Source organism: Hibiscus syriacus, unplaced genomic scaffold (assembly GCF_006381635.1).
Source record: "Hibiscus syriacus cultivar Baekdansim isolate YM2019G1 unplaced genomic scaffold, ASM638163v2 tig00110893_pilon, whole genome shotgun sequence".
In the NCBI taxonomy this organism is placed as follows: Eukaryota; Viridiplantae; Streptophyta; class Magnoliopsida; order Malvales; family Malvaceae; genus Hibiscus; species Hibiscus syriacus.
In genome coordinates, this window is record NW_024062901.1 from 4,155,735 (window position 1) to 4,227,823 (window position 72,089).

A 72,089-nucleotide genomic window follows, 5' to 3' on the forward strand; every position below is an offset into this window, starting at 1 on the left:
ATTTATATACTTTACACTTTATTAAAGGTCTGATAGATCAATTTACATTATATAAATACATTGTTATAAGTTAAAAAACATTTAAATAGATATTATTTTTTTGTCATCTCAATTATTTGAGAAAATAATAATATTGTTAAACATTTTTAGTAAATAATAAATAATTTATCCAATTAAGTTTTTAAACGAAATTAATAATTTTTTAAATATTTAAAATTTTAATTAATTTTGTTATAAAAGTAAATGCATTGAATGTCTTCAATGATAAATACTTTTGTGTTTGTTCTAAAAATTTTAAATTTAAACAGTTATGTTTATCAAATATTATATTATAATTATATGGACTATTAAGAAAATAAGATAAATTAGAGTAGAGGGGGCAATTTCTCAACCGCCCTCGAACAGGTATGACATCATAATTAACCTCTTGAAAATGTAAATTTTTATTATAAATAAAATAAAATTTGAAACTAGACTATTATAATAATATATACATGTTTATATAGTTAAATTTAAATAATTATTTTAATTATTAAATTATATAGGGTAAACTAAACCGTTGACAACTTAACTATAGCTCATTTTTATTTCGATCACAATTTTTTAATTCTTATCAATCAGATCACCCAATTATTTAAATTCATTCAATTATGTCAATTTTCGTTAACTTTTAATTGAAGTACTGACTGGTAGTTAGTAAAATTGGTATAATTACATATTTTGTCACTCTTACTTATATATTATATCAATTTGGTCTTAATTTTAATAAATTAAAATAAAATTAATATTTTAATAAGATGGTGTCATGTGTCACCATTTAAATTAATAATTTTAATCTCCAATTAGATTGTGACATGTATCACTATCAGATTAGATGATATTTTATTAATTTTAATTATTTAATATATTTTATTTTACATTATGACACGTGTCATCACTTTATATGATAAGAAAACAGCTTTAAAGTAAGGTCTGCTTCGAGGGAGGATTGAACAAGAGAACTATAGCAAAATATACTAAGCCTCTCAAATGGATAAATTTTAAAACATGTTATATATAGTTTGTTACAACTAATGGCGGAAAAATTAAGAAAGAATGCAAGCACTTTAGCCCTTAAACCAAACCTTATATTCAATTAAAATTTACAATATTATATATATAATATGTTAATTTTTATATTATTTTTAACCCTAATCTGTCATTTTAAATATGCTAATTTTTATATTATTTTTAATTTTTTAATTTTATTGATTTAATTTTATCATTAGATGTTGACTTAACAATTATATAAAAGATAAAATAAACTTTTAATATTTTATATTTATAATTTCTTATGAATGTAACTCTTTAGAATCTATAAACATAAATGGTTAAACTTTTTTGTTTCTCAAGTAGTAATACTTTTTTACTTTTCAATAGTAATGATTAAATTGATAAAAAAGGATAAATATAAGATATTAAAATATATTTTTTCTATGTACCCAAAAAAATATATTTTATCTTTTTTTATAATTGTGGAATCATAATTAATAATACAATTGAACATAAATTCAGGATAGACTAATATTTTAAAATAAAAAATAACATAGAGATTATTTTGACAAAAACAAAGTATTCGATTAGTGACAAAAATAGCATAGGGACTATTTTAGTGACACTTTTTTAATCACTCCATAATTAATTTAAAATATAAGATTTAAAATAATAATAAATTTAATATTATAGAAAAAGTTAATTTAACGATTATATATAAAAAAAATATATAGTTTAAAATATAAAAAATTTAAATTTTTCTTTTTCTTTTTATTTTTTATATATGAAATTGTAAATTTTAATTGATTATGAGTTTGATTTAAATGCTAAAGTGCTTGCATTCTCTCTTAAATTCCCTGCCATTAATATAATAAATTATATATGAAATGTTGTATAATACTTTCAATAGAAAAGCTTAGTGGAGTGGTTTTTGATATTGCCTTAGGTTGTTGGTTCGATTCTCCTTGGAAGAAGATTTATAATCAAATAAGCGTGTTATCACTTGATTAGGATTTAAAATAAAATAAATAATTAAAATTAATAAAATATTTATCTAATCTGATAATGACATGTGTCATTATTTATTGAATTAAAATTATGATCAAATTGATAGAATGTATAAAATATTGAATGATACAATGTGTCGTCTGATTGACAAGAATTAAAAAATGGTGATCAAAAAAAAAAAGTTATAATTAAGTGATAAACGGTATATAGTTTACCCAATCACATATAAAGGTCATATATTTCAGTCCTTGTCAACAGAAAGATATATGTTTGAAGAAAAGAAAAAATTATGCTGTAGATTTATCAATCAAAAATGGCGCATTTAGCTTTGTACTTAGTAGGGGTGTTTGTGGTCGGTTTAAATCGGTTTTTGGTTAAAAATTCATTCGATCCGAAAGTATAAATGTTTGCGGTTTGGATGTTTCTAAAAAAAATCCGATCTGATCCAATTAAGTGCGGTTTGATTCGGTTTGGATGTTTCTAAAATAAATCTTGATGAACAAATAATGTGCAGGAATCATATTTCCATTAAAATGTTTAGAAATGAAATGTTTACATAGGCTAGTTTGTCGATTAATACAATTCAGTGAACTCTCCGATTCTTCTTTTCGTCTGCCTATAAATGACTTTAATTTTCCTGTCTTGAAGAGGTAGTAAATTAGATAAAAATTGAAAAAGTAACGAGGTTTTTAGGATGGCTAGCATGTTCAATGAATCATTCATTCAAGCTTCCCTCTCCACATCCATACAAGCATGGCTGATTCCAATGCTGCAGCATACTATCATCAATACTTATTAAAAAAACCATTGCATTGCCAGAACTTGAACCTAGGTCTCTCAGTTAAGAGCCGAGAATACTGACCAGCTAAACTACAATGGAATCCTGAAAGTGTTTCAGGATTTTTATATTTGTCAGATTCTCTAGACAATAAATATGGGAAAATTTCATTTTAATAGATATCGGTTTGGATCGATTCCGGATTTCCAAAACCGAAATCGAACCGAATCGATTGGTTTTGTTAAAAAAAACCAAACACATTAAACGGTTTCGGTTTTTTTCGATTATCGATTTTTTGGATCGGTTTTCGGTTATTTTTTTGGATGGATCTGAACACCCATAGTAATTACATAAATCATTATTGTTTAAACAACCTGTTTAGCTTTGTAATTACATAAAGAACTCTATCAACGGCCTAGATTTGCTCATTTCCCCCAGATTCCCTTTCCAGCCTTGAGCAATGAAGCATACAGCAGCTCGTTCCATGTATCGGGTACTCCGGGCAAGCACCAATGACTGCAATCTTGAACCGCCACCGCGCGATCCCGTTCTTCTTCAGTCTTGTATTCACTTCGATAAATCGAGGGATGCGCATCTTTCCGGTAATCGGTGAGCCTGCTTACGTTGAGGTATATGACTGGAGTCTTGGTCTGTTGAAGAACATGTTCCAGGGCTCTCATCTTGGAGGGGTAATTGGTCAAGTATGTTTCGTTGGTGATCGGATCGGTTTCCTGGTGACATTTTCCTCCGGAGTTCCATTGGCCTCCCCTGCAATCAATATCCGGATATGGATCAGATTCGAGCATTTAAGACGAACAGTCCGAAACAAAGCAATGTAGCACACATTACTACATCTGCACACACATGTATCATGTATGATATATGTTAAACTGTATGCAAACAGAGAAAAGAGGTTCACACCAGAAATGGGCAACAGAGTATCCCCTGAAGAAAACCTGAGTTCGACTGCTGTCGACATTCGCGTCGACCCATCTCGACCAGGTTGTTACTGCCTTCTGATACGCTTTCAGAACTTTGAGCCGCGGGTACACGTGGTCGCCTTCTTGGTAATAATCTTCCCTGCATGATCACAAAAGAAGGTAATGTAACATGAAAACCACAAGAGTTTACTGGTGTGGGCTCACCCTTTGGAAGTTTTATCATGAGTCCACCAATGACCCGTATTGAACACCATAAGATCAGCATCATGATACATTGAAGTTGCAGGATCCATGAGATCCAACCTGAGTGTCTCGATCGATCCGTTTTCTCGCTTGAATGACGATTCTCGGACGAGAAACGGAGCAGAAACGAAGTCCACCGAGCAATTGTAATCCTACAAGGACATCAAATACATGTTCTTATAAGATTCAGGCACAATTAGTATAGATTTTGTAACACAAACAACGTTAATCTCTCCAAGAAAAAAACTTGCCTCAAACCTGAATGCAAAAACTCCCCGCTTCTTAAAATCAGTTCTGCCGGAAATTTCGTAAACCCTCTTCTTTTTCTTGACGCTATGGCGGAGAATACACACCATAGACTCCCACATATTCCGGTTCAATGAATCGCCGATGTAAACCAGCCTTTTCCCTCTCAGTTTCTCGAGAAAATCAGTTGCATTCAGCCTGTATGATCAAGAAAAAGTTAAAAGTGCTTTTCATGTTGCTTGCATGAAGATAGAGAGCTTACCGTGGTATGTCGCATCCATTTGGCTGCCATCTCCACTTAATATAGCCATCATCGAGCCTCCCATTGCGCTGACAATCGAAGTCTTTATCGATGAAAGGACAGGAGCCCGGCCGATAATATGGCTTCCAACGACCGTTTCTCACCCACTTACCGTCAAAGAAATCACACGTCTTGAAAGTTTCATTACGCCTTGGATCATTCAATTCCATGGCCTTAATCTTATCTTCTCCGACAACTTCCTCTTTGATTGGCAAATTTCCCTCGTTGTTCGCATTCGCATTTCCACCTACCAAAGTTCCATTATTTGCTGCCTCGGAGAAATTTCCCAACCGGGGGTTCTCCGGAAACGGCCGATTATCCTCAATCTGCTTCAAAAAGTCTTGCTTTTCTGTAAGGTTTGACGCATTGTCAGGTTCAATCTTTTTCTCGGTGCCAACAGGTCCCTGCTGCGGTCCCTCGGCAAGAGGCGTCCGCTTCGGTCCCTCGGCAACCGAGGAACGACGTGAAACGGCGGTGGCATTGCTCGGTCTCGGGCTATAAGATCCTTGGAACAAAGACCCAACAAAAACAGGACCTTTAGGAGAGTTGAGCAAGAGAGCGGTGAGTACTATAAGAGAAGCCACCAACCCCCAGACAAGCCTCGAAACCACCTTTCCGCCCGGGGACAATATCTCCGGCAAACCATGTTTCATTACATCCATCGTACTCGAACAAAAAGTATAGGAACCGCAAATGAGGAAAAAAAGAGAGAAGAAAGATCGAAGAACCAAAAAAACGAGTGAACAAGTTGTGCGGACGATGATCTGATCTGAACACAAGTAAATAACAAACCAAAAAAAGGAGAATAAGGGTTTATAAGCATGCGAAACCATGAGTGCTGTAAATGGTTGTTAGTGAGTTGCTCTCCTCGTGTTTGTTTCCAACTGGTTTTGAAGGAAAACGAGTTAAAAAGGGTAACTAAAAGGTGTCATAACATTTTTTTTAACAATTAAGTTTAAAAAACAATTATTACTTTATTTTTGAAAAATTTGACGATTTTGTCTTCGTTAAATATATCGAATACCTAAAACGTATTTTAAAACAATTATAAGCAAAAATTATTTTTTAATACAAAAATTGATCTGCGTTATCAAAGATTTAATTTAATAGGTCCGAGAGTCGATTACGCGTGGGGAATGATAAATACTCTCACAAAGCCAAAAAATTGGTATTTAGTCGCTTATACGTTATCGTAATGGTGGAAATTATAAATCGAATATAAAGTTAGAAAATAATCCATTTATTAAAGTTGAATTAATTCGCTTCAAATTTGTTTATTAGGGAAAATCCTTTAATTCGACAAGAAATATCGAGATTTGCTCATCCTCCAATAGGAAGACTATCTCTTCTATTTTTTTTAAAATGAATATTCCTCCTTAATAAAAAATGTGAATCGAATAGAAATTGAATATCGACATTTGCATAAAATAAAATATTAAAAAACATGTATTGCGTCATTTGAATAAAAATGAATTTATTAACACTTTAAAAGAATAACTTCGATTTATTTTAAGTTCACATTTCATTCGAATGTTGTATTGGATCGCACTACTTCGACCAAGCAGTGTTTTCCATGCACATTCTACAAATAAATGTTCTTGAAAATATCAGAGTAAAAAACATTAAAAATGAATGAAACAAACGTTTTGTACAATCATTCGGAACCAATTCCCAAGAGCCAAGAATATATATATACATAAAAAATACGAATAAATATATAATAGCCATACATGGTAAAAATGTAAGGAAATAAAATCTAACTAAACAAAAATTAAATTATAGAATTAAAATAAACGGATAATAAAATACATTAATTAAACGAATAAAATTAAAATACAGAAAAATAAAGAGATAAAAATAAACGATTAGAATATTAAAGCAAATAAAATATAAGTACTGAAATTAAATAAAGAAATAAAATGCATAAATTTAAAAGAGCATAAAATTAAATAACATAAATAAAATGCAATAAAAATAAAATGTTAATATCGAATTTTATTATGTATCCCGTACCGTAAATGATGCGAGTAATACCCAGGGCAAATTGTCGCAAGGTCGTACATGGTTCGAACATGAAATAAAACAAACAAATAAATAAAATGTTAGCAGTTAGTAATTAGCGGTTAGAAATGTTAGTTGTTAGAAAAGTTAGAGGTTAGAAAAGTCCGCGCCATAATAATTTGGATCATACCCCAAATTTGGTCACCACAAAGTCGAATCAAATACAATAAATAAATAAATATATAAAAAATGGTTTAAATGCAATAAAATAAAAGTCAGTAGTTAACAGAATCTTAACCATAATAATGCGGATCATACCCTGGATCTGGTCACCACAAAGTCGAATCGAATAATAAAATAAATAAATAAACAATAGTTAAAATGCAACAAAATAAAAATCAGTAGTTAATATGTAATAAAATAAAAGTTAGTAGTTAGAAATATATAACATAGCAGAATAGTGACCAAATTAACAGTTAGTAAAATTTGCATGCATATTCGAAATAATTAAAAACTGAGTGACTGAAATGTAGAAGGACTAAAATATAGGGGTTTAAGTGTGATTAACCTAAAAACACTAAGCAAACTCTCCCCCTATTTTTATTTCTGCTCTACGTGATTGCTCTTTTCAGGCCCCAAACCGAACGTCGACCACTGCAAATCGGCCCTCGCACGTCAGCCATCAGGCCGGTGACCTTCTTACTCCAATCGGTGACCTCGACCATGACCGAAATAGAACCAACCGAACGACTTCACCCCTATTTTTATCCAACCGAGAAGCTCCCAAAGCTTCAAACACAACCAACCACCGCGCCTAGGAAACGTTTCTCACGTCGACTACCACGATGGAAACCATCATACTATCACCGACGACCTCACTCCCCAACCGGCGATCTCACTTCCCAATCACCACCACCAGTGGTTGAGTTCCAAACCCAATACCGAAACAAAACTAAAAGCCCCGGTTTGAAGTTATTTCTACCGTTCAGCTTCCTAAACCGACAACCCCGACGCCGATGAGGCTCCGACGAAGAACCCGATCGCCCCCATACACCTAGTTATACCCGAAACAAATAAGAAAAAAATAAGCCTCAAACAGAGAGAACCAATTTTTTATTTGCTTTTCAACTTACAAAACGAGGGAGGGCTTGATTTTTGATTTTTTTTTAGATTTTAAAGCCTCTGCATATTACAAAAGGTAATATTATAAGTTTAGTCCATGGTTTTGTTCCCTATTTATTTTTAGGACAAAATTAGGGTATTACAGTTGCCCCTCTTTGCTCGTTTATTGTGTAAACAATGATGAAGCAAAGACAAATAATGACCTAATTTTGTCTAGTTACGATGTTTACTTTGCATCTGGAGCTCCAATTCTTTGTCTGAAAACAGAGGACAAAAAGATGACATTATTCCTTCATGTTGAGGACATCGGGTCAATCTGGAGATAATTTGGTGTTGAAGATGACAATGCTCATCCATGTTGAAGAGTTTTGACCACTTTCAGGTAAATTGTTTGCTGAAGATAACATTGTTCCTTCTCGTTGAGGAAATCATGTCAATCTGGGGATGATTTTGTTGCTGAAGACGACATTGTTCATCTGTGATGAAGAGTTTTGGTCGTTTTTAAGTAAATAGAAATAACATGGTTCCTATGCGATGAAGACGACTGGTTATCTAAGGATGACACTGCTCCTACGTGATGAGGATATCTGGTCGGTATATGATACGGTTACTACGTGATGAGGACGTATTGGTCATCTTTATGGATAAATGGTGATAACACAATTCCTACGTGATGAGGACGATTGGTTATCTAAGGTGACACAACTCCTACGTGATAAGGAGATCTGGTCGGTGGATGACAGTTCCTACGTGATGAGGACGGCTGGCCATCTTTAGGGATAAATGATGATAACACGGTTCCTACGTGATGAGGATGACTGGTTATCTAAGTTTGACACGGCTCATATGTGATGATGAGATCTGGTTGGTGGATGACACAGTTCCTACGTGATGAGGATGACTGACCATATTTAGGGATAATTTGTTTTAAGAGAAACTGTCTCAAGAGAGATAAAACTTGTTTCAAGGGAAACAATCTCAAGAGAAATAAAACTTGTTTCAAGGGAAACAATCTCAATGTTTGTGTTTCAAGAGAAACTGTCTAAAGGGAGACAAACTTGTTTCAAGAGAAACAATATCAAAATTTGTATGTTTCAAGAGAAACTGTCTCAAGAGAGACAAAATTTGTTTCAAGGGAAACAATCTCAAATGTTTTAAGTTTCAAGAGAAACTGTCTCAAGAGAGACAAAACTTGTTTCAAGGAAAACAATATCAAAGTTTTTGTTTCAAGAGAAATTGTATCAAGCAAGACAAAATTTATTTCGAGGGAAACAAACTCAAAGATTTTACGTTTCAAGAGAAAATGTTCCAAGAGAGACAAAATTTTGCTTCAAATGAAACAATCTCAATGTTCTTACGTTTCAAGAGAAACTATCTCAAAAGAGACACAACTTGTTTCAAGAGAAACAATCTTACAGGTTTTATGTTTTAAGTGAAACAATTTCCAAATTTGGTTGAGGGAAAACTGTCTCAAGCGAAACGAATCTGTTTTGAAAAAAAAATCTCAAATGTGCGTGTCTTAAGGAAGACTGTCTCAAGTGAGACAAATTTTGTTTTGAGAAAAATAATCTCAAGTGAGATCAATTTTGTTTCAAATGAAACAAATTCGAAATTTGCATCTCAAAGGGAAGTATTGGTATAGTATATAGAGGTACCGATACCACTTAATAAGGAAATATGAATTATTTTATGTTATCAATAGATTACATTATTAAGATTGAGTTGTATGTTTAGGATTCCGATAATGTCTTGGAAATTATATTTATGTAGATACCGAGCCTAAACGTGTTCCGAAATAATTGGCAAGTAAGATCGATCGAGGGAAAGGCAAAGAGATTTAGGTGAGTGTATATGCATAGTATGATTATAATACTATATTAAAATTTAGACTTGTGATAAGTCTAGATTCAATACCTTAATACATGATTACATTCTATGCTATGATACATGACATGAATTCATATTATATGCATTATGTGACAACAATTATAAGTGAATATTATGAAAAGTTTACATGAGCCATGTGATAAAGGTAAGAATTTATTGTTTATGAGATATAGACTACGTAAAATGTAAAAGCCCATGTTATGTAAATAAGGGCTATAGGCATAGTTGGTATGCCAAGAGTCGAGGGTCTACGCGGTCCTTCGAGACATATATGTATACTTTGGAACATTTATGAGGTCCATTGAAAGACATACTTGGTCCTTGGCATATGTATATGATTCTTAAGGAATTTCTATGTGATCCTTATGAACATCTTATATGGAACTTCGGTGCATTTCTACGCGGCACTTCGATGCAATTCTACGTGGTACTTCGGTGCATTTATACGAGCTATGGTGAAAACATAGTGCACAACCTCACTGTACTCATATACCTTAGGTTCTCTGTATTGTATCATGGGCTAGTGAACTTATTAATATGAATTAATGATTGTTAATCTGATAGGCTTATGTGTAAGAAACATGGTGATGCAAATTGCATTGATTAAATGTGTGATTTCATTACACTTCATTTCATTATGACATTATCATTATATTTTATAGTTATCATTGTTATGCCTCACTAAGTTAATGACTTAGCGTGTAAGTGTTTTACACGTAGGATTCGAGAAGCTAGTTGAGCAAAGATAGACAACAAAAATAGCATTGCTTTTGCGGATATCAGATCAGAAACAACTTAACAGTAGGTCATTTTGTTATGTAAATAAATGTTGGCATGTAATTAAAGATTTAAGTTATGTATGCTCTGAGTATTTTGTGAACTTTGTTAAAAACTGTGTACAATATTGTATTTTCTTAATATAAGTCCAAATGTCCTTTTGCTTTGTTAAGTATATTGTTTTAAAAAGTCAATGTGACATCTCAGACTCGTATCCGGGTCGGGTACAGGTTGGGGGTGTTACAGGTCTGGTAATTGATTATGCTAGTTACCTCATATTGTCCGCATTCGATTAAAATGTCAAGCCGAGAAAGAGAATCATGTAATGATGTTCAAAAAAGAAATGACACTTTGGAGGCCAAAACCTTAGAAAGTAGGAAGCTAACCTGAAACCAACTCATCAAATTGAACATTTGTCAAAGAGTTATAACTCTGAAAGCATTGAAAAGTTATTAATTCTTTTGATTTTCTATGAACTCATGTTTATGATTTGATTCGATTGCGAGCTGAATTAAGGGGCAATGTTTTACATAATTCTTATATTCTCATTTTTCCCCTCTGATGCAGGGGGATCCGAGACAGATGATGCTGAGCTGTCAGATTGCACCTTGATGGCGCTGAGATACCATGAATTGGCAGATCAGCGCAAAGGCGGGAATTGATTGTGACATGTTCCTCATTGGGGTCGTTTTGAGTATGTTTTAGTCTTTTGGCCATAACTTTGGCTACAGGTGTCAGAATCGCACATAAGACCCCAATCCGGAAAGCTCTTTTCGACGCGCATGCTCTCCACATGAGCTATGCTCCATGTGGCCTTTTTTTCAATATCAAATTCTACCGTTTTCCCCTCCGAATCACTAGATTTAGATATTTTTTACTATTTATGGTAATATTTTGATTGTCAATTAGGAAGTCAATTTAAATCCGATTTAGGCCGGATTTTTTGGAGATTGCTTATTTTATTTCGAATTTCAATTTAGAGTGATTTTCGGGATTTTGCTATTTTTGGCAAAATTCGAATAAAGACGATTTTTGGCTATAACAGTTCGGCTTGTGGACTGATTTTGGCATTGTTTGATTTGATAATATTTTATTAAACCCTAGAGACTTTTTTTCTCTGTATTTTTTTGGGCGAATTTTCTCTTCTGAGTCATCTGTTGGAGCGCTTGCAGGATAATCACTATTATGTCTGGCGTCACCCTCCTAAAATAAGAGAAAGGAGAAAACTATTTTCAAACAAGACAGTCTCAAATGTGAACGGCTACAACCCAAGAAGAAATGGGGGCATGATCGATTCAAGGGACCAGATCGGCAGACAAAGCACGAGACTCCATCCAGGAGATAAAACATAACTAATTCATGTTGCATGCATCTTAGACATACTTAAGAGCATCACATTAATCATTTTTTGTATACATAATTTTTTGCAGCTTTTAGAGACAAGTTTCGACTTCAAGAAGAAAGATACTCGATTCAAACGCACATTCAGAAATTGATGGTGGTTGCTTAACTCAACAACAATGAGCTACACCTCAACCAATTTGACCTATTGAAAGACCGATAGATCTTAGAATCAAATTCAGACGGGTTCGAGAACCAATTCAGAATAGATTCAATTCAGCTTAACTCAAAGATGAGTAACTAATTTCCAGTTAACGTTTTCAAGCCAGAATTCAATTCCATGACGGATGATATTTGGCTGACAGAATTTATCAGTGGGCTTTCCCGTGAAAGGGAGTCATCTAAAGATTTACGATCGGCTTAGGCACGTGAAGAAGGGCCATCCTTCGTTTAGAGGAGATATTCAACACATCTTAAGTCGAGAAAAACTGTCTGTCAACAAACAACCTTCCAGTTTCATTCAGAGCCAATTTCAACTTCACAGCGAAGTATATTGGACTCGAAACAATGCAACTTACACAAGATTGGATTTCAACTTCACAAGGATATTCAATTCAAAGTTCAACTTCACAGCGAATGAGTCATCCACGATTTCAACTTCACGACGAATGATATCGTGCCCAAGTAGATTGACGTAGTTTCACGGCAAATTAGTTATTTGCAACAATAGGGTGTTATTCCCCAGTCAAGTACACATAACTCAAAGGTGAGAAGAGTTATCTGTCAATAAACACTATCGAGTTCGATATCATTCAGCTCGAGGACGTATTCACCACAAGGTAGCAGTAAGGAACTACTTTCAGGTCAAAATTTTCACACCAAGGTATTTAAGTCAAGAAGAAAACCAAGGTCAAGAATGGAAAGAAGAATACACTTTCCTATTTTCCTATAATTTCAACTTCACAACGAAGGATATCGTACCCAAGAGATTGACCCAACTTCACGACGAATGAGTCATCTGTAACACAGTAACACCAAAGTCTTCAGGTCAAGTTTCAGCTTCACGACGAAGTATCTTGGGCTAGAAGAGGATCCATGAGCTACTTTCCAACACTCTGAGTTCGGTTTCAACTTTACGACGAAGGACATCGTACTCAAAATTTTCTAGTTCAACTCAACCTCACGGCGAGGTTGTCATTTCGTGATTCAATCCAAATTGACAAACCAGTCTTAATATCAGATTTCAACTCTACGACAGAGAACATTCGATTTGTACGAAATTTGTGTCTTTTAATCTTTGCCAAATTTTTGTTACACGATAATGGACAAAGAGGGGCAACTGTAGACACACCATTTCGCTCTGTTACATATATTATGTGTTACGCATTAATATTTATATATATTATACTAAACACATATTATATATATTTATTATTTATATTATTTTACATGTTTCAGGCCTAATCATTTGGCCCAAAGCTATTACAAAGCTGCCATCAAACCCAATTAACCCAAGGAGCAAGCGGGCCGAAGCAAACCCAAACCTGGAGCCCTAACCCGAGCTACGACCCGAACCGGTCCCAAGACGACCCAAATCAGCTAGGATTGAAACCCTAACTTCTCCCTTCTCCCCTCAAGCGTCGTCGATGACTCCTCACACCCCACGCAACCGAGTTTTCTGGCGTTTCTCTCGGCACCAACACCAACAAAAAAACAAACAACAAACCGAGCATTTCACTCGGAATCAAACTCCCAAAAATAGGGTTTTATAAGCACTATAAATAAATGTAAAAGGAACACACGAAATACACACGAAATCTACAGGAAAATACGATAAAAAATAGTGAGAATCGGAGCAAACTTTTTGTAATTTTTCGAAAGAAAACATCGAATAAAGCATGCATTTTTTCACTTTACCTTGTTCGGCCTTGCACTTGCATGTGTTGTTTGTTTTGCTCGTCGTTTTTATTGAAAAACACCAAACCGTTGATGATCGGGAGAGGGCAACCAAGGAGTTTTCCTCAGATCTAGCCCTTCCGAGGCTTATTTTTTGAAAACCACTTGGATTTTTCGAAATAAGGGTGAAAATGGCTTCAAGAAAATGCATATTTGTTTGTTTATTTTATTAATAAGGGAGTTTTTTATTTTCACTTTTTGGTTTCTCTTTATTTATCTATTATTTTTTTGAACGTTTTATTTATGTATATATATATATATATATATATATATATATATATATATTTATTTATTTATTTGTTTGTTTGTTTTATTAATATTCTAATATATATTTTTTATTTTATCATATTTGTTTTTCTTTCCTTTTTTATTTTTAAGTACTATTATATTTGATTGAGTTATTGCCATACATAGTTAATTTTTCTAGAACTTGCTTTGCTATACATGTCGAAGACCACATTTTAGAATTGGATGCATCAAGAACGATAAGGACATTTAGTGAAACCACTTTTAGCTTTCGTAAAGAGCCTACCCTAATTATCATCCTTAGAAAGCCAATTTTGAGCCTGAGCCTTTTTGTTTGAAATTAACCATGGTACAAGCAAACATCAAATCCTTTTTGTTAAATTCCCCTCTTTGAACCTTGAATTGGAGGATTGTATGAGCTTCTTCACATGAGAATTCAAATTATCTTAAGAAGATCGGAAGATGTTGGAATATAGTGATTCGAGTTGCAATCTCTTTCATAAAAAACAAAAAAATATGATAAAATAGAAAATTGTAGTAGCGATGAGCAAGGTCGAATCCACAGGGATTAGGTAGATTTATTTTTATGAAAATTAAAGCAAAGAAATGGGGTTTTAAAATTGAGAAAAGTAAAAATAAAAAGAAGATCTAATCAACTAAAAATTGAGAGAAATTAATATTAAGCAAATATCCAACTAAAGGTATAATTTCAGAATTGGTTCGAAGAATTGATCATAGATGCAATGATAAAATCTTATACTTTTCACTAAATTGGTTATGGTTATTGAGAAGCTCTAACAACCTGACTCTCTTTAGTTTCTCGATAATCAAGAGAAGCTCTTTGATTATTTCCCTAGTTAATGAATAACCTTAGACAAGCTCTTAAGATTTAATCCACCAACAACATTAATCACTAGAGGGACCACCAATTCTAGCCAACGAATACACAAGCTCAATTCATTTAGACTATGTTATATACCTTCATAACATAATCATAATCAACCATGTTACTTTACCACTAATATTAGAACGTTTAAACAATTACGGATTTAAAGTTCTAAATGACAATTTATCAACTTGATAATTGAACAACGGATCCTTTGCACAATCAATCAAGACAATAATTCTTAATAAAAACAGAAGATATATAAATAGCAAAGAAGTAAAAGAACAATGAAAATTATTTAGATCTCACAATCCTTGAAGAACCAAAGCTTCAATTATCCTCCAGTTAGAAAAAAAGTATTTTGCTACTTATAATTGAAAGAAAACCAAAAGAAAATAAAGAAAACTTGATGTAAAACTAATGGCCCTAGCTCCCCTTTTATAAGGATTTTCCTATTCTAGATAAAGAAGTTTCCCTTAAAGAGAATCCCATAAAAATAGGAGTTTTAATGCCGTCATCTTTTTCTAAAGATAAGAATAATTCAAAAGAGTCTTCCAGCCGTCATTAAACTCTTTTTCCCTTGTAAATTCGTAACCCTAATTTAGGTTGTACGGACTGGTAAGGCGCACCCACGCCTTAACTGAAGACTTCTTCTGCGGTAGTTCAGGATGAATAAGTCGTGTCCACGCCTTACGCGAAAACCTCTTCTGGTCTTGCTAGCTTCTTGAATCCCGATTTTTCCTCCTTAATTCGGGATTTTGTGAAGATCATGTTAATCATAAGATTTTGAACTTGTTTTATCCAAATCTTCAACCTAATCCACAAAATACGAAATATAATCAAAATCCATAATTTAATCAATTTTAGTTATTCAAATATGAGGAAAATATTATAGAATATATGTCTAATATGCATCTTATCATTATCATATTTATTTTTCTTTCCTTTTTATTTTTAAGTACTATTATATATATATATATATATATATATATATATATATATATCCATTCTATTCTTTTTTGTTTTCTTTTTTATTTTGTTTTGGTTTTTTTATTCAATTCTATTTTTCAATTTTTTATTTTTATTCCATTTTGTTTTATTCATTTTACTTTTTTACTTTTTATTATTTTTCATTTTTTATGATGTATTATTTTGCTTTATTTTCTGTTTTTAGCCTATTTGTTTATTTTCTTCCTTCTTCCTTATTTATATTTTACTTTTACCTTAATTTATTCATTTATATTATTTTTAGGTTTTTTTATTTATTCCTTATTTTAGTAAGTGTTTATATTTAATTTTACAATCAACATCGTTATTTTTGTCTTTTTTGTCCTTGTTCCTTATATTAATTTTCATTTGCTATGTGTTTAAATGCGAGTACTTTGTTTTATTTCTGTTAATCCTCATTATGTACATATTTTTTAATGTCATTATTTAACTTTTATTCTTTCTGTTGGATTCATTACATCACTTTATCAATCTAATGTTTTTTTTTAACTTTTTGGTTCGCTTGGTTCACGGAATGTAAGATTACCAGAAAATATGGTTACTTGAAATGTTGTATTTTGTATTTGGTTGGTTTAGTAGGACTATAAGATTACTGTGTTTGGTTAAAGGAATAAAAGATTATTGGAATGTATATTTGACCAAATTGTCCTTATTATATATTTGTTTTTTTAACAAGTTGAAAAATATTTATATATTTTCTTTAAAAAATATAAATTCATAAAATTTATATAATTTTTTTTACAAAATTGAAAATGTAAAATGTTTTAATGAAAGGGTAAAATTTTATTTTAACCCCTAAACTTCATATAAAATTTTAATTATAAACTTTTTTTGTAAATCTAAAATAGTTTAAGGATAAATTTGTAATTTAATCTTCGTAGAATTTTTATTATTCAATGACAGAAGAATGATATATTTGAAAAAAAAATTAAGGGCATTTTAGTCCAAAACGTCGGTAATCCAACAATACCTAAGGAAATAGAGGTAATGACATTCCCGGTAATATACCCAAAAAATATACTATTGGTAATCTTACATTACCAGGAATGAGATTCCCAGCTAACCAAACGGGGGAATGTAGATTTCATTCCCATAGGAATCTCACATTCCCCCAGCCAAACGTCCCCCCTAATCCTAAGAGTAAACTACCTATTTGACCACTCATCTATTACTTGGTTTCTGTTTTGATCACCTAATCTTTTCTTCAAATCATATCTAACGTTAGTTGTTCTATTTTGATCACTCGCTATTAAAAATTAACAATAATACTATTACGTAATCGTAAGATAATATCACGCATGTATTTAGTTTCATTCTTAATCTTTTATTCAATCTTAAATCGATCCTAATTATTTCTAAACTATATAGTTTAGTCAAGTCTCTCAAATTTCTATTTTTATTATTTATATAATAAATATAAAATACATAGTAGTCAAGTCTCTCAAATTTCCTTTTGTTTAATTTATCTTTAAATTATTTTACCTAATTTTAAAGTCAATTCTATTTATTTTTACACGAAACGAACGACTTCAATAGCTAAAAAATTATTATTATCTCTTGGGATCTCTAGGTTTAAACACAACGTATGCAAGAATGTATGAACATATATTGTCAAATGATTAAAGGTCATTCGAACAAAAAATACTTTGTATTTATTTTAAACTAATAAAAATGCTTTTATTTATTTTTTAATTTAGTTGTCGATATTTGATTTATTGATCGACTAATCCAGATCGAATTTTGGAGAGTATAGGAAAACCTCTCAACTCAATTGTTCCATTGTTTGAGATCTTGACTACTCATACGAAATTCCTGAGCTGGCAATCCATTAATGGATCTCAATGCCTCCCATTTATGATGATTCCATTGCCCGTGTAAAATACCAAATTCAAAAAGCCCTTACATTTGTGCCACAAATTCGAACCCCATAAACGTGTCCCATGTTTCCTACACAAAACCAACGCCCTCACCCCGTATGGGTCACCATTCATTAGAGGGACCATCCACAACAACAACAACAAATGCATGCAGCGATCGGTCATGGTTCGGCTGATGGGAATGCTTTCAATATTCTTATCTCCTCAAGATGAGGTGAATCTCTCGATTGGATATCTTGTGCTCTTTTGGCCCTTCACTCAGATTATCTCTGGATAGCAGTCGCTCTCTCATTTAGTCCTTCAAATAATTTTCTCCTCCCTTTGTAGCTTTGTCTGCAGTTCTATTTTTCCTTTCGTCTTTTGTCCAATTCGGTTCGGAGAAAATATGGTTTACTCTTACAACAACTACCACCATCTTGTTCCTTGTCTTCATTGTCACCCACATAGCTACATCCGAATGGTAATACTAAGTACCAACACTCGCACTGCAATTATATATTCTTTCAAAGAATCATGGCGTTTGTAGTTCATAACCAGAAAATTTTGCAGGTTCAGAATCTGATAGAGAGATGCTTGCTTCTTCACATGAACCAACAACAATGCGTCAAGGCATTGGCGCAGTATGCAAGCATTCAGCCGTGCATTACGATCACAGGTGATGCGAAGACGAGCTAGCCGACGGTGATCGTCGATCGGGTTTGGGGTTTCGACGTCGTTTAATGTCATTGATGTGTTTTTGCAGTGTGGAGAGAGCTTGAGAAGGAGAACAGGGTCTTCTTTGAAGCATATGTTCATGCTGTCTCTTCCTACAGGTCTTTGTTGGGTAAGCGTTAAGGCATATACCCTACAATCCCAAACCCTAAACTATTATGTAGAGTACATGTATTTATGAAGTTATTACCTGATGAAGCGACTGTAAGCTAATTATGTTGATATTTGTCCGTCCCTTCTCCGGTGCTGTAAAATTGAAATTAAACAAGTATTGGAATTCGAATGCATAACTTGAGTTTCTTGTGCTCTTGCAACGCGATGAGCAGCATCAGTTACCTACAAATCGAAGTTTAAAAATGAAAGAAAGAAATCAAGTTTGTTCCCAGTGGGATTCACAGGGACAATATATTCATCTTCATTATCTGAAGAGCTCGGCAACGATGGGCTGCGCTTGGCCGAGGTGATCTTCCTTGGGGCAAGCCCGCAGCTGTTTCTTCTCAAAGTACTACTCCCTTTTGGCTGCTTGTGAGAAACATAATAAAATATTATATATATATATATACTGCCATCTTGTGTGTGTATATATAGTTGACATTTCAATTTTATAATTTCTAGGATAATTGATAAATTAAAATAAATAATTAAGATTAATAATAAAAAAATTATATTATATAAGTGAAAACTATTTAAAATAAATAAATAAATATTTAAAATTTATGATTTATCATGTAAAAATTTTAAAATTAATTAGTTATCGTGAAATTTATATATACATAGATTTAAGATGAAACCCTTGAACTAGGAAGACAACAAAATAAAGTTTATGATTTATCGTGTCAAATTATCAAAATTAATTAATTATTGTGAAATATATATATATATATGGATAGATAGATAGATAGATAGATAGATTTAAGATGAAACTCTTGAATTAGGAAGACAACAAATATTTTTTTATGATTTATCATTTCAAATTATAAAAAATAATAAATTATCGTGAAATCTTATCTGTTCACAAATTCATTAACAAATAGAAAAAATCTTAATATTAAAATTTCAATCTTTAGTTTTGATCTTTCAAATTAACATATTTGTATTTAAAAAAGCATTTTTATTATAATGAAGATAATATATAAAGATTAACTCATATATAATTTAAAAATTATATCTCTAACCAATAATTTAACTCAAAAATTTTAATTTTAATCGGTTTATCATCTATTAAAAATTAATTGCTTAAAGATATATTATTTTATTTAATTACTTATTAAATTTTAATTTGCATTTCAAGATTTAGGATATGTTCAAAACAAGTATATTCCTTTTTTAACAATGGAAATCGAATTTCATTAACAAAAATAGAGGAATCAAATTTACAATGCATCCATAGAGAAATTTGGAGACAATGATCACTAAAAACTCATACATAAAATAAAAATATTAAACCCGAAGATACGAAGAGATTGAAACCTTCCAAACATCAAAGCAATTCAGTAACCTTCATAAAACTCTTTCTCTATGTCGAACATGATGCTTTACGATGTGATAAAGGAGTGCTGAGTGTAATACTCCAAATTTTGACCAGTGACTAAAATGTAAGTTTTGAAAGTTTAGTGACTAAAGTGTAACTTTTAAAAGTTTAGAGACCAAAAGTGTAATTTTTAAAAGTTGTATATTTTAGCTTGTAAATGAATAATTTGGATTAAAACAAATATTTTAGTGGGAATTAGATTTTCGGTACGAGATTTGTGTTAAAAGTTATAATGCGGTAAAGTTCGGTATTGAAATCGGATCATCGGATCGAATCAAAATTTCACGAAATTGTGAAGGATGCTAGATAAAGGTTGGAAATATTATTTCATGGATCAATGGAATTAAGGTCGATTGTTCATGTTAAGCAAAAATTTGAAATTAGATGACTAAATTGCAATTTTCAAAAAGTTACAAAGACAAACATGAAAAATCAGAATTTATGATATTTTTGTTATTGATGTGATGATGTAAGGGATGATATCATGAAGTGACATAGATGAAATTATTAAGTTTTATTAAGGGTAATATGGTAAAGTGATTAAATGAATTTAAAATTCATTTATATTAGATAAGGACATGTGTATTAAGGGATAAATTCTAGTAAATTGAAGAAAAACTCAGTTTCTTCTTCCTCCAGCCGTGGGACTCCGTTTACCAGGTGAGAAGATTTGTTTTAATTTTTGGTTCATTTTTACTATAATTTTAAGTTAGGTTATTTAAGATAAAATAACTTACATGAAATTCTCTTTCATTTGGTATAAAAATCTTCATGTTTCATGCTCAAGTTGGTAAGATGTTGATGAAGGGGAAGTGTGATTTTTATGATTAAAAATTGATTCTTGATATTAGAAGTGTTGTAAGAATTGATGAAGAACCTCATAACAATGCAAATTAATGAAAACAATTTAGATTTTTTAATCTGACAGTGAGTTTGAAAATTCATCAGAAATCTTATAAAAATGATTTCGAGGTTATTTTTATATATTTGTGTTCGTATATCAATCTAGTTTTGTTTAAAATAAATGGGGATCAATTTCAAGGTATATACAAAAAGATATGAATTTTTAACCGATGAAATATCATAAAAACAGGGCAGCAGATTCTGCACAAAACATATTATGTCGGTCAATTTTGAAAATTTATCATAAATTGTACAGAATGAACTAGAAGAAGTTCTTTATATGGATAGATTCGTATTCAAGTCTAATTTTCAGCGTAAGAAACGGAATTAAATTACAGTGTGCATATCAATACAGAATAATGATTCTTTAAAGGTAGTGTGAGTTGTTTGAATATGGAAATTTTATAATTTAAGTGGAAATAGATTAGAAGCTGAAGAGTAATTTTTAAATGTTTGAGTATATTTTTGGATGCTTGAAATTAAATTTAAACGGCAAGAGACCATTTTGAATAAATTGGAAATGTTGAGAAGAATTCTAAAAAATTCATTTTAATGGATAGATGGTGGAGTTTGAAAGGTTCCAAAACTTTGGGGGTTTGTTTGCAAGTTCTTAAACGAATAAGTATTATTTGAGTAAATTATTGAATACTGAAAATTTTATTAGTATGCTGAATTTTGAATTAAATATTGAGTTGATGTTGAATTACAAATTTATTAAGTTTGGTGGATGAAAATCGAAAGTTAGGAAAGTTTGAGTTGAAATTATAAATGTTTGAAATGTTGAGGTTGTGATTTGAGCATTTTATTAAAGTGCTGGAATTTGTATATTTAATGTGCAATGATTTTAATGGTGAATGACCATTATGAACTAAATGGAAAGGTTGAGGTAAATTCTAAAAAGAATTCACAACTTATAGCTTATGTTAGTACGATACTAATATGTAGTTCGAATACTTTGTGTTATTATTTGGTATTGCCATACCACGATAAATCTAGCAATCAGGACGATTCGAAAGGAAAAGAAAAAGAATGTGATTAGAAATATCGTTTAAGGAATCTATAGTGAGGCAAAGGTGAGTGCAATTATTTATTTAATTATTTTGATTGAGGACGACTTGTGATAAGACAACCTCATTCCAATTTACAGTATGATTTATAAAGTTTATAAATAATATTTTTATAATATTCTATATCAATTTTATGAATGATTTAGAGTATGAACTACCCAAGCAGAATATTTTTATGATGGATTTATTATGATACATTAACCCATATTGTTATAGTGAGAACTGTTGGTACACTTGGCATGTCATTAGTTGAGTTTTATCTATTATCAGCTTTGATACATTCATGTATCAATGTTATCATATCAGCTTTGGTACATTCATGTATCAATGTTATCATATTAGCTTTGGTACATTCGTGTATTAATGTCCAGCACCGTTGGTGCTTATTCATGTTATGATGGCACTGAAGTGCATCATATCTCAATATCAGTTACGATTTGCACAGTGTTATGCATAGTGCACACCTTACTCATGTATCTTATGTTCTCATAAATATGCATTGGGTTATGAAAATGAATATGTAAGTTGAATGATTTCCAGTTGACAGAAAGTATGATATGCTTATTTTATCAGATATGATTTATCAGAATTTTCATGAGTTCATGATTTAAAAAGAAATTTCAGGTCTCAGTGAAGAAATCGACTTGAAAAAGTTGGTTTGTTAGTTTAATGTTTTAATTCAAATTATTTTATTTATGTTTATGATATCTTTGGATTTTTCTCACCTTAGATTATTATTGTCTTACTAAGTTATACTTAGCGCGTGATGATTTTTATGCGTAGGGTCTGATTGAGCTACATACGTTTTATGAGGAGTCTTCCAAGCATCATGTGCATATCATCTATAATACCAGTATCAGTAAGACGTCATTGAAGTTTATTTTGACTAATAGTGACATGTATCATTATGTGAGTAGTTTTTATTTATCGTATTTATTTTAAATAATATGTAATAGTAAATTAGAATTATTTTGGTTTATTTTACTTAGTTTAGTTTTATCAGTATCTATGCATGAAAAGAATATATTACATTATTATGTTTTTAAAAGATTTCACGAAAAGATATGGTTTAGTAAAATTACTAATTAACAAATGAATTTATTTTTCCGTAACAAATAAATAAATTATAGGTTGAGATATATTTTAAAATAATTTTTTTTATAAGTTAGGAGTGTTTTAAAATGAAACAAATTTTTAGGCAATTTCAGTTCAGAAAATGTTTTTAATTTGATGTGACATATTTAACTCGTATATAGAGATATATACGGGTTAAGGGTGTTACAATGAGCGAACCAAACAATTTGGCAGACTGGTTCGCTACACAATTCTAATTATATTGGCAAACGACCATTTACAAAAGAGGATATATGACAATACGTGATCACCGACAAGCCAATCAGAAAACAAATGTCGTGAGGATCATTGTGGAAGCACCAACACGATTGTAACAATATGCGAAAAACTTACCTAAAATCATAAAGAATGTGTCACAAGAGCGGAGAAAAAGTGTGCAATAGTAGAGAAAAGTGTGTCACAAGGATAAATATTCTTTTTTAAAGAAAAAAAAGTAAAAAAATAAATAATATAAAAAAAAAAAAAATCACCGACGATCGATAACTAATATTAAAATTGATATCATCCTAGACTAAAAAAAATACGAATACAGAATATTGAAAGAAAAAAATTAAGTTAAATAACTATTCTTAAAAAACTATCACACAAGTATATTAATTTTTAGATTGATTTGAGTTGGAATAGAACAGAACATTTCAAATTATAATTAGGATCAAAAATCTATTTCGTACCGTCACGAGCAGCACAGTTGTCGTCTTTATTTATACTTACATTAATAGAGTTCCAAACCTAGTGGATTTGAAGATGGCTGAAGAAGAGCAGAATGGAGTGGAAGTGGCCATTCATGGAGATGTACTGGAAACCATTTTCTCTAACGTTCCTCTCCACCTTCTTCTCCCATCCTGCTTCGTTTCCAAGGCCTGGAACGCCGCCGTGTTCTCCTCCCTCCGCCGCTTCGGCAAGCCCAAACCATGGCTCTTGGTCCACACCCAAAGCATCCGCCACCCACACGCCACCGCCGCCTTCGCTTACGACCCCCGATCCGACATCTGGCTCCGGATCAACCGAAACCCCCCACCTGAACACGTTTTATGCTCAGCCCTGAGTTCTTCCACCTCCACGCTCCTCTACGTCCTCAACTATTCCGTGTTCTCCTTCTCCGTCGACCATCTCCATCTGACGTGGCACCACGTCGATCCACCCTCGGTCTGCCGCGTCGATCCCATAGTCGCCTTGGTCGGTGAACGCATTGTAATCGCCGGTGGAGTCTGGGGGTTCGAGGACGACCCTTTGGCGGTCGAAATCTACGACATCAAGACTCGTACTTGGGAAAGGACCGAGTCGTTGCCCGCCAAGCTTAAAGACTCAACAGCTTCAACGTTGCTTTCCGTCGCTGCTAATAAAAATACAATTTTCATGATGGAGAATACATCTGGCGCGACTCACTGTTTCAATCTCGAGTTGAAGACCTGGTTTGGACCCTACGATCTCCGTCCTGATCGGAACATTTACTTCTCCGCGATAGCGTTTCATGGGAACAGCTTGATTATGTTGGCGCTGCTCGGTGATTCCGAGGAAACACTCGGTGTAAAAGTCTGGGAACTTCACGGCAAGTCCTTCGAGTTTAGCATAGAAATCGGAGTGATGCCGGAGGAGTTGACGGAGAAGCTGAAAGGAGAGGGGACAAGCTTCAGTTCAATAAAGTAAGTTCAACGGCTGGTTTTTTCTATTTATATAATCCCGGTGAACCAGGGGTATTGGTGGTGTTGGAAGTTGGCGACAAAGGGCGGTGTCAGTGGGGAAGTTTGAAGAACCCGGTGGTGAGTGATCGGAGCAGAGTGGCCGAGAGGGTTGTGCTTACGTGTTCTGAAGTCAGATTGGGTGATATCAGTAAAGCGGTGTCGTCAGGGAATGAAATTCTCACCCTATAATCATTGGTTTCTACAGTTTTGTGTTTATTTTTAGGATAAATTAACTATTTGATCACTTATTTTTTTTATATTTGGGTAAACTATGTATTTGGTAATAAATACTTAAATTATCCTTTTTAATTTTTTTAATATCTAAATTTTTAATTTTTTTAAAAATTATATATGATATTTAATTTATTTTATTTTATATCTACATTAAATTTTGACGCACCTAAACTATCAATTTTAATCAGTTTTAATTTTTTTTTTGAAATCTAATATTAAATTTTGAACGTATATTAAAATGAAAAAACTATTAGGCATGGTTTTAAAATATTAAAAAATTAAGTATTAAAATAGATTAAAATTAATAATTTATCTATTAAATACTTAATTTATCTTTAATCATCCAATTGTTTTTTTAAATTATATTTGATGTTATCATTTATTCCTGTTTTAATCGTTCATTATTATTTCTAACAAAAAATAATATATCTTAATATAATAATAATTTTAAAAGTAAAATTTATACATTCTAATTCTAATGATTTTTAAGAAAGAAAAGGGAATAATAACACAAAACTGCCTTGAGAGAGAGAGAGAAAATAATTTATTTGCAGATAATATAAAATAAATGAAGAGAAAATATCAAAGAAAAAGAAAGGTTGTTGTAGAGGAAAAGAATGATAAAATTTAAACTTTGATTTAAATATTTAATTAATTAGTTTAAATTGAAATTTAATTGATAATTTATCATTAAAATTATTATTGTAACGATATAAGTTATTATCTTTATCACACAAAAAATAAAAATGACGATTAAATAAAGTAATTAATATAAAAATAAATATGTGACTAAATAAATTATTTATCTTTATTTTTAGAAAAAAAAATGTGGAAGTAAGGAGACGAGATAGATAAGAATATAGATAAGGAAATGGGGCCCACTATTATTATTATATTTGGATAAATGGACCCACTATTATTATTATTATCATTATTATTAGTGTCAGAACCGTTTTTAAGGTGGATCCGGAATTGAACTTATACTTGAATGGAATTATGGAATGGTTAGAGTCGTCACCGATTATTTATTTTAAGAATAAAAAATGGGTTGATCGGACACCTTAATTTCTTATCTGATCTGCATCTTATCAAAGATATGTCGGATTCGAGAATCGGTTACAATCACGAAAGGTTAACATCTTTAAATTTTACTTTCGATACTAATTAATTTCCGGTTACCTTAATTAAAAAAATTAAAATTAAATTAAAATGTAAAAATTAATCTAAATTACTTACCTCTTATTAGTTTAGACATAGCTATTTATTTTTTTGTTTGCTTTTAGAGGTGAAACGCTTTCAGATCCTATATACTGTATTTTCATTTCTGGGTGATTTAAGATTGGTTTGCAATTGCAGGATCCGGGCTGTTACTGTTGTTGGATTTGATTAGAGAAAAAAGCTTTCGAATCGCAGGTAAGCTCTTTTAGACTATTGTGTTCTCCATGCCTTTGATGATGTTTTCTTTAGATTTTTTCCCTTTTATTATGTTACCATCTATTAAAAAAAAAGGTTTTTTTGTTCTTTTTCTGTTGGGGAATTCATCGAAATGTGAAATTGATTTAAATCTTCTTTTCGTTTTCTCCGTTGATCTTCTGAAATAAAATCTCGACATAATTTCGTGTTTAGTAACTCATGGATGAGTTTCATACTGTTTCCCATTAAAATTCTCATCAAAACCATCTCTTTCAGCAAACCATCTGTAATGTTCAATAGGTTTTCTCATCCCTTGCTGCTCTGCCTTACACCTGCTTGTCAAAATGCCGGCTTTGAAAATATTTGAATTGACATTGTCGAGACATTTTGTTATTAGATATTTTGAATTGGTTGAGTGTCTCATTTTCTAGGCTTGAACTGCTAAACGAGTTTCAATTACCAAGATTGAACTATCTCGAATAAAGGTTACATGTTCGCAACTTCCATAGAGATAATCTCGGGATAAACCAAGTCAAAGTACAAAGACTTAACGATTCGTTTAGCCAAACTATCTGCAACAGTATTTCAAGATCTTTGAATTAGGGTAATTTGGATTTAACTGTGTGTGTTTTCTCTTCTTGTTTTGTTGGGTGCAGGCAAATATTCAGTTGTGGATGCTCTTCGGAGAGCTATATAAATCAACAGTAATCTTATGCTTCCCATTTGCATGGATGAGAATCGTCTTCAGCGTCCGACTAATGCATTTGGAAGATTGTAAACAGTAATAAATAAAGTAATCTTATTTGTTATAAAAATATTAGATTTATAATAAAAATAATATAAAATAACTAAAATAATGGAAATAATATTATATTTATAATAAAATAATATAAAATTTACTTATGTTACGAATAAAACTTAACAAATAAAATTACGTATTATTTTTTAAAATTTAATAAAAATATTAAATTTATAATTGGAAATAAAAATTTTAATAAAAAATTTATTTATTTATCAAATTATTATTATTATAAACTTTTCATACGAGATCAATATAAAATTTTGATAACAAATTATAACACGCATTATAGGATCGTATTTGTGTCAAATTATCGATTTATCATCTCTAAATGATGGTTTAATTTAAAATATTGAACGATTGAGAATTTAAATTAAACCTAAATGATAAAATTAACAAATAATAATATATATTTTTTCAAGTATATATCAATTATTCTATATATATTTAATTTTGATTAGACTCATAACCAATTCAACTCGAATTAACCTGATCTAAAAGTTGACATATATCGAAAATCAACTGATCCGATATTGACTCGACTCGAAATCTAAACGATTCGATATTAACCCGACCCAAAAATCAACTGATCCGATATTGACACGACCCGATATTGACTCGATCCAAAAATCAACTAATCTGATATTGATCCTAACCGGAAAACAACCGATCTAATAATCACCTGACCCGAAAATTGACCCGACTTGATATCTGACCCAATTTGATTCACCTTACACCCGTTCTAAATTCGAACCAGATTCGATCTGAACAAAATTAAACCAAATTTAATCTAAATCCAAAATTATCCGACACGAAATGATCCACCGAAACCCGATCCGAATGATTTGTTTGCCACCTCTATCGATAATTAATGTGATCTATAATTTCTTATATGTTAAAAATGGAATTTTATATGAAAACTAAGGGGAGCCTGAAAAGTGTCGGCATAATTTAAAGCTAGAAAACGGTGGATGAATTTTAGCCGTTGGATGAGTTATTTGAGAAAAAAATATATCAATAGATATTGATGGAATTAGGGGTGTAAACGAGTTTGAGTATTGCTGAGCTCGACTCGACTCGAAAACTCGTGAGCTTAAAATTTTCAAGCTCGAATCGAACTCGAAATCCTAAACTGAAGCTCGTGAGCAGCTCAAAAAGGCTTGAAATGGAAAAAAAATCTTAAATTTAACTCGATTGAAGCCTCAAACTCGGACCTGAACCTTAAATATATGAAAATCTTACTGCATTTTTTAGAAAAATCAATACATAAATATTAATATTATTAATAATCTATTTAAAAAAATAAAATCTTAATATATTATATTTTCGAGCTGCTCACGAGCTTTTCGAGTCGAATATCAAGTAGCTCGTTTCGGCTCGTTAAGAACTCGAGTCGAGTCCATTCAGTCTGAATATTTATCGAGCCTTGATCGAGTCGATCTCGAGTAGCTCGCGATCTGTCTCATCTCATTTACGAGCCTAGTTGGAATAATTCATTAATATGATTGTTTTATTATATTATTAAATGGAAAAAATCGAATATTAAAGAGAAAATTCAGTTATTTAACAATAAATAAATTTTTCAAAAATATTGAGGAAAGGGCTGTGAATGAGCGTAACTTCATATTAATTTTCATATTTTGTGCGTGTTATTCAAGTTTTATATTTTATTAAACTAAACAAGTATTTTTCTTACTAAGTTTAAGATGATTATAAAATAGTATTTATTTTAAATAGTTTTAATCATTTGTTGTAACTATTGATATTTGAATCCGTGATCTCTAATAACAATAATAATTCTTTTAATATTATATAGGTGAATCTTATACATATACATATGCATACATACATATGCATACATGCATACATATACATATGCATATATATATATATATATATGATAAATGTGATAATAATCTCGTTATTCTTATGTGACAATTCAATATTACATAGATGAATTTCTTTCTAAGTCCTATAATCTTTTTGTTGTACTTGTCATATAATTTGAGATTCATGTATTTAAAAAGACATGTTATTTTCCTCTCTTCCTTTCTCGATAACCCTAATGTCATAGAGGTTGTAACTTAGATATCAACATAGACGAATATAAGATTTTATTTTAGGAAATTTTTTTTTAAAGGAATAAATTTGTAAAAATTTAAAAAGATAAAATAAATTATCAATTAAAAGTATAAAAATATTTAAAATATATATTAATTTAAACTTTTAAAAGTGACCTCGCCTGCATATTATGTTAGATACTATGTTAAAATTTTATTAAAATTTGTTTTCCTTTAGAATTTTATAAGTTTAAGTTAATCACTTCTAAAATTTTATAAACTCAAGTTTACTCTTTTAATATAAAATCTTATGCCTATAATTGAAATTCTCCGTAAAGAAGATGAAAAAAATTCTATCATTCACATCTAAAATATTCGAGAATGTTCCAACTAAAGATGGTAATATGTCGAGTTAGGATCAGATTTTTTGTCAACCCGAATCGATCAAAAAATATGTATATTCCACCCGAGTTCAACCGACCCGAAAAATATATATTCTCTTTCCGATTCGACCCGAATCGAAAAACATACATCCTCCACCCACTCCGACCCAACCCAAATGTTTTGAGTATAAATTCGACTTGACCCAACCTAATATTAAAAAAACACTTAATTAAATAATTTTTTTTAAAAAATTACATTATTATTCTCGGATCGAGTCGAATCAGAATTTTTTAATCCTCCATCAGAACCCAACCAATACAACTAATAACAGACGGACCAACGACATTACTCACACCAAGCTAGTAGAATTAGGCCACCATTGTTTCCTTCGTCGTCGAGATTTTCAGTTACCACGTATCCCAGCCTTCGTCGATCGCTTTCAACTCCTCATTCTGCTCGTTCTCGAGCCTCGTCAATAATCTAACACCGGCTTCAATCATCGGGGGAGACGCGGCTTGATTATACAGCTACTCCAAGGCCATTCGGGATGCTCTTCCTGTACTTTGAGTATTTTAAAGTCGTAAAATAGTAACTTTAACAAATACTTTAGTACCTCCAAAGATGCCCAAAACGGGAAACGTTGACATGCAGTGTCTTAATATACGGTTAAAATAAGATGTTATCGATTTTGTTATTATTTTAAATAATAAAATCGATAAAAAATAACCACAAATATTATTATTTTAACCAATTATAATTACCTATATAGATAAACGCGATAAAAAAATCCGATCAAAAAATAATATTTTAATTAATATTTCACCGAAAATATACTTTTTTACAATATTTACTTATTTAGGTAATTAGAACCGCCGCACCGCAGAACTGCCGCCAATCACTCACCTCTCAATAACCTTCAATCTCTTTACTCACTCTGCGGGCGATGCATCCAACATAGCTAGTATTTATAGGCAAAGCCCAATTTTTATTATTATTAAAAGTAACCATTCTCGTTACAGCCGAAACGAGTTAATTAACACTTAATTCAAAATGTTCGCGTAACTCAAAAAATAATATATTAAAATTTTAATTTTTAAATTTATTATTATTAATATGTTAACATATATATTAAAAGTCAAAATAAGTGCACAAATTAAACATTTTTATCTCATTTAGGTGTTTAAATTATTTTTTTTATTAATATAGGTGCCTAAAGTTTCTAATGTTACATTTTAGGTGTCTTGACCATTACCACTATTAAAATTTTACCGTTAAATGACATGTATCGTCTTTATAAAATTTTAAAATTTTTATTTAAAAAATTCAAATTTACCTAAGCGTAACACGTATCACTTAACGACGAAATTTAACGTCCATTAAATATAATGTTTATATTTAAATATATATATATATATGAAAAAGGGTCTTAATCTTGTGGTCGTGGGATCGAGTTTCACGGAGGGCATTTCATAATTCGGTGGTCTCCCACGGAAACTGCTCTCAACCTGACATTAGGGACAGCCTATTATCATATCTCTCCTTACCCTATTACATATGAGAAAAATGATCAGCTAATTATATATGAAAAAAAATAAAAGTTTGTAAATTGGTGGAAGCATGAATTTCATGCCCGACCGTAAGCCATAATTAATGAAATTTCAATTTCCAAAAATGGGAACACTAAAAAGCATGGATTTTTCGCCTTTATAAAAAACAAATAAAAGGTATTTTTCATTTTCATAAACCAACAAGATTTTGCCACGTGGAGCGTCGAGAGACACGTGCTTGGTCTCCCAGTTAGCTAAACTCCTCGGTCTGAAACCAACAACTTATTATTATTACCTCTACGTTACTGCTTGCTGCCCAACTAATAAAGTGGGGCCCTACGTTTATATCAAAAAACACCGGCACCGTTGATCTCCATCTCAAGTGACAACAAAGAATCCTATCTTCCACCCTTCAACTGCATGTCATTAATACAATCAGCCCTAAAAATATTAGGTCAAATTCATAAAATGTCCATGTACTATTAATTTTTATGGACTTAATCCTTATACTATTATTTGATAATTTTAGCACAAAATAAGTTAAACAATTTATTTGATATAATTAACGGGAAAAAATGAGCGTGAGAAAAAATACATATTCCAAGAAGCAGAGGATTTTTATTAATTTGGGGTAAGTATAAGATAGTATTTGTTTAAAATAAACTCTTAATCTTTCGATATTGAACGTTCAGACTCTTAACATCTATAGTGTTCCAACCCGAGTCCTCAATAAATAACAAAATTATGGTATAAATTATATTCCCTTTGTTCCAATAAATTTATCATTTTAAGTTTTAAAATTGTTCTATTCATAATATTCTATTAAAATTTTAATAAACAATAACACTTATATTTTCTTTTTTACCCATACTTTTTATATATATCAAAACAAATCTATCAAATCTATAAATCAATTTTTGAGGAATAATTTTGTTATTTCTCTTATTTTACATATGTTCAAATATATCTTCTAAAACTACGTGTTTTCCCAATAAAAGAATAATTAATGGAACAGATGGATTAGTATTTTTATTAATTTAGGGTTATTACAAGTGAATATTGTTTGTTCTAAATACTCTAAATTATTTGACAATAAATACTCAAATATTTTGCAGTTATTGGTGTTCGAACCTGAAATACCTAGGAATACAATTATCATAATACCTAGGAATACAATTATCATTTTAACCATTAAAGTAGCTTGATTTTTATTAAATTAAATTATAGTAAAAAGACAAAATCAGATTCAAATATATAGTATGGTACAGGGACTATATTCACAATTTGACCGACATTGCTTCTCATTTTTTCGTATTTATCTTCTCCAAGATACTTTCCAAGTTTGGTTCCAAAAACTCAACAAGTAAAGAAAAGCAGTGAAGATTGAAGAAATGGGAAAAGAACAAAGAAGAGTGAAGGGTTCGATAGTTTCAATCGCGACGATCACGATGCTGGCGTGTTTCGTCGGTGCGGCGGACGAGAGCGGATTAGCCAACCAGTGCAGCAAAGATTTCCAGAGCGTGATGAGTTGCCTGAACTTTGCTCAGGGCAAGGCGGAGAAGCCGTCCAAGGAGTGTTGCGGTTCGGTGTCGAGCGTAAAAGAAAACGAACCCAAGTGTTTGTGTTATATTCTTCAGCAAAGCCAGACATCTGGGGCTCAAAGTCTCAAGAGCATGGGTGTGCAGCAAGATAAGCTTTTTCAACTTCCTACGGCTTGCCAGTTGAAGAACGCTAGCGTCAGTGATTGCCCGAGTAAGCTTTAAATTATCCTTCTCCGTTTTTGCTTTTGATTATGCATTTAATGAAACGGTGTGTGTCTGTGTTCTGAATGAATAGAGCTTCTTGGATTGGCCCCAAACTCGCCGGACGCGGCTATCTTTACGAATTCGTCGTCAACGACGGTGACGCCAGCTAGGCCGTCGTCTGGTTCGCAGAATGCTGATGACAAGTCCGGCGGGACGAAGCTTGAAGCTGCTGATCATTTTGTTGGTCCCGTGCTACTGGTTGCTTCGGCCGTGTTTTTCTTTTTCTATGCACTTCCTGATGGGATTGCTTAACTGGTTTCACCATTGTCGTTGTTTTTACTTTCTTAACTTAAAATATGATCATATTTATGGGAGATTTTAACTCTTCGGTGCTCATTTCATGATATGTTCTTCAAGTTTAATAAGATACTACGTTTGAGAAAAAACTAAAATAAATAATCTTGGATGACTGTCGTGACTATTAGTGAGACTGTTCATGTTTATAACAAAGAATGACACACAGACCACATACGTGTAGTGTACGTATACAATCTCTCTAAACCCTAAATCTAAATTTTCAATTTCATACTCTCTCTAAATTCATAAATTTATAAAATTTAAACATTATACAAATTATTTTTTCCCGATGATTAGTTCATATTATAATAAAAAAAACTATTACGAAGAATTACATGGGACACTCAAATCAATCAAACATTATCATGCATCTATTGCTTATGAGAATTTGCCAAACATTTTAAGGGCAATTCTGTCTAGTTATGTGTGTTCAAAATTGGAGATTTGAAATGAATGCATGAGAGGGAAGTGAGTGAGAGATTTTGAATGGCAGTTGGACTCGGGAAGTATAGAGTTATTGAATCCGGCCCCCTTTGCGGTCCAAATGTCAATGAGCGAGGTCCATCATCGATGACTATGGCAGCCAGACAAACATCATACTCCAAAATAAATGGATAGAAAAATAAAGTTGTTTTCGTCTTAAATGTGAGTTGTGTGGACATAAAAATCAATGCTTAAAAAGATTGTTTTTAAAATAAATTTAATCTGATTGAATTATTTTAAATAATTTGAAGTGATTATAAAGTAATTTATACCCAAAATTTTATTATTTGATTATAGATATAGTTTAAAGTATTATAAGCTATCAATTTTGATCCATTTTAATATCTAAACTTTTAATTTTTTTAAAATTATATCTAACGTTTAATTTTAGTACCCGTTGTTAGAAACTTAACACGTTTAGTACTTAAATTATCAGTTTTAATCTGCTTGAATACCTAAACTTTCAATCTTTTTAAAACTTAACGTTAAATTTTGAACAAGACACTAAATTGAAATAAAAACTAAAATTTTAAACGGGATACTAAAATGAAACAAAAATTAAACTTTAGATATAATTTTAAAAAACTAAAAGTTTAGATACTAGAACAAACCAAAACTAATATTTTAGGTACTGAACGAGTAGTTTACCCTTAAATTTAAAGAAAATATTACTGAAGTACTTGAGCTGTGTTTATGGCTACCATTGTTCTCCGACATCAAAGGTCAGAGATGAAGTTAAGTTCGTGATGCCACAGTGAACACTACGTCGAATTCAAAACTTAAATAAATTCAAAACCCTAATAACTTTACCCAACATGGTAAAGAAATTTATAGGGTAATATACGCCAATGGTCACTAATATTTGGATAAGTATTCGTTTTCACCACTAATGTTTTAAAAATCACAAATCAATCACTAACGTTAACGTTTGTTACAAAATAGTCACTAATGTTATCGTTTGTTACAAAATGATCATATGACGTTAACAACTGTTATTACAGTAACAAAATGCTGATGTGACACATTAAATTAACTGACTCAGTATGTTTGACCAACCGTTTGACTCTTCTTCTTCTTCTTCTTCCTCCTCCTCCCACTAACCACCCATGAACATTTCAGACAAGTCAGCACATAACCCGTCTATTTCTTTTTTTCGTTTGTTACCAAACAATCGGTCAAACATGCTTAGTCTGTTGGTCAAACATGCCACATCAGCATTTCGTTATTGTAGTAACGATTTGTTAACCGTTATTAACGTTGAGTGACCATTTTTTAGCAAACGATAACGTTAGTGACCATTTTATAACAAATGATAATGTTAGTGACCATTTTATAACAAACGATAACGTTAGTGATAAATTTATGACTTTTCAAACATCAGTGGTAAAAACGAACACTTACCTAAACATTAATGATCATTGACGTAATTTACCCAAATTTATATTTATACATTGATTCTAGACCCATCATCATCGAGTATCAACGGTGACACCTCTAGGCTATGGCTCTAGTCCTAGAGAAATGGCAAATTAGCTAGATTCCCAATTTCCATAAACCACAGCTTTCCATCTTTAGGAAGGCTTTTTTGGAAAGAACTTAATATATACGTAGTATCAGTTGCGGTATACATATTATATATATACTGTATGCATACGGTATTTAGTAATGAACCAAGTCTATCTTAGGGACTACTGCAGAATGTCTATCTAATCTAAACAAATAAAATCAATAAACCGAGTTATAGCGGGACAGGGAAATATTAAAGAACACGAGATATGAATATAAACTATAATTCCCTACCCATATTTGTCTCGTTGTTGGCCAAATTTGTGGTTGCAGCTATCTGCCATGGCCTCCGCAAGCAGCAGAGAGCACCTTTTTAGCTGCTCCGGCTGCTTTCTCGTTCTCGTTTAACAGAAGAACTTCGGAGAAGCTCTTGGACATTTTCTTTACGAAATCATTAGGGAGTGAGACGAGGTTTGGTGCATCACGAACTAAATCGGAAGCCACTAGGGTAGTTAGCTGCCTGGCCTTCCTTTCCAGCATTGCTTTCTGTCGCTCTTCATAGAAATGGAAATCATCTAGGATGGAAGAACGACTTTCATAGTTTTTGAAAATGTTTATCATCTCGATACCCTGTTCGAATTCAACCTGCGATATTATTTGATGCAGCAGTGTCAGACACCATATGATAGCGTTGTCGCAACGAAAGATGAGAAAGATTATATACCTTACTTGACATAAACACAATCAGATATAAGAAGTACAATGGTCTGAAAACTGGATTCATGGGAATCAGGTCTTACATATCAGCATCGCAGGTGCGATTTTGCTTGCATGCTTAATACCACATAACAAGTTGATGTGCATGCCTTACATGCCCATTCACAAGTTCAAATGGAAACAAGGGCAGTTATCTTCTAGCTCTGGGATGTACAGTATGACTTCGAGTTCATCCGGTTATGCGTCTTACATTTCAACAAAAATCATAAATACACCACCACTATATAATTATGTACAAAAAAAAGTAGTGTGGAATATTAGACAAGTTTAATGTTGGCTTGGTTGAATCAAATTTGATTCTAAACCAACATAATTACCTCAGAAGCCCTAGTTAGAATAGCCATGAATGAGGCAATAACACACTAATTTGAATGTAACCGGAAACACCAAGAATCAGATCAGCACGAAAAAAATGGTTATAAAGTGTCAACCCCAAGTGCATCCTTACCTCTTGAGTATCTCTACTGTTAGTAACAGGCTTGTTGTCATTATTTTCAAGCAGAATGTGGCGGAACTGACTATTGGGGACATCTTTAATCATGTGCCACTTTACAGGGAATTGTCCAGACCACTTATTCTGAAGCCAATAATCCACACTTTTATCGAAGTCAACAGGTCCCACCATCTCAGCCACTCCACAAAACTGAGCACTTGCATTCACCTGCATTAGTAACATACAACGATTTCAAAAGAAACAGAAGGAAAGCACAGAGATTACATACTAAGATCAACTAATCCTAGTTGATATTCTATCCATCAGCTGTTTTCGGTTAAATTATAAGGCTTCATCATTTTTTTTGTTTTTTCTTTTAACCCCTCCAACACCTAGAATGCAACGCAAGGTAGATTACCGAAAATAAGAGAAAGACAGGGCATGTTCCTTGTTTAGCTTTTGCCTCATGATAAGCAGTATCCAATTTTTTGTTGCCGGTCGGGGTGCTTGCCCAGACACCATACTTTATACTCTTGTGGACATTATCTTCACTATAAGACTTGATTACAAAGAACATGGCACCCTCGTAATCAGTGGCAAAATTCTGTCGGCTGTACGATCCATTGGTAATGCCATTAGTTGTTCCATTCTTGCTGCTATCAACAATATAACCCTTGGTATTTATCTGAGTTTTAGGCTTAAATGCTCTAGGTCCCCTGTTACGCTCACTTAGTGTATCAAGTGTTACAGTACAACTGCAGGAAAAGTCGTTGCAGCTCCCTCCTTGTCTTGCTTCATCAAGTGTAGACCAATTATGACCACTTATTCCTAAACTAGAAGTGGAGACTCTGCCATGACAAGCACTTTGATCACTTTGGCTACCACTGTAGCCTCTCGAGTTGGAGCCCGAACAAGAACCAAACCCACTAAATGATCCTTTTTGAAAAGAAGCCTGCATATGACTTAACTGTTAGGCAATAAACTATAATCAATCTGTTGGCAGTATCTATTTAACAGACAATATTTTTGAATTGGAAACTTACTAGAAACATCTCAGGATTGGAATCTAATGATGAACGGATGATGCAAACCAAAATTATGTCGTAATCTTAAACCAAAAACAAAATCATGAGACGTCATTCAGTGCTTTCAAAATTGGCTACTATTAGCTACAATTCCAAGAGTCACTTGTATAAAAGCCTCGATCTTTTCGAACTAGATTTTAGTTTTTGGGGCGGGGAGGGGATGCTTAAAACTTGGTAGCTGCGCCAACCAACTGAGTCATTGATACTAGAACCACTTTCTATATGCAGGTGCCAATGAAGCCAACTTAATAGTTGAATTAATCATATCAAGATTAAAGTTAAATGACCTCTTTAACACCACCCCTAAAGCCAAAAGAAAGGTAAAAAAAGGCTCACATAGACAATTTTGTATCAGTTGAAATTATTCTTAGCTTCATGCCTGACTCAATCTTGGTATGGCTTTTGCTTTTGGCAGAAATGTATGCTTGCTAGAAAATGCTAGCTTCACATCAACTTAAAGTATGTGGTAGGTAAAGAACTAACCATTGCAAGGTCATTTGAAGAAATCCCTAGTAAACCAACTCGTTTTGTTGAAGCTGTTGGATATGACGGGTGAAACAAAGAACTCTTCCCATTAAAAGGCTTTGACATGTCTGGACAGAATCCACCAACCGCAAACCGATCAGACCCTTGGTATGAAGAGCAAAGATTGGTTGAGCTTCCAAAGAAGTTGCTTTCTCCACCAAATGATCCTGATTGAGGAAGGTAATTGGGTCTCAGCCCAAATCTTTTTCCAACCACTTGTTGCTCAATATTTACAGGAAACTCTAAATGAGAAATTTGGGCCTTCGATGTAACAAGTGGAATATCTCGGGGAATTGATGGATAGTGATAAGATGAATCTAAGGTGACGAAATGCCTTCCATCGGACAGACAACTAGGATCTCCAACAGGAGGCAGATAAGATGAAACCGGGGTATAAGATCTTTGTGACATTTGTGGGGTATGCCCCAAACCATGAAATCCAAGAGTTGAAGTTCCATTATAGATGTCCTGGGTAAGGTGGACAAAAAAGTAATGCTTTTGTAAGACATACCGATAGAATGAAAGAATGCAACTAATAGTGCTGATAGTAGAAAATGATTGGAAAAGACTGAAGGTTTACACACGTGAAAACCATTGTCCAAACCCTTGGCATTAACATATGGAAGCAATGAACCCTGCTTGTGAGCTGCATGCCACAAGCACAGAAAAAACTTTATGAGTGAAAAACGAAGTAAGAAAGAGTATCATGTGCCATACAGAAAGTTTATTCTGCCAGCCACAATCCTCCTAACTAGCTGCATAAGCGACCATAGTCCTTAAAATTGAATGTCATGCCTCACATCCAATTTAGAATCACCTTCAGTGGAATCTAAAAGAGGGAAAAGTTTTTGTTCACTAAAAACAAAGCCATTTGACACTCTAATTACTAGCAGAAAAAGAATCAACCTCAAACATTATACATATATGTATATACACACACACACACACACATATATATATATATATCTGTGTGTGTGTGCAACTATCACTACAAGTCCACTACAAAACTTCTACTCAATGAAAAGCCAACATGGCAAGATTCTATCTTGATTATGACTGCAAGGAGAGAAGTCCAAAACATTATATACAAGAAGAATTGCTTACCGTGAAACAAGTTACCCTTCCAATCAGCACAAGAATGAATATCACTTCACTAAGAAATATCCAACTTGCGAACATTGTGTTGATACAACATTAATCCTAGGTTTCTACATTCTTTTAACATACACAAAATCAAAAGCTAGGTTTACATAGACAAGATAAGTTTTTTTTTTTAAAAAAAAGTGAAACCTAACCTTCTTGATATAGCTCTGTGTCGGGAGAGTAGGCATTGGACAAATAGCTTGTCTTAGAGTCAACCACAGATTGCACGAATCCAGACTGATGTGAACCATCCTGCAAGGAACCAACGGTAACCAAATCCAGCGTAAATAGATTAAAATAAACAACCACATCTTAAGTAATGTTCAAATGTTAAAATCATGGCATTACTAATCAAATGAAGGCAAACAACAAAACGAAGCCATGCAAGCAAATATCTACCTTATTAGTCAAAGCATTCGGATTAGCAAGGACGTTGTTGCTATCCAGAACCAGAACGTTGAACACTTCAGCTGACTCTAGAATTCCAAAAAAAAATTGTCAAAATCTTTCGATTAACCAAACAAACAACTATAGCATATAAGCAGACAAGTCCATTAGACATCAAAAAAAACACGAAATATAATATCACAAAATCGTCAAACAAGCAAGGTTTGGCGACACTATTCGTTGCCAAACATAAACTTTGTCCATGATCAAAACGTCAAAACACTCCGCTAACATATTTCTCATTCCATAAGTCCTTAAAATTAAACAAAATAATTAAATCTAACAGCAAAAGCAATATTGAAAAATTCAAAGGCTAAAATAACATAAACCAGTATATCTTTTTCCGATTTTTCTTTCTTCGTTTAAAGCGATAATGATTTGAACAGCGACGTACCAGTAGAGGTCAATCGATCAGAACTATGATGAGCCATTGGCATAAATTATAGACTAACAAAATGCAATTTTAATAATAATAATAATATTTATGTGTTGAGATGATAAGCTTCTGTTTGGTAAAATACAATTTGAGTTTGGAGATCGAGATTCGAGAGAGTTGGGGGAGGTTTTGGTACACAGTTGTTCATATATATATATATTTGGGGAGTTTTTTTTATTTTGGTGAAGTGTTGTTATGCGGAGAAGATAATGGAGAAGAGAGAAGCGAAGGGAAAGGAGGAGGGAGAAGGGAAAGGCCTGAAGGAAATATCCGCTACTACTCGAGACTTGGCAAAACACTACTCGTCCACCTGCTCCCCTCTACCCAAGCAGGTTTTCGCTTATGTCACTTTACGTTACTCCAAAACAATTTTTGATAAATTATAGGCAAAAATACATTTTAAAAAATCAATGTGATTATCAACTTTTTATTTAAAAAATAAATTTAATATGATTCTTTGATTTATGTTTTTTTTTTGTTATTAATCATTAAAGTGTAGATGTGATAGTTTACGGTGTTAATATGACGATACACAGTATTAATGTGACGATCTATTTGTTATGTTTGACTTATCAATTTAGCTCATCTATTATATTATCTGTCACGTTATCAATCATCGTACATTATCACATCAACATTATGGACAATCACGTCTGCATTGTAAACTATTATATCAACACTGTAACGATAACGATGAAAAACGTTTGTTAAAGGGTCTTGTTAGACTTATTCTCTAAGTTGAAAGATAACATTGAAAAAAAATATAATACGATGATCACAATGTTATCTTAAAGTACAATGACCTCTTATGCATTTTCGTTTAAATTATATAAGTGAGTTATACTAAATTAATTTTTTATTATTGAAATTTTTAAAATTTTTAAATAAATTATTTAATTTATCAAAATATTATAAAATGGTCGCCGTAAATTATAAATTAATAATGTTTTATGGTTTTAAGTGTCATTTTAAATCATTTCTATAAGTTAATCATTATTTTATAATAATTTAATAAAATCTAATTATTATTTTGTAATTATTTAAGAAATTTAATAATTGCACGAACCAAGTGACATCAATGGTAAAGAAATTATTGTTATTTCTTGAGATTTCGTGTTCGAGCATAAGGAATATTAAGGGTGTGGACATTCAATATCAAATAGTTGAAAATTATCTTTGAACATATATTAATTTGTACTTACCCTAGATTAATAAAAAAAGAAATTTAATAATTATTTTATTATTTTTAAAATGATTTAAAAGAACATTTCAACCTAATTTAAAAATGCCTTACTTAAAAGATCTTTTTCCTTTTTTTACTTTCCAATTATTGTATTTAATTATGGATAATGATTTAATAAATAAATTTAAAATATTATCTTTATAAAATTTGTGTTAAAATGATTTAATTAAAATCAGATTGAGAGTAAAATTTAACTCAAGAGAAACAAATAATAATCAAATTAATAAAAAAATACATATTAAAAATTAAATTTATCATTATATCTTAAAAATCTCTATGCACTTGTGAACTTTAATTATGTGTAAGAGTACTTGCATATTTTTCACTTGTAATGACAATTTTTTTTCCCATAATATTAGAAGTTCCGTTTGAACCAACAAAGGGATCAGAAATTCCAAATCATAGAAAGACAGAGAAAGATGCAAACTTAGACATAGCGGTCAGTTCATCTGATTGGAATAAAAGCCATTATCATAGGGAGACTTGAGCAGCTGGGACTCTTGGAAATGGTTGTCGCCATCACGGTTCTGCACCTGGGATTCAGCCGTCTGATGTTCCATCAACCAGGTTTCGGTTATGGTGCTCAGAAATCCTTGTGAAATCGCATTCATTGTTGGCTGAGACACACCGGTAGTAGGATTGACATGCGTGGAGTAGGCGACCGAACCGTGTTTTGGCTCACAAGAAACCCAGAAATCATTTGACAGAAGAGAGAGAGCACGATGAAGATCTTGCGTCGTTGCCATGTCTGAAGCAACTGTGGATTCTTCTACACCTACAAAATTGGACAAAACCTGTTAAGCTTGTAAACCAGTTCAGTAAGGAGAGCGTCATAGGCCTTCAGCACCATGACTCATCTCTAAAGTATACATCATTCTGTAGCTCACGTACCGTGTTTCGGAAAAAGATTTTTCAGTTAAAATATTTTTCTATAGACATGTGATCCTCATATAACATTCGTCAAAGATCAAAAACCCATATATCATAAAATTTGTTTTCCCAGAAAGAAAAACAAACCAAACCTTGGCTGACAACATCAGCTGTACTCTGCTTGCCCTTGGCAGGCAGGTATCCACCAGAATCAAGACACCGCATTGTGATCGAATTCAACAGCTGATTGCCCGGAAGGTGTTGCTGTCCATTGACATTTTCAACTTTTGTAGGATTATAACCTTTAATTTGAAAGTGCTTGGAGTCGAGTGCACCTTCCCATGCAAGATCCTCGTTGGGTCTAGCATTATGAAGAACTGGCACTTCATTCCAGACGAAACTCATCTGCTGCTTCCCATCTGTGCCAAGTAGAGGCACGGCTTATCAAAACCTTACACATAAACTTGAAAGTATGAACAGCAATTATATTATATGCATACTAGCATAGCATCCAATAAAGTGTGGCACAAATCTTCCACGGACTATTTGATTATATTATGCCACAATAAAATCAAAGGAACTATTTAATAAGCATGAAATAACACCCACGATATCTTGATGGACATGTAAAATGGCATACAACTTCAAGGAACTACATGGAAGGAATTTAAAAAGTATCAGAAACCTAGAAGCATGAAAAATATGCCTTTTCTTATCAAATAATTAGTTGCAAATAATGATAGCAACAACGAAAAATACAAGAAAACTATAAGCAACAATTATACCATTGGATTCGACACAAGTGTGCACTATTTATACGAGTAAAAGTCAAAAGAGAAGAAAATATTGCAAAGCCTAGGGATATCCATTGACATTATTATTTAAAACCAATACGAAACATGTACCAAGATATTGTATTACCATTGCCTTCCAAGAACCATTTCAAAGTTGATAGAAAATATCCAGATACAACAACGCATGATTATAACTTGAGAGGAGAGAGAAAATAAAAAAGAAAGATGCATCCAATTGGTCCACTCCTGTGACAGTAGCATACAACAGAAATTATATGCATAAAACACATCAAATCCGAGTCTGAAGCCTGTACCATTTGATGATGACAAAAGTCTTGCAGCATTGAAGCGGAATGGTTCTGTTTGTGGTTTGCGGCGTCTTGCATTGTGGTCAGAAAGACGCTTGCGACAACTTCTCTTCTTTTCATCAAACTCCGACAGGCCATGGAACCTTGAACATCATGAAAATAATTATCATTTTAAACATTCATTAAGAGATTGAATCAGAAGGTTAAGGAACCAAATAACTACTGCTAAGAACCGCATCTTTGGTACTAAGATAATTAAAACATCACAATGCAGAAGTACACACTCAATAAGCAATATTCTTGGATACCATTAGCTTGAATAAAAAAGGTTTACTTGCTACACTGCTGGCAGAACCGGAGTTCTAGACCACGTACAATGACCTTTGGGCTCTTTGAATGACTTTCACAAATTCTGTGTTTCCGATGATAATCCTTAGCTGAAGAGAGGTCAAGGTTACAGCCCTCGACTTGGCAATGTGGAGCACATGTGCCCCGACAATTGGGTTTGGATATCTTTGCTGGGATAGGAGATGGTCCAGGAGTGGATTGATAAGATAAATTCTTAGCATTGCTTCCTGCAGAAACATCTTCGAAGTATGTTCTTTTTCCAAGCTTTAAACCAAGTAATGGCTCACCAGAGCCAACTGAAGCCTCGAGCGTTGGGGATGTATCAGCCAGCTCAACCATGGAAGCTTTCTGGTTGCTAATACCATCTGGGACAGCTTCAAAGGCTTCCAAAGCATATTTGGTTGTCTTAACTTCCCCCATAGACGAAGAATTAATAGATGCTGATTTTAAACTTTTAGACAGGGATGCAAGGCCCAAATCCGAGCCAGAACCTCCACTAACCCCAGCAGCACCGGAAGAATAGAGAGACCCTGAGTTAATTCCTCCATCTCCATCAATATCCCATTCTACTGGTCTCAGCTTCCTTGGAATTTCAGTCGGTGTTGCATTTAACATCATTAAGTTTTCCCAGTCCCATTGCAAGGGGGGTTTTGGCACTCCAATCCATCAGAGAGACAGAACCAAAAGAAAACTAAGCTCATATAAAACACAAGCTAACTTGTCACAAAATCCTGAAAATATAAACTTGAGGCTTGCTCAATTCAGAGGAAATAAATCAGGAAAAGAAGTTCCAATCATGCATTCATGCTAAATTCAACTATAGATGGAGACCATTAATGGTTTCTCTATAGATGCATAGCATGCAAAACAAAAATTAAGCTTAATCATTCCAGTCGAACAAAGTACAAAATTTACCTCTAAATCCAACAGCATCAGAGCCCAGTCATCTCTGTACCTCAAATCTAGAGGGGCGCAACTTAGAAAAATGTCAATCCACTTTAATAACTCGGATAGCTTGTTCACTCCTTGGCCAATTTTACGCTAAAAGCATTGGCTGACGACACTTTGAATCCAATTCACTGAAAAATCGCAACCAACGTATCAGAGATGTTGAATTAAAGTAGCAACCAATTTTCAGTCCAAGTGTGTGCAAAGTGTGTGCAGATATCAATTTCAATCCTTCAAAAACTGACAACTCAAAAGAGAGAGAAAAAACACAGAATAAACTACACAAGTTCGGAACAAATCGTAGTAACACTTTCTCCTTCCACTATGGCTAACACGAACAAGCTGAAAGCATAACTTCAAAGGATCTCTATTCGCTCTTTTACATATGTAAGAGTACAACATCAAGATAAAAAGTTTATACAAGTATCCCCTGAACCCGCTAGTGCAACACTTGGACCAAATTCCACCACAAAAATCCTATAGGAATTTACCCTTTTCTATCAACCCATGGGAAACTAACTACCCAGTTTCTGGACCATTAAGAACCAGCTCTCTCCCCAATAATTATAGGAAGCAATAACAGATTACAAGTACAGGAAAAAAATGTTTTGTTTTTTAGATTTTAGTTTTGATGATGCTACCGTACTCTAAAAACCTTCACACCTACAATAATTCAGATTCAATAATTCAATTATCTGGCAATTCCACAAAGTAGGTCCCCGACTGAGACCCACAAAAAACTGATGGATACTTTAAGAAGTATTGAATGAAACCCTAATCTACCACAAATTAAAAAAATTACAGCCTTGAAAAAAGAAGTCAAACATAAGAAAATATGAGAACCAATCAACAAATAGCGAAATACAGCAATGCATACAAAAAATCAGTTCAAGAAATAAAATCATACTCAGAAACCGATCTTAGTTCCGTACTGAACATAAACAAAAATGAATTAAATATTTTTTTATAGAAATCATGAAAGAAAAATTGATCTAAAGTGGCTTCTCAGTGCTCCCTATCCAGGTATCACCCATCTTATTCATATTGTTATTTTTTTAGAAAAAAACTAACTAGATTTCAGCTAGAAATATAAAGTGAAAACAAAAGGTAAAATTCAAAAAAATCATATTTTAAATAGAAAATAAACGTAGTCGTTATCTTTTACTTTCCCCAGAAAGCAAGAAAAGAAAAATGGAAACAAAGCAATAAAAATAAAAAAAGATGAAGCAACATAAATCATAAAGGCATCTACTATTTTCTTTTCTTTTTCTCTCTGAACATTCATTGATTTCTGTTTATGTTTCCTTTTTCTAAAGCTTAAATAATTGACGTGATAATAGAGCGTGTGAATAGACTAACGCATCAATCTGCCGCAAAAACGAGATGTTTATCCGTTTTTAGAAATCATGTGCAGTCATTATTACTCTCTTAATTAACCAAGAAGAAACAACTCAAACTGATGAACTTACTGGTGAGTTGCTTAAGATCGGCCACAGCCAGCTGGGTCTGAGTCCGAGTCGGAGTTGACTCTGAGACCGAAAATAGAGGGGGAAAACAACAACAGAAACGGAAGAGAATGTAAGAGGAGAGGGGAAAAAAGCTTACGCTTTTTGAGACGAAAGAATTTGCTTTTTCACTTTTGTTTTTTTATTTAGGGTAAACTATTCATTTAATATCTAAGTTCCTGATCTTTCATTTTTTAACTCATACTTAAAATTTAATTTTTATTTTAATATAATATATCACCATTAAAAATTTAATGGACAAACTCATTAACTGTATCATCAATCATCGTCGACAGTGATAGATTTAAAAATTTAATAATTTTTTTCTTATAATATCTAAGTTCTTGATCTTTCATTTTTTAAACTCATACTTAAAATTTAATTTTTATTTTATTATAATATATCATCATTAAAAAATTTAATAATATTATTTTTGAAAAAATGGCATATAACTTTTTTATTTTTTTCTTCTCTTTAACAAAATAAACTAAATATAATAATTTTCCCAAAATAATGGGTATGCAATTGATCCTCTCCAAGACTTCATTCATTCGTCACTGGTCGTCGACCATTGTATTCGACGATTGATGGAGTCCAAACTTTTTAGCCCGTATATTTTTGACCACCTGAACGTGATTTTGACCTTCGTTTCACCAGAAACATATTGTTAAGTATGGCTCATATACCAGCTAGACGATAGATGTTGGAGCGGAGTGAGCAAAGTGAACGGAACGAACATAACGATCAACATATGTCCATTGGGGAAGTTTCGTTACTGTTTTTGGGCTACGATTAAGTGGGTTGGAGGTGCGGGGCAAATCCACGTAGTACGATATGGGTTTTTTGTAATTGTACCGGTGTTACTTTTATATATTGTAATTGTAGTTTAATTTTGGATTATTGCGAATAATAAAGAGAACAGTCGTTCATCGCTCCCGATAACATAGGCACATTGTTGAACCTTGTTAAATCTTATGTTCTTTATTTGCTTTATTCCTTGTTGATTTTTTGAGTTACTTAACCCGTTTTCACAACAATTGGTATCAAGAGCAAGGTTTGAGATGACTAGTCAGGTGCGAAATTCGAAGTGATGAAGTTTAACAGTCATGGTAACTTTGGATTATATCAAACGAGGGTAAAAGATTTGTTGGTGCAACAAGGGATTTTGAAGGCTCTACTACCTAAAAATCCAGAATCGATGAAGAACGATGATTGGGAAGAACTACAGTAGCAAGTGGCATGAACCATACGGTAATGTTTGGCAAACGAGGTTATGTATCACATAATAAGTATGTCATCTCCAGGAGAAATATGGAAGAAATTGGAAAGTCAGTTTATGTCCAAATCCCTAACAAATAAAAATTATCTAAAGTAAAGGTTGTATGGACTGAAGATGTAGGAAGATCATGATTTGGCGGAGCACATGAATGTCTTCAATCAAATAATTATAGATTTGGTTCAACTTGATGTGAAGATAAAACATGATTATGTTGTGTTCATTGTTTTCCTCTTACGAACACATGGTGATTACTCTTATATATGGGAAATAAACAATTAATGTTGAAATGATTATTGCAGTCTTATTGGCTCACAACCAACGAAAGCAGAATGCAAATGAAAGCTCTCATGTTGATAGTTTATATATTAGGGGTAATAAATACCATGGAATAAAATCAGTGAAGGAAAAGTCTGAAAACAATAAATTTCATATCAAAGTTTAGGGGTAAAAAAGATAATTCATTGCTATAAGTGCAAGGAGTCGGGACATTAAAGAGAGACTATTCAAAGTGAAAAAATAAGATTGATGATAAACATGATGAATCATCTAAGTCTGTGAATGTGATGCAGGATGACAATTCATATTGCAATGACGGTGATATACTTTATATTTCGACAACTCAATTGATAGATGCATGGATTCTTGATTCATGATGTTCTTATCATATAACGCCTAACAATGATGGTTTTCATATAAGTTCATTAATTCTGGTTTTGTTTATTTAGGTGATGACATATGTTGTAATATTGTTGGTATTGGTGAAGTCAGAATTAAGATGTATATGGTACTATTAGGACATTATTGTGTTAGGTATATACTAGATTTGAAGAAGAATCTTTTCCTTAGGCACTTTGCATAAGAATGGTTTATTCCTAGGCAGATGAGGGTAGAAAACCATTAGAGTTGTTAAAGGTGCATTGACTGTGATGAAAGGAAAGATGATTGCAGGGAATATTTATAAACCATTAGAGTACTGTTGAGTCATATGATGATAATATAAAACTATGGCATATGCGTCTTGCTTATCTTAGTGAATGTGGAATGACTGAATTGCATAAAAAAATTGTTGCATCGTGTTAAAAGCTACAAACTCGATTTTTACAAGATATGTGTTATTGGTAAACATACTAGAGTTATTTTCAAGACTAGAAAGCACAAAACTGAAGGGATTCTTGATTATGTGCATTATGATGTATGATGACCTACCAGAAAATCATCATTAGTTGGATTTATGTATTATATTACATTTATTGATGATTTTTCTAAGAAAGTTTGGGTGTACTTCATGAAACATAAATATGAAGTTTTTGTCAAGTTCAAGCTATGAAAAGCTAAAGTGGAGAACCAAACTGGAAGAAAAATCAAGTATTTGATGAATGATAATGGCACAAAGTACACAGATTCACAGTTTCATAAATTCTATGAAAAGCATGAGATTTAGAGACATTTTACAGTGCGCAAGACACCACGGCAAAATGGTGTTGCAGAAAGAATAAGCAGGTCATTAAATGAAATGACAAGATGTTTGAGATTGAATGCAGGGCTTTCTAAAAGCTTCTGGGCAGAGGCTGTAGCATGGCATGCTACCTCATTAACAGATCACCGAGAGCATCATTGGGTGGCAAGGTTGTAGAAGAGGTAGGACAGTAATGCAGTTGATTTCAGTCAGTTACGAATTTTTGGTATCCTGCTTATGTGCATGTACCGGGTGATGAGATATCAAAGCTTGATGCAAAGTTGAAAAAAAGCATTTTTATGGGGTACAAGAAATGTATCAAATAATACAAGTTTTGAGATCCGATTGTAAAGAAAGCGTGATCAGTAGAGATATGTATCAAAACATTACTCAAATATTTCAAAATCATTTTTAATCCTTACTTAAGTGTAAATTAAGTTTTAATCTTAAAACAATTTCAAATAATCTTTCAAAGTATTTCGAACTATTTCAAAGCCAAAATTTCCAGATTGCTCAGAGGGAACCGATTCCCCCCATAGGGGGTACCGATTCCCCCCTGAATAGTTTGACTCTGAGATTTCTAGAATGCTCGGAGGGAACTGATTCCCCCATAGGGGGTACCGATTCCCCCCTGTTCAACGGTCGAAATATTTGAATTTTACACTTAGGGAACCGATTCCCTATGAGGAGGAACCGATTCCCCCATGCTCCAAGCTGTTTTTTAATTGTTTTCACACTAAACGGCTATATTATCTTCATTAATTCCCCAACGTTCAGAAGTGATTGAAGGTGTATTTAAACATGTTCTGAAGCCCTTGATCAACAAGAAATTATAGAGAAACAGAGAGAAAGCATCAAACCAAAGTTTGTGCATTCAAGCCATTTCATTCATATTCATTTGCTTTCAAGAACACTTATTGTGCTCATTTGTAATTTTTCTTTGAGTGTTCTTTTCTTGTTCTAGAATTGTGCAAACATCTTACCTTGTGAGGTTTTCTTGTAGTTTGCAAATTTGTAATCTTCTCTTTGGGAAAAAGAGTGTTCTCAAAGTTGGGGTATACTCTTGAGGGAATTGTAAGGTTATCTCTTTGGCCTCAAAAGAAAGAACAAATTAGTGAATTTGTTGGAAAATCCTTAGTGTGGATAGCTAAGGTAGTGGACGTAGACTTTGTTTGAGAAAGTCGAACCACTGTAAATCGCTGTGCAATTACTTTCAATTTTTGCAAAAGTTTCCACAAAAATTTTAATTGCCAATTCACCCCCTATTGGCTGATTCCGTCATCGATTAACTCAACAATTGGTATCAGAGCCTAACTCATTTGAAGGTTTAATTGCCTCTTGAGTCGATTCGGGAAGAGTTACATCGATTATTAAAGTCATCAATGGCCTCCGCTTCAAACTTCGACTCCGTCTCGATTCGATGCCCGTCACAAGCCTCCTTTCTTCATGGAGCTAACTAGCCTATTGGAAGAATAGAATGATGTAATTCATTCAAGCAAGTTACATGGGAGCATGGAATGCTGTAGAAGAAGGATACATCAAACCTCTCACTCATCCAAGGTTGTGGAGTGAATGAGAGACAGAATATTCCAGCTCAACTCCAAAGCCATCCATATTATTTTTTTGTGCTCTTGGACCAGATGAATACGGAAGAGTTTCATCGTGTACAACCGCCAAAGAAATATGGGACAAACTTCAAGTCACACATGAAGGTACAGATGAGGTAAAGAAATCAAAATTAGTATTCTAACGCATAGCTATGAAATTTCAGGATGAACCAAATGAAGACATCAAAGCTATGACGATAGATTTTCAACGATTGTCAATGTCTTAAATCATATGGAGAGATCATCTCAAATGAAAAGCTTGTGAGGAATTTAGTCTACTCCCTCCCAAAATCATGGCAATCAAAGAACGGCAATCATCGAGTCTAAGGACCTATCGTCCTTAACTCTTGAAGAACTTATCGTTCACTCCTCCTCCTCATGAGATGATGCTTGAAGATGAGGTGGACCTTGATAAAGTTGAAGAACCCAAAGGAAAAGGAGAAGAAGAAAAATATTTTATATTCAATTGTTGTTGTTGTTGTGCCATGTATATTATTGAGAATAGAGGTATGAGTACATTGAGGTTGTGCACTAATGCTGTCACCACAACTCGTATAAATTCCTCATGGGGCACCAAACATTTGTTCAGTATTCGTCCCGAAGGACTGCTATATATGTCCCTTATGACCACTACGTCTCGAAGGACTACAATACCCTCGACTCTTGGCATGCCAACTATACTTATAGCTCTCGTATCATATATTATAGGCATTTATTATGATATATTTCTCATCACTTGTATTTCTCTTCTGTCACATATCACATGTATGTGTAACCATATATTTCATATCATATCACATATTGCATATTCATATGTCATTTCATATATTCACATAGCTTATTTCATTTCACATTGGTCATATCTCATAGTATATATCACATATGCATATAATCATGTATATCATATCATATATCTTATATTTCATGCTCTTATGTTTATGCATATCATGTATTCATGTACATATAAGAATCACATATCAAATAACATTTTATGAGTCATAAGTAATTGCAAAATTGCACTTTACTTTAGCCTTGCTTTGATTCGATTATAATCCTTTGATTATTCCGGAACTTGTTTAGGCTCAATATCTACATAAATATATCATTTCAAAATAACTATCAGAAGCCTAAACTTTAAACTTGATGTTAATAACTTAAATCGGTTTAATGAATCAAATTCTATTTTTTCATTTAGGGGGGAATCTGTTCCCGGGGAATCGATACCCCCAGGGGGGAATCTGTTCCCCCTGCACATACTGGAATTTTCGTCCAAGAGGGGGAATCGATTCTCATTCATAGGGTATCGGTTCCCTCTACCCATAAATTGTATTTTAACCCCAAAAATCATCAAATCTTCACTTAATTCTTCTATTTTAAACCCCTATCATGTCATTAAACTCAACTACCATTACTTAAACCAACTTATATCCATGAAAATCATCTATAACTTCAAAATCCTATCCTTTATATGTAATTCAATAATCATACTCAAATTTCAATATGTTCTAAATACAATTCTAACACTTCATATTCCTTAATTAGCATGATGACAAGTCAAATTTAACTTCAAATTCAACTTATCAACTCTTTTCCATGATTTCATATAAAAACTCGTTTTCTTAAATCTCTTATAACTTCTTCATCTTTTGATTATAAGACAACTTAAGCTTTCCTTAAGCTTAGTTATCATCTAATGATCAAAACCTAACCTTTAATTTAACAAATAACCAACAAATCAGAAAACCCTTACCATTGCCTAGCTTCCACGGATGGAGAAGAAGGAAGGAAGAAAAGAGTTTTCAGATAACTCTTCCCCCACCCCCACGTGATTCATTCATAATATTGGGGAAAAATATATTTCATGCTAAATGACCATTTTGCCCTTTAATTCCTTTAATAATTACTAACAATCCTTCCAGATAAATCATTGAATTATCCAATTATTCTACTTTAATCACCAAATTCTGAAGTTTTACAATTTAGTCACTAACCTGTATTTTGGGGTGTTACAACTGAAGCAAAATATATGGCAGTAACTGAAGCTACAAAAGAAGCTTTATAGCTTATTGGGCTAGTAAAGGAATTGGGTGTTCAACAATGTGGAGTTCAGTTGCATTGTGACAGCCAAAGTGCTATTCATTTGGCTAAGAATCAGGTGTATCATGCTAGAACTAAGCATATTGATGTAAGGTTTAACAAGATTAAAGAGTTGATTACATCTGGAGAGATATTGTTACAGAAGGTTCATACTAGTGAGAATACAATTGATATATTGACTGAGCCAGTTACTACTAACAAGTTCATGCATTGCCTGGACTTGTTGAATGTTTACAGTTGACAGAGAAGCATGGTAGCCCAACCTAGTTTGATGTTTAATAAACTTTTAATTTTCTATTTCATTTCTTGAGGGGCAGAATATTCATTAAGGTGGAGATTTGTTAGGTATGGCTCATATACCAGGTGGAGGATAGATGCTGGAGTAGAGTGAGCGAACAAAAAGAACGTAGTGATTAACATATGTCCATTGGGGAAGTTTTGTAAATGTTTGTGGGTTATGGTATGAGTTATTTTTGTAATTGTATTGGGTTTACTCTTATTTATTGTAATTGTAACCTAATTTTGGATTATTGTGAATAATAAAAAGAATATACTCATCGATCCCAATGACATATGCACATTGTCGAACCTCGTTAAATCTTGTGTTCTTTATTTGCTTTACTGCTTGTTGATTTCCTGAGTTATTAGCCTATTTTCACAACAATTAATCTCCTCAAATCAACGATGTTCTCTTCGATTTCTTCACTATATAAATCTTCACGGTCCATCATCTGATATGCTTAAAACTGTACTATTTTGGTCGACTCGTCATTCACTCATGGTTCACCGTTCGGATTGGTTTTTACGCCGGACAGGATAGCGATTATCTTACAGGCTAATTCCAACAGATGATTCACAGGAGAAAATTCACCCAAAACCAGAGAAAAAGTTTCTAGGGTTTAACGGAATATTATAAAATCAAACAATCTACAAGCCGGACTGTTATAGCCAAAAATCGTGTTTATCCTAATTTTGCCAAAAATAGCAAAATCTCATAAATCACTCTAAATTGAAATTCGAAATAAAATAAGAAATCTGCAAAAAAATTCGGCTCAAATCGGGTTTAAAATGACTTCCTAACTGACAAGTGAAATATTATCATAAATAGTAAAAAATAAATAAAACTAGTGATTCGAAGGGGAAAACATAAGAATTTGAGGTTGAAAAAAGGACACATGGAGCCATGCTCGATGTGGACAACGTGTGTGTCGAAAGACGCTTTTCGAATTGGGGTCTTACGCGCAATTCCGACACCCATAGCTAAAGTTATGGCCAAAAGACTGAAACACACTCAAAACGGCCCCAATGAGGAACATATCACAATCAACTCCAGCCTTTGCACTGATCTGCCAACTCATGGTATCTCAGAGCCATCAAGGTACAATCTGATAGCTCAACATCATCTGTCTCGGATCCCCCTGCATCAGTTTTCCATCCACCAGAGAGTAGGTCTGTTAAGTTTTTAACGGTATATATTAAAATGAAACAAAAACTAAACGTTATACATAATTTTGAAAAAAAATGAAAGCTCGTGTATTTAAACAAATCAAAACTAATAGTTTAGGTATTGAAAGCATAGTTTACCCTTTTATTTATTTGAAAATAAGTAATTAAATATAATAACACGTGACGGTAAAATTAAGTTGGTTGCAAGTTGCGGCAGTTTTATGGACGATACTGAAGGGGCAACTTTGTCGTAGCAAGCCCGCCAAGGCAAGAAGCAATAGCGTCAATATCATATATGTGGTAGATTCGATCAGATAATTATTTGATTGCCTTGTAAATTCAATAATAGTTAAATAAACGTAAATTTTGAAAAAAAAATGTTAAAATTATAAAGGATTTTTTTATCGAACCTCTAGTTTCAAGGTTTCGCCTTGATTAATCTGGATTGATTTAGGTCGCACACCTAATTTTGGTAGATGAATATTCCAACAATGACTTTTTACATACATAAAGACTCGAACTTAAGACTTTGCTTAAACAAATCAAGTTATTTACCACTTAAACCAATATTTGTTGATAAAATTATAAAGAATTTAAAATTATATAAATTGAATAAATTATCAAAATATTAATGTTGAGCAAATACTAAAATAAAAAAAACACATAAGTTGTTTTTTATTGATATTAAAATAAATAAATGATAGGTGATGACCCCTAAAACACAACGTATGTGGAGTGTCCACAGTTTGGTGTACGTTGGGAAACAATGAGATTGAGAGGTGGGTTTCTTTCACTTCAATAACATATTGTAAGATACTATTTTATTGAGTAATTTAGTTATTAAAAGTTATAAAATGGTTCTTTATTTATAAGAAGTTACTTTTTAAGTCACTTTACTATTAAAATTTATAAAATGATCATTCGACTATTTATTAGGTTTCAAATTTGTCATTTTTCATTATAAAATTAACGATCTTCTGAGTTAAACGTTAACATGTTGACTGAGATATTATAGTCATTTGAGATTATGAGATCATATTTTATCATATCTCAGCCAGTAGTTTAGTGTGCAACTCAGACATCTGTTAAAAGATTAATGAAAAGAATGAGTTTGAAACATAATGAATAGTCAAGTGACTATTTTATAACTTTTAATAGTTAAATGACTTAAAAAAGTAGTATCTTATAGCCGATGATCATTTGTGTACTTTACCCAAAATAAAATATGAACAAATATAAACTTATTTTTTATTAGTATTAGAAAATATTAAAATAAATATAAATATAAATATAAATATTAAATTGATCTATTATGATGAGATAATAGATTCTTTAAATAAGATTATGGATTCGAATTATGGTGATTATGAATGAAGAAAACTATGTTAGGAGATTCGTCCTTATTTTTATTGTATCTGATCTGAATTAATCGATAAATAGAGATAATACATGTTGCTATAAAAAAATTAAATCTAAGGTCTCCAACTTATTATTATTATTTACAGAGAGAAAGCTGTCCAATGCAGACCTACACGTGACCTCCAAATTTGGACAAATTCTTTTCGTGGTTTGGTCTTTTGAGAAAGTGGGTAAGCGACGTCGCATAATAAAAGTGCTGTCTGCAATGGTGCTAACCACAAGGGGCACATTACTCTAGTTTTGAGCAAACTACTATCAAAACTTGCCAACTTAGTACCTGACCACAATATCTTGGGTCCATCATTTCATCACTTGGCTCTATTGGTGCATGTTAATTATTCACAAGGACAAAGGCAAAAACTTTATATCAAAACTTTGAGATATAATTATTTTCTCAGATTATTTATCTGATTCGACTGGATTCAAATTTTCATATTAAATTTGATTGAGCGTATAGTTTTAATTTTTAAAATTTCTTGAAAAGTGTAACTTTATTCTCAATAGTTCGATTGGCCTCGTTCTTTTAAGGTTTGCGATCTTTATTCCTCAACTGGAAAAAATTTCAATTATAAATTTAAGTGTCGAATCGAATATTATTTCAAATTATCTTACGATCCACATGAGTGGTGTATGCTTCTAATCGGATCAACTTGATGCCTGCACCAGTGTAATTTAAACTAAATATTATAAAAAAACGATTCTCTCAATCTAATATATTTTATCTATTATACAAAATTCGAACCATTTATACTATATAGTCTCGAGCGTAATGATCTTTGTTACACCCGCACCAACGTGGTCCGGGACCGCATGGAGTAAGCCATCCTATAGTTCGCCACATTAAACAAACTTTTGGACATTTTATTTCCCCAGCCTTTTGCTAGTATCAACTTGGAATTGTCACACGAGTAAATACCACCCAACAGCCACGATTATTTTTTTGAGAACCGCTAGATTTATCAAACATAGAAAATAATCAAATTATAATAAAGATTTATAAGTATGATCGTAAATTTAAATTAAACAATAATTATGATATTTTTCTGTAACCAATAATACAAAAATTAGTCATCTAAATTACACAATGACCAAAAAAGGAAAAAAATGAAAAAACAAATCTAACTAGAATGTTCGAACAAAATAAATATACTAACAAATCTGACTGTACCGGCAAACGAACCTCAAAATGAGATGAAGTTGCTGAAAGACTACGACAAATCGTAACTTAGAGTCAAGCAACGTGAGAAAACTATATACGAACGCAAAACGTGCATCCAAATCAATCTGAGGATTCAAAGCATGAAAGATCAACATGATAATAAATAAACATAATCTTGACGATGTCAAATCTAACCCCGAGAAAAAAGATAAAAAAAAATAACGGTCAAATTACCGAAAACTACCAAAAGACATAGAAAAACATGTCACAAAGACAGAGATAAATGTGTCACAAATACATGATTATTCTTATTAAAAACTAAAAAACAAAAAGAAAATACAACTGGTAGTCGGCAACCGACATCAAATACATATATAGGTTGAGTCAATTTTAGTTGAATGCATGTTTCTATCTTAAAACTCGAGTTAAGTTTTGAATCAGATGAAATTTTCTTAAATTCATATTGAGTCGGGTGATGGGTGAATGAGTGTTATACTCGCTTCAAAGTTAGATAGATAAAAATTCTAATCCCTAACAATATTATCAAATATTTTATTCGCTTTGAAAATTTATCAATTCGATAATGATTTTTTTAAATAATTATTATTTAGGAGAAAAGTAAAATTTTGTTCATAATGGATATTAAATCCACTACTTAAAACATGTATTAACCAATAATTTTCTAACTACCTACTCTAAATATTACGAAGATTATTAACTAATAATCAAACAATAAAACTATCGTAACGGGAGTTTAAATGAAATTAATTTAGAGAACATTATTCGTAGATAGATATGGTAAATTTGACCCGAACTTGATCACCCAAATCAATTTATTCAACTCAATACCTTATATTAACCCGAATAAGATGATCAAATTTGATATGAAACCTGAAGCATATCCAACCCGAACCATACTCGATCCAAAATATAGTTGACTCAATATGGACCCATATCCAATTTGACCCGAATCGAAAATAATTCAAACTGAAATGAACCCAAACTGAAACAACCCGAACTGAATTTAACCTGAACCGAAAAGTAACCCGAACTGAAAAGCATCCCGAACTAAATTTAACTTGATCCAAAATTAATCTGAATCGAAAGCAATCTGAACCGAAAATCTATATATATATTTGATTAGACTTATAACCAAATTAAGCCTAAATGATAAGATTAACAAACAAAGACATATTTTTACAAGAATATATCAATAATTCTATATTATACTTGGTTAGACTTATAACCAATTCAATGTGAATTGACATAATCCAAAGGTTAACCCAAATCGAAAACCAATCGATTCGATATTACCCATCCCGAAATCTAACCAATCTGATATTAATCAGACCAAAAAATTAAACCAATCTGATATTGATACGAATCAAAAAAACAATTGATCCGATAGTCACCCGACTCGAAAATTGATCAGGCTCGCTACCCTACCTAATCCAATTTACAATACACTCGAACTAAATCCAAACCAGACCCGAATAAAATTAAATAGACAATAATCTAGACCCTAAATAATTTAAATTAAAATAACCTGATTCAAGTCCGATTCGAATGACCTATTTGCCACCTCTAATTATGGACCCCGCTAATAAAACATATGATTCATTTTATATTCCGCACTCAGCAGTAGAATTTCTCCAAGTGATGAGGCCCGAGGGGCCGTGCAACTCTTTGCGTTTCCCTCAAATGTCTAATTTGGGCTAATTTTGTCACACAATAATTGCTAATAACCCATTGCCAATTCAAGGTTTTACCATAAAAACCCAAACCCAATCAATGCATATTTTGAACTCCAATTTCCCTTCAAAATGACAATAATACCACCAACTTTTGAATACAAACTTACAAAAAGATTTAAAAACATTTTTATATATACTTATTGTATATAATAAAATATTTTAATCTAATTAACTAAAAATATTATTATATTAAATAATGTATAAAGCAATTTAATGATTAAAGATAATTATTATAATAAACCCACAAATAATTAAAAAAAAGAAGTAGCTTTAGCTAGGAGCTGAAATGATTACCCTCGTCGGCCATCTCATTTCAATTCCCATAGCCGTTGTATTTGCCAAACCTAATGATTAGCAATTTTCTAAATCCCCTTCTCGTGCCTTTACTTTACCCTCTCCCCTCCATCACGAGACTTCCTTTTTTTTCTTTCCCAATTTACCCTTGAAATAAAATCAATAATAGAATTTTAGGGTAGTAAGATTTATATAATTTAAGGGTAAAGTATATAAATGATCCCGACTAGAAGATATTACTTTATTAAGTCTCTCGACTATTAAAAGTTATGAAATGATCCTTCAATTATAGAGTGTTGTTTCGTTGAGTTCATCGATTATTAAAAGTTACAAAATGATCACCTGATTATTCATTATGTTCTAAACTTGTCTTTTTCGTTTAAAAATTGGCAGCATTTAGAGTTGAATGTTAACATGTTGATTATAATATGATAAAATATAATCCTAAAATCTTAAACAACTATTGTCGATTGACCATTTTTAACTTTTAATAGTCGTGGAATTTATAAAAACAACATTCTATAGTCGAATTATTGTTTTATAACTTTTGATAATCGATGACTTAATAAATCAATATCCTATGATCGAGAGATTATTTGTAAACTTTACACATACTTTAATCACTCTTTAATTGTAATTTTATGTCTCTTTGTTTTTATATATCGTGAGATTAATTTAGGTTAAATATTATGGAAATATAAAAAAAAATAACAATTTTTAATTTATTTGGTTTATTTATAATATTAAAATTAAAAAAAATTATCCCATTATACAAAATAATGTGACCATTAGACGAAGCTAATGTTTTAAATGTTTCGACTTATATGCTGAAGAAAACCTTAGGCGGTCGCGTCTAGAGCCGCAGCGAACTTGGAAGGTTCTAGGTGATCAGCTGTCACAAAAATGTTTGAGAATGACAAGTATAAATCTACCACGTGTCGAGAAATCAATTTTAAAATAATTTACCCTTAGGCAGTTTTGAACTAATATGCCTCTTTAAAAACTGTTTTTTTTCTTTTTTTATTATTTAATAAATTAGTTTTATTTATTTTAAATATATGTATATATTGAAAGTGTCGTCCACTAAATTATCACTCTAAATTTTGATAAATCAATATTGTACTCTTAAAATATTTAGGGTAAACTATGTATTTAACACTTAAACAATCAATTTTAGTTCGTTTTAATACCTAAACTTTTAATTTTTTTAAAAGTATACTTAACGTTTAGCATTTTAGTACTCTACTGTTAAAAAAATCAACATGTTTAGTACTTAAACTAACAATTTTAATTCAATTTAGAACCTAAACTTCTAATTTTTTCAAAACTTAACTTTAAATCTTGAACAGGTACTAAAATACAAAAACAAAATTTTTTAATGGTATGTACTAAAATGAAACAAAAACTAAACTTTAAATATAGTTTTGAAAAAAAATTAAAAGTTTAAATACTAAAACGAATCAAAACTGATAATTTATGTATAATTTACCCAAATATTTATGTGTGATTTTAGTCTTAAAAATTGTTATACAAACCCCCGAAAGGATATTGAGAGCACCTTAGATAATTTACAAAGTATAAAAGACATATTCCAACCTCACCATAATCAATATTTAATATTCCTTGCGAGCATTTTGTGACTATTTTTAGAGTTTTTAAAACCATGCAACTCACTTAGATCTAACATACTTTTAAGAGTCAAAAATAAAATGTACATAAACATCTCATAAATACAATATTAGTTAGGTAAATTACTTGTTTAGTGTCTAAACTATCAATTTTGATTCGTACCTAAACTTTTAATTTTTTTCAAAATTATATCTAAAGATTAATTTTTATTTCATTGTAATACCCGTCATTAAAAACATTTGTTGCATATTAATACCCGTTCAAAATTTAATGTTAAATTTTGAAAAAAGAAATGAAAGTTCAGGTACTAAAACATATCAAAACTGATAATTTAGATACTATCTGCTTTAAATTTTTAACGACAGAGTACCAAAATGAAAACAAAATGTTAGATATAATTTCAAAAAATTAAAAGTTTAAATACTAAAATTAACTAAAACTGTTAGTTTTAATATTAAATACATAATTGACCAATATTAATTATTTGAGATTCTTGACAGCTGCTCAAGAAATGATAATTTTAAGACTTATTTTGGAGAGTCGAAAAATTCATCAATAATATATATATAGTTAAAATTTTAAAATTTATTTTTTGAATTATTAGGTTAACTTAGAATAATAGATTCGATTAAAGTTTTTAAACTAATAATAATAATATATATATTTATAATTTTTACTGTTGTAGAAACCCATTTTTGTTCGAGTTATTATTATTATTATTATTATTTACATTTTATTTACATAGCCAATTATAATTACAAGCCCAACAATAGACTCGAAGCCCAACAACAAGCCCAATTATCCTTGGCCCAAATGTTTTAAGGTTTTCTAAAACCCTAGCCTAACCCTACCAGTCCGCCACCGTCATCAAGGTTCTCACCTGTGTCGTGCCATCGTCGAAGCCACTCCCACCGCCACCGATGACTCCCAAGCCACCTCGTCAGCAAATCCAGCCAAATCTCACATCAACAATGAAAAGAAAGTGAACCAAGGTGTTGGAACCGTCTTTCGGGTGGGCTCGAAATTAGGCTTCGACTTATGAAAATGGATTATGAGTCGCCACCGATCTTTTATTTTAAAATAAATGGGTAGACTAAATATCTTATTTCTTACATGATCTGCGTCTTACCAAAGATGTGTCGGATTCAGGAGTCGGTTACAGTCAAGGAAGGGTTAATACCCTTGAACTGCCCTTTCGGTACTATGTAATTTCCAGTTGTCTTTAATTAAGAAAATTATAATTTAAATTAAAATGTAACAGTTGATCCTGATTACTTACCTTAGATTGATTTGAAAATCCTCTTAAAAAGTCAAGAAACGAATTAAGTAATAAAAGTAATAAAATAAAATGAAGAAAGTAAAATAAAAACCAATAAAATGAATAAAAGGAGATAAACAATGGAGTAAAGATTAAAAGTAAATAAAGCAAAAGGAAATAGAGATAAAATAAAAGTAATAAAAATAAAAGTAATAAAAAAATAAAAAATAAAGCAAATAAACAGAATAAAGAAAATAACAATGTACATATAAAAAACATAAATAAAATATGAATAAATATTAAAAAAATGTAAAGGGAAAAATGAAAAAAAGATAAAGATAAAGAAAGAAAGAATAAAAATAGAATATAAAAAATAATAAATAAATGGTAAAAATATATAAGAAAAAAATAAAAATAATAGATATGACGATAACAATAATAATAGTAATAAAAATAATAATAATGAAAATAATAAATAAAAAAGGAATATATATATATATAATAAAAAATAGAAAAATAGAAAAAATAATATATATATATATAATAATATATGAAAGAAGGGGTAAATTAAAAGAAAATCAAAATTAAAGCCCAATTTAAGAAGAGCTCGGGGTCAAAATAAGGTTTTAAAAAATATGGGGGGACCAAAGAGGGAATTTCCCCATTAATTTTAGAAAACACGCGGACCCTATAAAATGGATCGGGTCACGCGCAGGTTACGGGTCGGTCATGGGCTTTAGTATAAAAGCCAATTTTTTTCTAAAATGATCATTTCTCACGTTTCAAATAAAAAAAAACTTTGTTTTAGTTTTCTCTCATTTGTTCTTCCAAATGAAGAACAATTGGTTGGGTTCTTGATGAACCCAGAATCCGGCCACCGTTGCCACTTCGTCGGTCTCCGTTGATCGGCGTCGGCCGTCGGTTATCGATGGCAAAACTAAGATTTTTTTACACAGTTCGAAAGCTCAAACCACCCTCGTTCTGAATATCAAGATGGTTTCTCAAAAACCGCCTCGTAGGGCTGTAGATCTAAAAAATGTTTCGACCAACCCCCTTTTCTTGTCATCGACGATCGATTTTAAAACCGAGGAAAGAGCAACATGCAAGCAACGAACACGAATAAGAAACAAAGGTAAAAAAGATACCCTTTTAAATTTATTTCTTTCGAAATACAAGCTTCGAACGCCTTAGTTACACACTGTTTTTTTTTTTTGCTTTCGTAATCTCGTGTAAACTCGTGTATATTGTATGTCCTTCGAATGTGAGGTTACATGGGCATTTATAATCTTACAAAAGCCTATTCTTAGTTTAGAAGAATCCTAATGGGACTCTAACTCGTAGCTTGTTGTTTGTTGAGTGAAATGGCTGGCGTAGAGCGTATTCGGCGGGGACTGTTACGAGGAGGGAGGCGCGGCGCTTGGAGAGAAACGACTGGAAGCAAAGTGGGTTAGGGTTTCAAAATCCTAACCCGTTCAGATTCGGGCCGGTTCGGGTAGCGGGTTCTAATTTGGTTCGGACTGCTCCACTGGGTCCTGCTGTTAAGTTATGGGTCAACGTGCATGCTTGGGTCTGGGAGGCTCTGTTGGGCTGCACGTGTTGGGCTTGTAGTTGGTTTTGCATTCTTTATTTGGGTCTGCAAAATAGAAATAGAAAGAAATATATGTAAATAACACACATATATATATATATATATATATATAGTTATTTATGTAGGGACGAAATATAGTGTCTACACAAAGAGATAAAAAAACGAAAAACGAGGAGGAAAAACAAATTAAAAGAGAGCAAAAATTCGAAAAGAAAATAAAGAAAAAGGAAAAGAGGAGAAGGGAACCAGAGCCTAGCTTTGACGGCCGTGGTGATCTCTTCATCGAAGTTTTTCAGAGGGGTATTATTTCGAACCTTACTTCCGTAGATCTAGACCTCTAGATTGAGATTTAGGTGAAAATTAACTTATTTTCGGGATGGTGGTTGTGACCTCTTCATCGAAGTTTTTCAGAGGGGTATTATTTCAAACTTTAATTCCGTAGATCTAGACCTCGTAGATCTAGACCTCTAGATTGAGATTTAGGTTAAAATAACTTATCTTCGGGATGGTGGTTGTGACCTCCAGCCGTTATAGGTGGTCGTTGAGGTCACCAACGAGTGGTGGCCTTTTGGGAGATGAGAGAACTCTCCTTTTTATTTTTGAATGATTGAAGCAAATGAACAATTAGGGTTTCCAAACCTTAATAGATGTGTTATAAACACCCTTCAGAACGACTTCGTTTTGGCCTCTTTATACTCATGAGGGTTTATTTTACGAAAAGTCCTTTGTATTTTGTAATTCCCTATTTTGGTCATGAAATGAAAGTGGTTATTCACATGTTCAAACCTTCAAACGAAGTATAAGGGTTTATTCTACGGAAAGTCCTTTGTATTTTGTGATTCCCTATTTTGGTCATGAAATGAAAGTGGTTATTCACATGTTCAAACCTTCAAACGTTTTCGTTTTTATGTTTTAGTTCTAGTTTATATTGTTGCTTGTAACTTTGATATTTATTTGTTTAGTTTTTTTTTTGTTTATATTTATTTTAATCACTGTATATTTTAATTATATTATTAAATAAATGTGAATTTATTTATAAAATCTATAAAATCTTTAATTAGGCTTGTAAACGAACCGAACGCACACAAACGAAGGTATGTTCATGTTCGTTCATATAATAAATAAACGATCATAAGCGAACACGAACATAAACGAACAAAATTTTTTTGTTCATGTTCGTTCATTAAGGAATATAACTTGTTCATGTTCGTTCATTTAAATGATAAACGAACGTAAACGAACACAAACAAACACAAAAAACAAACAACACAAACACAAAAAAACTTATTCGAACACAACAAATGAATGTAAAAAAAATAAACAACAAGAATAACAACTTAAAATTCATTAATATAACCTGCAACTTTAGAGTTAATTAGTTCGAATACGACAAAAACATATATAAAACATAAATAAGCTATATGAACATAATAAAGTCTTAAAGTTAATTTGTTCAACAAAACAATCTTCTTGAGATCCAAACAACTTCAATAATCTTCGTAACATATTCAACTTGCTCTATGTTCGAACATAAATGAACGAACATAAATGAATATAAATGAACGAACATATAATCGAACGTTCACGAACGTAAATGAACGAACGAGACCTTTGTTCGTGTTCGTTCATTTAATTAAACGAACGCAAAATCTTGTTCATGTTCATTCATTTAATAAATAAACGAACATAAACGAACTTCCAGCCGCACGGTTCGATGAACGTTCAGTTCATTTACATGCCTATCTTTAATTGTTCGATTAACTTAGGGAAGTCCTTCAAAAATCTAGAGTGCCCTTCTAATGGTTATTTGAATAAAGTAAATATTTTATAGTTATACAATATTTAGCTATATTTTATATATATTTTTAAAAATGATATATAAAACATGTTCCATTTAAAAAAAGGTATTTATGCATATTTATTATTCATATAACGAAATTATTTTAATAGATAAATGTTCATTGTGTTTTTATTTTTATTTTAGTATTTCATTATTTTATTTATTTATTTATCTATCATGACATGTGAATAATTTTATCCATTTTATATATGACATTTATTATTGTTGCATTTGTTTTCTCGTTTTCTAAAAAAATCAAAGGCAATATTGTCTTGCTTCTTGGGTTAATGAAATTACATCAAACATAACTGAATTTCAATTTCTGTTAATTCACGTAGTAAATGGGACATAATTCTTAAATAAAATTGATTGAATTAAATCATCTTATTGAGTCAAGTATTTTATAAAGAAATTCACTCGTTTTAATTTATCGAAATAAATAGATCGTAATTTAAATTCTGGATTCGAATATATAAAGTTCCGCTACTTAGACAATATAATTAAGAGGTACCAATTTTAGGCGTTGTGAAGAAGCTCATTTTTCCCCACGTGTAACTGACTCTCGGATCCTTAAATTGATTTTTTGATTAAACGTAATTTTTCTTAAAATTTTAAAAAAATATTTTTAGATATTCGACCTGTTAACCTAAAGGTCGATGACGACTTCAAATCCAAATCAAATTATAAATTAAAATTAAATCATTCATCAAAAATATAAAGTAATAATTATTTTAATATTAATTTATTTAAAAATAATAATTACGACAACGGTTAATTTTTATTATATATTTTTTTATTCACCTATAAAAATGTAAAATTCTAAAAACACTAAGATTGAATTTTGTTCTCATTTTAATTAATTTGAAAAGTTAATATTCCAAACATGACATTAATTGATACAAAATTTTCATTTTTTATATGTTACTCAACGTATTTGCAGGGATGTGTTAATGGATAATTATGTTTGGAGGGGTAAATGTGTCATTTGGGGGGATACAAGGGGTGGCATCAATATAATTACATTGTATGACGTTGGCAGTTCCGTAAATCTAACAAAATCATCATAAAAATGGAGAGAGATAAATAAAAGAAAAAGGTGGGTGCGGATGGGGACTCAACAACGCGTGGGAATCAAAACAACTCACTGAGTCTGAATCGGATCGAAAGTGCCTCCAAATATCAATATTTTTTTTACTCCCGATTTCAAAGTTTCGTCTTGACTAATCCGAATCGATTTACATCGCACACATAGTTTTTATGGTGAGTCTCCCAACAGAGATTTTTTGCATACACAATGACAAATTCAAACTTACTCAAGCGATATCAAGCTACTCATCACTTAAATCAACATCGTTGATAAAATATCAACATTTAATCTCAATTGTTAATTTCCCTTTCCTAAACCCAACGATCATTCGTAAATCTTATAAAAAGGATGAATTACATATTTAGTATTTTAGCTATCAGTTTTGATCCATTTTAGTACATAAACTTTTAATTTTTTTAAAACCATATTTAAAAGTTTAGTTATTGTTTCATTTTAGTATTCATTTAAAATTTAACGTTAAGTTTTTAAATTTTTTGAAAGTTTAGGTATTAAAATGAATTAAAACTGATAATTTAGGTACTAAAAGCGTTAAGTTTTTAATGAAGGATATGAAAATGAAATAAAAAATAAACGTTATGTATGCTTTTGAAAAATTTAAAAACTTAGATATTAAAAAGAACTAAAATTAATAGATTAGATACTAAATATATAATCTACCCTAGAAAAAAGGGGAAAGAAAAAGAATATAGGAAAATATGTCATTTAAGTCTTCTGAATCTTGACCTTTGTAAAAAAGCCCCACCGTTCACGATTCTCACACGTATGTTGATGCTCCCTGGCTTTTAATTAGGGAGGACAATAGGTTAGATTAGGTTGATTTTTGGTCAAATTCAAATTCGAAAAAGTGATTGATTCAATTTTATAAAGGTGTTTTTTGCAAGGGTAAATTATGTGTTTAGTGTCTAAACTATTAGTTTTGTTCCGTTTTAGTATCTAAACTTTCAATTTTTTTAAAATTATGCCTAAATGTTTTTTTCTTTAGTTTTAGTACCACACCGGTAAAACTTTAATTTTTGTTTCATTTTAGTATACCGTTAAAAAATTTAACGTTAAGTTTTGAAAAAAATTGTAAGTTTATGCGCTAAAATGGATCAAAACTAATAATTTAGATACTAAACGCGTTAAGTTTTTAATGAAATGTACTAAATGAAATGAAACTAAACATTAGGTATGCTTTTAAAAATAATGAAAGTGTAAATACTAAAACAGACTAAAACTAATAGTTTATGTACTAAATGTGTAATTTACCTTTATTCAATTTAAAAGATTCGAATTTTAAAATAAAAAAAAACTTACATATGATTTAAATCAAATATATAAATAAATATTTTTATTCAATAAAATAGGTATTTAATTATAAATATATAGATGAATGAAGATTATAACTATTATCCCTATATATATATATAATAAATAAAATCATATTATTATCCTGGGTTAAGTTAAACCTTATTCACTTTAAACTCGAATTATATCTCATGTTTTATAAAATTCGAAAAACTTAATCCTATAAAGTATGATATGATCAAAATTATCATATTCAAGTCGAATTAACCTTCTTTTAGTAACATAGAGTGATTATAATGATAATATTTGTTCAGATTTTTTTAAATTATTGATAATCCATTCAATGAATTCGATAAAATTATTATTATACTTTTAACTTTTGATTTTATATATAATAATTATTAAATTATATTTCTTTTAATATTTAAATTTGTATTGAAGTATATATTAAACTTTTCAATCTATAATTTATTTAAAATGAATATATTATATTTGTTAAAATAATAATTATTTACCATTGATAGATTCTTCAATTATTTATGGAATAAGTTAGAGTGATTACACATTAGTAACTATTCTAAATAATTTTAACCATTTAACATCGAACGTAAAATTATTTTACTGTAATTATTGATGTTCGAATTTGTGACCACTAAAAATAACAACTATTCCTTTAATCAGTAAGGTAATTTAGTTCTCGTAGATTCTTCATCTATGAAACTTGTTTACAGGGAACTCTTCTGAGCTAAAAAAATAAGTTTTTATATTTTCGGGGAATTCTTATAAAACATATTTTATTTTTAGAAAAATAAGAAATTAACTTTTTAATGGCAAAATAAAAAGAAAGCAAACAAGGAAGGAGAAAAGTGGAAAAGAGGGTAGAGAGATACATACTCGAGTGAAAAATCAGGTGGGATCATTCATTGCAATAACAAAGTTGCGTGCGGGTCAGAATTATTACAAAAGAAATTTTGGTAATAATTCCACCCTACGTGGCGATATGTGACTGGCTAACTCACTAGAAAGAGAAGAGAGAGAGAGAGAGAGAGAGAGAAAGAGAAGAAGCATTTTTGTTGTTTGGTGTTGGAATAGGGAGAGGGGTTATTGGGGCATGGGAACGGAGCCATGCTTAGGCAGCTAATCGGTCAGCTTCAAGACCTCTTGCTTCTCTACGGCTCTCCTCCACCGTCGCCGCCTACTTTCCACCTTCTTCACTATCACCAACTGCCTCTTCCGTCCGACGACAACCACCGCAGGTTCTTTCCGTTTCGTTTCGTGTCCTTCTGTTGATAGATCTCTTCGATTTTCGTTTCGTTTTCCTCGTCTTGCGTTTTTTAATGTGTTTGTTTTGAAATCTCGTTAGATTTGTCCACTCGGCTTCTGCAATTTCTCGATTCTTTTATTTTTTTGGTGAATTAGTAGTCGTAGATTATCTTGTGTTCTTTTGTTATGCGATGATGTTAGTTTCTCCCCTTGCATTTCTCGTTCTTTAGATTTTTATTTTGTTTTCTGCTGTGCCACTGTCGATTTTTAGGGGATTTCGCTTGTTTGTTGCATTATTTTTGGGCATATATCTTGGTGAGTCGACACTAATTTGAGTTTTCAAAATTATTCTTTCATCGTTGCGAATCATGTAGGTTATTTTTTACCCCTTTTTGCATTTCCTTTCCTTTCCCCTTTTGCAGTTTTCAGTTTGCATTATCCCCCTCTTCTTTATTAAGGGTTGATGCTCTGCTTTTTTACGTCTTGTGATGGTCAATTTTGAACTTGCTGGGCATTACCTTTTGGTAATTGATGCTTGAATATCTTTCGTCTTGGTTGATTAGCATGTGATTATGGTTGACTATGAAGATGGAATCTCCTTTACATTTGTTCCTGAGGAAAAGAAAAACATGGACTTACACCCATAATTCTTGATTAATTATTAGTCCACTGGCAAGTGGCAATCCACTATTTTCAAATTTCTTTTTCCTTCCTATAAGTGAAGGAAACGAGAAGTTAATTTACTAATTCTACAAAATCCTGGGATTTTCAAGTAACAAAGAGTTGTTGGACTACTAATGTTAAGGTCTCCTTATAATTCTTTTTAATCATGACGTGTATCTTGCCTGTGCTCATTTCATTTGTAATTACTGCTTCCCCATTGTTAATATTTATACCGTTGGTGTCGTCTCTTTCTCTCTCAATGTTCCTGCATAGGCATGTTTTGCGCAAAAACAGTCATGGCAATTTCACAGGGCACATAGTTGAAAGCTTCTTTTTGTAGTTCGTTTAGTTGATTTTGCTGTCAACATATTATGATATAGCTGGATGCATGGGGTCTTTCGCTGTGCAGTGATTTTAGCTTGGGTTCTTTCCAAACGGTACGTTAACGGTTAAACATGTATCCATAAAAATGACTAAAAGAACTGACCGACTGGTGAAAGCAATGACAATGAATTGCGATGATCACTTTCCAGTTGTACAATTCTACTCTGTTGCAACTGAGTTGAAGGTCTAGACCTTGCATTCATGTCCTTGATGGTCCACATTTGAGCATGAAATGCATGAAGGAACTTAAATTTATACCGAGATTAGTTACTAGAGATTGCAGTAGACTTATCAGGCATGTCTTCTTCAAATGCAAAGGACTTAACAGCTCAATACCTGCTATATTTCAAGTATATCTTCTTTCATTTGGTAGCCATAAGAAATTAGGGTATGCTATAGCTACCATAGGCATCTTGTATCTGCATAATCCAAATACGAGGCAATTCCCGGGGTTGTTGATCAAGATCAATATATCTAAGGTTCATTTATCTTGTTTCATATATTAATCATGAAACATTAGCTAATGTTAAGGTTTATTTGTTTTGTGGAAAATGCCATCCGAATAATGATTTACCTTATATATATAGATATAGATATTTCATGACAAAATAGCTTGATCAGTGGAAAATGAACTTGTGTTGACGAAAAATCACTCCATATTCAAAAAATGCCATTTGGTTTTGAAAAGCACGAGACAATTTTCTTAAACTTGAAACGTTAGGGCATTAATGCCACCATATGAACCCATGGTCATTCGGCTGCTTGGGTTTGGACATTAGTATGCCCGTATATTCTCTACGAAATAACCAAACAATAGATTTTTTTCTTCATCCAAACAGAAATTGTGAACTTTATTTTTCCTCTGAAAATTAGCCCATCCCGCGAGAGTCATTTTTTGCAAAACAAACGAATGTTAGGTTCATTTTAAGGTTTTTTTTCCTAACATAATAGTTAGGTGGTCAACGTCAAACTTGCTAAGGTGCATTTGAGATTCATTTTTAAAGAAAATAACATAACTATGAAGATGTTAAGGCGCGGTTACTGTTTGGAAACATGTTTTATCATGGCTGGAGAGTGCAATATCTTGTGGCATGATAGTCATGCTTAGGTTTAACTTTATTTTAATGACCATAAAATGCTTATCTTGCAAAGGCCAGCAGTATAGCCTTAACTGAAATCATGTGACAGGTTGGACCAAGTTCAAAGATGATGTGAATGTTGAAATTGAACCCCTGATGGGTTGCTAGTTACTTGCATGATCACTTACGATGTTTTGTTATAATCTGTAGCATTTATAAATTGGTTTTGTGAATCATGTTGCTCTGGAGGCATAAGGCTTCTTTGGCAATTTATTTTGTGTGTGTGGAATTTTGAGTAATGGGAGGATATTGTACATGTCTTTTTTATATATATAAATTTCTTTGTTAGTTACTTGCATGATCACCTATCAAATTTGGTTATACTCTCTAGCATTAGTCCATTGGTCACCTATGAAAACATGCTGCTCCACAGACACAAGGTTTCTTTAGCAAACCTTCTTTGTCTGGATTTGCTTATAATCCAAGGATGTTTTTCAGTTGTCTTTTCTTTTCCTTTTTTTTAATAAAAAAATGATTAGTAGCTCATAGTTTGCTTATTGAGAGAATTTGGTTAACTTGCTTGTAATGGGCATAGGGAAAGTAATGAGTTTCAAAACTGGTGCTGAACCACTTTATGTTGGATGCAAATACTTTTATGTTATAGTATTTTTTTTTTTGGTTTCTAATCAATTCACGATTGCAGTCCCGATCTAGTTCTCCTGAAAACTTATTGTAAATGTTCTTGAGAGTCTGTTTCTCTCTCTTTATCTGTGCCCCCTGTTTATCTCAGGTGAGTGGCAATCTTAATTAAACCACCATCATACATTGCGAAAGATAATCCGAGATCTCTGTTAGTACTAATTTATTTTTACGCATAAACTTATTGCTAATAGGAAAGACTGGCGATCAGGAACATTTGCTGCAGGAATTCATTGTTAGGATGTGAGAATAGTTGATAAATTATCTCTAGGCCTTAGTAAATTAAACAGATCATACTTACTTTTGCTATAGGCTTAGACGTGTTTAATCTTACTGATCTAAAATTTGTTGATAGTTATCTACTAATCATTCAGGTTGTTCCTAATGTAATTAGAAAGTTGAAAACTTGATAACTGGTGTTAGCTTTCATACAGGTGGTGTTTTCCCAATATCGATGATTCTTCTTCCGAGGATTACTACAGTCTCGTGATGGCTGCAGGGAAATCTGGAAACTGTGAAATGTTGGAACCTTTCAAGCCTCCGCCAAGCAAGAAATTGCGTAAGGAGCGGAACCAGGGGAAATTGACTGGAAATATCCCTACACCAGAGGTTATGGTGCAAGAAATTTGGAAAGAATTCCCTGAAGACCTCTTTGAGGCTGTTATTGCTAGACTACCCATTGCCACATTTTTCCGCTTCCGCTCAGTCTGCC

At 32.0% G+C, this 72,089-nt stretch overlaps 5 protein-coding genes and 2 pseudogenes across 5 annotated transcripts in view; 4 read left to right on the forward strand and 3 right to left on the reverse strand.

Annotated features, from left to right (window-relative positions):
- Nucleotides 1-3,238: 3,238 nt before the first annotated feature.
- On the reverse strand, nt 3,239-5,273 carry LOC120145439 (protein trichome birefringence-like 2). Its single transcript, XM_039159262.1, has 5 exons — nt 4,511-5,273; nt 4,254-4,446; nt 3,964-4,154; nt 3,740-3,898; nt 3,239-3,586 (listed from the first exon to the last, which is right to left on the reverse strand). The coding sequence occupies exons 1-5, from the start codon at nt 5,209-5,211 to the stop codon at nt 3,244-3,246; spliced, it is 1,587 nt and encodes a 528-aa protein (XP_039015193.1). The 5' UTR covers nt 5,212-5,273; the 3' UTR covers nt 3,239-3,243.
- A 12,593-nt stretch (nt 5,274-17,866) lies between these two features.
- LOC120145299 lies at nt 17,867-18,598 on the forward strand. The gene is made up of 3 exons (XM_039159177.1): nt 17,867-18,110; nt 18,200-18,305; nt 18,393-18,598. The coding sequence occupies exons 1-3, from the start codon at nt 18,036-18,038 to the stop codon at nt 18,482-18,484; spliced, it is 273 nt and encodes a 90-aa protein (XP_039015108.1). The 5' UTR covers nt 17,867-18,035; the 3' UTR covers nt 18,485-18,598.
- Nucleotides 18,599-23,703: 5,105 nt separating this feature from the next.
- On the forward strand, nt 23,704-24,936 carry LOC120145026 (annotated as a pseudogene).
- A 7,527-nt stretch (nt 24,937-32,463) lies between these two features.
- Nucleotides 32,464-33,243, forward strand: LOC120145018 (non-specific lipid transfer protein GPI-anchored 1-like). Its single transcript, XM_039158932.1, has 2 exons — nt 32,464-32,867; nt 32,952-33,243. Exons 1-2 carry the CDS (start codon nt 32,507-32,509, stop codon nt 33,170-33,172), a joined length of 582 nt encoding a protein of 193 aa, XP_039014863.1. The 5' UTR covers nt 32,464-32,506; the 3' UTR covers nt 33,173-33,243.
- Nucleotides 33,244-35,389: 2,146 nt separating this feature from the next.
- On the reverse strand, nt 35,390-40,255 carry LOC120145225 (YTH domain-containing protein ECT3-like). The gene is made up of 8 exons (XM_039159116.1): nt 40,011-40,255; nt 39,569-39,645; nt 39,322-39,421; nt 38,611-38,672; nt 37,985-38,494; nt 36,835-37,368; nt 36,432-36,644; nt 35,390-35,851 (listed from the first exon to the last, which is right to left on the reverse strand). Exons 1-8 carry the CDS (start codon nt 40,051-40,053, stop codon nt 35,540-35,542), a joined length of 1,851 nt encoding a protein of 616 aa, XP_039015047.1. The 5' UTR covers nt 40,054-40,255; the 3' UTR covers nt 35,390-35,539.
- Nucleotides 40,256-41,638: 1,383 nt separating this feature from the next.
- On the reverse strand, nt 41,639-45,214 carry LOC120144959 (annotated as a pseudogene).
- Nucleotides 45,215-68,319: 23,105 nt separating this feature from the next.
- The window catches only part of LOC120145705 (F-box only protein 6-like), a 4,952-nt gene continuing 1,182 nt past the window's right edge, over nt 68,320-72,089 (forward strand). Inside the window, exons 1-2 of the mRNA XM_039159468.1 lie at nt 68,320-68,545; nt 71,812-72,089. The exon at nt 71,812-72,089 is cut by the window's right edge and continues 1,182 nt beyond it. Coding sequence (XP_039015399.1) covers nt 68,415-68,545; nt 71,812-72,089 — 409 coding nt within the window. The 5' untranslated portion in view covers nt 68,320-68,414. The remainder of the gene's footprint in view (nt 68,546-71,811) is intronic.

Coding starts and splice junctions, on each gene's coding strand:
- LOC120145299 (XM_039159177.1), top strand. CDS start 18,036: ATGGTTTACTCTTACAACAACTACCACCATCTTGTTCCTTGTCTTCAT. Junction 18,111..18,199: donor CACATAGCTACATCCGAATG/GTAATACTAAGT, acceptor AAAATTTTGCAG/GTTCAGAATCTGATAGAGAG. Junction 18,306..18,392: donor GCCGTGCATTACGATCACAG/GTGATGCGAAGA, acceptor GTGTTTTTGCAG/TGTGGAGAGAGCTTGAGAAG.
- LOC120145018 (XM_039158932.1), top strand. CDS start 32,507: ATGGGAAAAGAACAAAGAAGAGTGAAGGGTTCGATAGTTTCAATCGCG. Junction 32,868..32,951: donor TAGCGTCAGTGATTGCCCGA/GTAAGCTTTAAA, acceptor CTGAATGAATAG/AGCTTCTTGGATTGGCCCCA.
- LOC120145439 (XM_039159262.1), bottom strand. CDS start 5,211: ATGGATGTAATGAAACATGGTTTGCCGGAGATATTGTCCCCGGGCGGA. Junction 4,155..4,253: donor TTTTTGCATTCAGGTTTGAG/GCAAGTTTTTTT, acceptor ATGTCCTTGTAG/GATTACAATTGCTCGGTGGA. Junction 3,587..3,739: donor TACTCTGTTGCCCATTTCTG/GTGTGAACCTCT, acceptor TATTGATTGCAG/GGGAGGCCAATGGAACTCCG.
- LOC120145225 (XM_039159116.1), bottom strand. CDS start 40,053: ATGCCAATGGCTCATCATAGTTCTGATCGATTGACCTCTACTG. Junction 38,495..38,610: donor GTTTGGACAATGGTTTTCAC/GTGTGTAAACCT, acceptor CACCTTACCCAG/GACATCTATAATGGAACTTC. Junction 36,645..36,834: donor CTGTCTTTCTCTTATTTTCG/GTAATCTACCTT, acceptor TTACTAATGCAG/GTGAATGCAAGTGCTCAGTT.